General features: G+C 35.0%; 1 long non-coding RNA gene across 1 annotated transcript; it reads left to right on the top strand.

The window, feature by feature from the left end:
* Positions 1 to 22,777: 22,777 nt before the first annotated feature.
* On the top strand, positions 22,778 to 57,233 carry LOC110122741 (uncharacterized). The gene is made up of 3 exons (XR_002309325.2): positions 22,778 to 22,835; positions 55,389 to 55,431; positions 57,096 to 57,233. It is a non-coding gene; the product is annotated as an uncharacterized lncRNA (long non-coding RNA).
* Positions 57,234 to 72,089: the final 14,856 nt, after the last annotated feature.

Raw genomic sequence — 72,089 nt, 5'->3', positions numbered from 1 at the left:
AAAACAAAATAAAAATTACAAAATAAACTACCATATGGATCATCCTAGTCTCCCTTTGTTTGTATTCTCTTACTTCAATAGTGAAGAATCTGGCTTCCAACATGTTCTATCCACTTCATTATATATTCAGTTCCAGCATATATTTATAGTGATTTCAGATTTGATAGGCTATAACCACTGTGGAAATGATTTTATCAACTAGACTACTGTGCTTTTGTACAGATCTTCTTACTTTTAGTCTCCACTCATTTCTGAAGTTTCTAGGGTCAGATATCACTCTTCTGGTATAATCAGGAGAAAAATATAACACAAGCTCAAATTGAGGGACAATCTATTAAGTACCTGATCAGGATGTTTCAAAACTGTCAAGGTCCTTAAAAGTAAGAAAAATGTGAGAAACTGTTATAGGCAAGAGGAACCATAGAAACAGGGCAACTCAATGGAGTTTGATATGATGAATAAGATTCTGGAACAGAAAAAGCCCATTAGATAAAATGGGGATGGACTTTCCTGGTGGTCCAGTAGTTAAGGGGACGAGGGAGGGGGGCAAGGGTTCAATCCCTGGTCGGGAAACTAAGACACTGCATGTCTCAGAGCAACTATGCCTATGCACCACAAATAGGGAGTCAGTGCTTGGCAACAAAGGATCCCACATGGTACAACCATCATCTGAAATAGTCAAATAAATAAATATTAAAAAATAAAGTTGATCTTTAAGAAAAGATAAAATGAGGACATATGTATAAACTGTGGACTTTAGTTACTAATATATCAATATTTGTTCTGTAATTGTGACAACTTTATATTATTAGTGTATGCTCTTAGCCAAAGCGAAAGTGTATATGAGGTGTGCTATCATTTTCTATATCATATTTTCAATTTTCATGTAAATCTAAAACTATTCTACATTCAGAAGTATATTTTTAAAATATAGGCAAATTATTTGAATAAGCACTTTACCTAGGAAGATGTAAGAAAGGCAACTAAGTACCTGCAAATTTTCTCAATTTTTCTGTCATTAAAAAAAAGTATATATAGTTAAAATCACAACTGGAATGAGCAATTCCAAGAGATGAACATATCATCTAATAGGATGTGGAGGAGCCAAAGATGATGGGATTTAAAATGACATGACTTTAAAAAGTAGTTTGAAAGTCTCTTAAAAGCTAATCATTCACTCTAAGATCCAACCCACTCTTAGGTATTCACTCTTTCTCTGCTTTAGTACAACCAGTGTGGAATAACCAGTTAATAATTCTCAAATCTCTCTTTCTCTCGCTGCTGCCCCACTCTATACAATTTAAGCAGTTAGGCTTAAAAAAAAATGTATTATTCAATGTGAAATATTTTATGTTTGCTAAGAGGACACTATGTTAATCCTCTTTTCAGATTTAAACCTATGATTCCTTCATAAATATGTAGATATTGGATATCAAGCTAGAAAAAATCTTAGAGATTACCAAGGAACCCTCTCTCACTTTATGTGTAGGGGCACTTACAAAAAAAAAATAACCTGTCAATTCTTACATGGAGTGATGGTATGAGAAATCTGTCACTTTCTTTTATACTTTGTAGAACAACAATGGAATACTATCCTTTATTTATATATTCATCCCTACAAAATATATTCTTTTGGTTTTCATGTTTTATGAAAATTTTACACACATTATCATGATATTTTTATTCATTTGCAGCTTTATTTTTCATCCATGTTGAAGGTTTTAGGAAAGGCAGAGAAACAAGAGATCAAGGTGCCAATATCCGCTGGATCATCGAAAAAGCAAGAGAGTTCCAGAAAAACATTTATTTCTGCTTTATTGACTATGCCAAAGCCTTTGACTGTGTGAATCACAATAAATTGTGGAAAATTCTGAAAGAGATGGGAATACCAGACCACCTGACCTGCCTCTTGAGAAACCTATATGCAGGTCAGGAAGCAACAGTTAGAACTAGACATGGACCAACAGACTGGTTCCAAATAGGAAAAAGAGTATGTCAAGGTTGTATATTGTCACCCTGCTTATTTAACTTATATGCAGAGTACATCATGTGAAATGCTGGGCTGGAGGAAGCACAAGCTGAAATCAAGATTGCCGGGAGAAATATCAATAACCTCAGATATGCAGATGATACCATCCTTATGGCAGAAAGTGAAGAGGAACTAAAAAGCCTCTTGATGAAAGTGAAAGAGGAGAGTGAAAAAGTTGGCTTAAAGCTCAAAATTCAGAAAACTAAGATCATGGTTTCTGGTCCCATCATTTCATGGGAAATAGATGGGAAACAGCGGAAACAGTGTCAGACTTTATTTTCTGGGGCTCCAAAATCACTGCAGATGGTGATTGCAGCCATGAAATTAAAAGACGCTTACTCCTTGGAAGGAAAGTTGTGACCAACCTAGATAGCATATTAAAAAGCAGAGATATTGCTTTACCAACAAAAGTCAAGGCTATGGTTTTTCCAGTGTCATGTATGGATGTGAGAGTTGGACTGTGAAGAAAGCTGAGCGCTGAAGAATTGATGCTTTTGAACTGTGGTGTTGGAGAAGACTCTTGAGAGTCCCTTGGACTGCAAGGAGATCCAACCAGTCCATCCTAAAGGAGATCAGTCCTGGGTGTTCATTGGAAGGACTGTTGCTGAATCTGAAACTCCAATACTTTGGCCACCTCATGTGGAGTTGACTCATTGGAAAGGACCATGATGCTGGGAGGGATTGGGGGCAAGAGGAGAAGGGGACGACAGAAGATGAGATGGATGGATGTCCATCACTCATCGATGGACATGAGTCTGAGTAAACTCTAGGAGTTTGTGATGGACAGGGAGGCCTAGGGTGCTGCAATTCATGGGGTCACAAAGAGTCGGACATGCCTTAGCGACTGAACTGAACTGAACTGAACTGAAATGCATATTAGAAATTTAGTAATTTATTTGAACTATTTGACAGTATCTTGTGACTCATAACACATATTATTAAGCCAAATGACTTGGACTCTAATTTTATGTGAAGCTACTACTCACAGAATAGGCTAAACTCTTATTTTTAGTGGAGCCAGGAAAAGAGTCACAAGCAGTGAGTAAACATAGCTATTTTGAAATGACTTCATCATGGACACTGACATCAGTCTTTTTGATGGATATTTAGGATACTTCCAATGTTTTACATATGCATTTCTAACACAGCCTTGATACACATCTCATTCGCATATGCAGATCTTTCCATCTGAGAGAAATATTCTTAGAAATAAATGTGATTTTTTTCATAAGTATGTGCATTTGTAATTGCTAAGGTCAAAATTGGCTTATATATACATATATATATATATATTTCAATTTAAACACACAATAACAGTATACAGTATCAGATCTTGTGATTTTCCATATTGTTCAACTTTGGTATATCCTATACATCAAAATAAAAAGAATTTAAATATAACTGTTTATTGTACTTCCCTGGTGTTGCAGTAGATAGGAATCCACCTGCCAATGCAGGGGACACAGGTTCAAACCCTGGTCTAGGTAGATTCCACATGCTGCTGAGCAACTAAGCTGGTGCACACAGTTACCAAGCCTGCACTCTAGAGCTTCCAATCCACAACTGCTAAAGACCCTGGGCATAGAGCCTGTACTCTACAGCAAGAGAAGCCACCACAAAAAAATGCCCACACCTCAAGGAAGAGTAGACCCACTTGCAACAACTAGAGAAAGTCCTCGCGAAGCAATGATGATACAGCGCAGCCAAAAATAAATAACCAAAATTATAAAAAAAGCAAATAAATATAACTGTTCATAAAACGTTATAACATGATATTCATAGAAGAGAAAAATGAATGAATTTATGAAAATCTCAAATATATTTTTCAAGAATATGAATATATGATGATGGTGAGATAATCTGTCACATCTAACTGTATGTGAAAATACAAAATATTAAAAATAATTTTAAATGGTCGGTTTTCAAAATCTTTGTTACTTAGGCAAATCAGCTGCAAACTACATTAAAATATTATGAATTTATATGTAAGTTTCCATCTGAATAAGTCCAAATCTTCTGATCTTTGCAATTAATATTTCTCTGTCTCAGTTGCCACCATTGAAAATGGGAATCTTAGTATTTATTTCATATTATTTTTTTGAGAACTAAATTTTTACCAGTATGTAAGGAACTTGTCCAACAAAACAAAAAGTAAATGTTTTCCAAAATGTTTATTACTGTCAAAGTTATTATTACTAAGAAATACCATATCAATTAATAAAATGTGAACATTAATCTTCTCTTTCAGCAATGGTCATCCTCAAAAATATTCTTACTGTACTTTACCATAGAAATTTATCCAGGTAAAACTGGCAATGGGCTAGAATGCTTGGATGAACAAAGAGGGAAGGAAAAAACAAAAAACAAAAAACTGATGCTGGCATAAATTCTTACAGTTTTTCTAAAGGAGCACAGTAGAGTAAATTATGTATAAATCCTCTTTAAGTTGGAGCTCAGTGGCCATCTTGATGACCATTATTTAATAGAATGCTTCTGCATATCATGAGAATCCATGCCTTAGTTTTAAAATACTCCTTCCAGGAGAGCTATGAATGTTTGAGAACATAATTAGATTTCATCATAAATAAAGCACAAAATCCATAAAGATGAAACAAAGACATGTATTTATTATGTATATAAAGTCATTAGTATATGCATAGATGGTTTCACAAATTGATGATTGATAGATGAATACACTCATATGCACATATATCAATTAAAAGAGTCAAGTAGCTGCTGAGAAGGAATCATTACCATCACAATCTCATGGCTAAGATTTATAAAATTATTACTGTACAAAGTTCCATGTGGTATGCTAAGGTTTTAAATGACGTTTATTTGACTTAAACATCATAACAGTTCTGTGAAAAAATGCTGTTGGTTCCCCTTATCTGTAAGTGAGAAAACTGAGGCATACAGATATTAAATAATTTACTCAAGCCCATAAATAGTGAAAGTAGAGCTGAGATCATAACCCTGCCCATTTAGCTTCCAAAGCCTAGGGTCTCAATCACATTTCATGTTTTAGTTGTACTAACAAGAATGCCTAAATCATCTGAAAGATATTCCAAGTAATATTAAAACCAAAGTTTGTCAATTTGGGGTTTGACCGTAATCTTTAGATATATTGGTAAACTTGTCATTTTTTACAAAAACAGATATCTTAAATTGGAAGGGCCAGGTAGAAGATTTGAACCCTCAAACAATTTTGAGATTTCAAAAAGAAGAAAAGAAAGAGGGAAGGGAAGTAGGGAGAGAGGAAGGAAGGAGGAAAAAGAAGATGTCTAAATGTCTCAATGTCTATATGAACTACATGTACACATCTGAATTTGTCCTTTGTTCAATAAACTAGGATCAAAGATAGACTTAGTTTGTTAACAATAGCCATTAAAAGAGAACTGGGATTCATTTCAGTTAGAATTCTGCTGATGAATTAGATGTGTGAAAGTGCAGAATATGTAATAGTTTCTCTGGATATTGAGGCCTTACAAAGTAAATAAACCAAGGAGATTGACTTATATTTTCAGCTCTAATATTTGACTTATATTTTCAGTTCTAATATTCTATGATTTTGTTCACACATAACATGTTGGAGGTAGTGTGGAAAGGAAGAAAGAGATTGACATAAGGACAGTTAAGAAAATAAATGGACTAGTGAATCCATAATTATTTTCCTGACTACCACAGGGCATAATGAAGAATCACTGTGATTTTACTCTACAGAAATTTCAATGCTCTCTGCTCTGCTGAGCGTTAAGAAAAAAAAAAAAAAAAATACAAGTGCTGGTTTCTACATTTGCAAATCTATACAGACTAATTAGCAATTAAATTGAAATTTTAATAAATGCTATGAATCACGCCTAATTGTATACTCTGTCAGCTAGTGCTGATGTGAGAAATGCCAATCCATACTTTTCCTCTATTACTCTGAATAATTGAGAATAAAGTGGGTGTGAATTGCATAACACTTCCTCAGTATGTACTTAAAAAGAAAATCAAGAAAATTCACAACTTTTCTATTTACTATGAAAACATCAATCAATTTTACATTTAAATAGATATGAATATGAAGCCAAGCAGTTTGTAAAAGTGTGTCTTATTCTGAATTATGTCACAGTAAAATGAATATACTTTCTGAGAAAAGAGAAAATAGTCTTCAAATATAACATGTTTATGTTTTTGCATCAGGCATCCTAGATTATAGTGCATGTGGTAGTAGTAGTAATAATGATAATAATACTAAAATAATATAAAAACACACTTGAACATGATAGATTATCTACACAAATCCCATTTTGGTAACAGGAAACATGAGGATATCATTTGACAGGCAAATGACACAATGGCGTTCTCTTATTTTTGGTTGCTAAATAATGTCCTATAGAAAAGGGATACTATTTTATCTAAAATAATGACATTACTAATATTCAATATTTAAAAGCAGAGACATTACTTTGCCAACAAAGGTCTGTCTAGTCAAGGCTATGGTTTTTCCAGTAGTCATGTATGGATGTGAGAGTTGAACAGCGAAGAAAGCTGAGTGCCAAAGAATTGATGCTTTTGAACTGTGGTGTTGGAGAAGACTCTTGAGAGTTCCTTGGACCACAAGGAGATGCACCCATTCCATCCTAAAAGAGATCAGTCCTGGGTGTTATTGGAAGCACTGGTGCTGAAGCTGAAATTCCAATACTTTGACCACCTCATGAGAACACCCTGATGCTGGGAAGGATTGGGGGCAGGAGGAGAAGGGGACGACAGAGTATGAGATGGCTGGATGGCATCACTGAGTTTATGGACATGGGTTTGGGTAGACTCCGGGAGTTGGTGATGGACCGGGAGTCCTGGCGTGCTGCAATTCATGGGGTCGCAAAGAGTCGGACACGACTGAGCGGCTAAACTGAACTGAACTGACTGAATACTCAATGATTATCTCTCCATTTTTTTACAATTCTAAGTAGTTTTTTTAAGAATAAGGATTTCACAAGTAATAAAATTTAGGGCATACTGCTTTATAAAACACGATAATGTAAGAAGTAATTTGGTTTAGTAAATAAGGGTTTGACTTGGAATCAAAAGACAAAATTCAAATCCAAAACTATCCAGCTTTATGCACTTGAAACTTTGAGTAAGACAAGTAAACAAAGTCTTCATGTCTTCATTGTTTGAGTCAGAATAATGATTTCTACTTTAAAAGTAACAGTAAAGATCCATTGAAATAACTTCTAATGAAGTTTTAGATTTTAAATCTCAAGAGAAAACTTAGCAAGCTGATTCCAATAATCAGTTGTGTAAAATAAGTTGAAGTTAATTTAACCAATTATATTGATGTAACTTCTTGACTCAAAGAATCAAATAATACATATTAACATCATTTTAGAAATTTCTATTGTAACTTTTAGTGGGTTTATTATTGTTTATAAGATACATTTATAAACATTTAGTGTAGTTGAGGAATTCTCTTTATCCAAGTACAAAGATACTTGTGCTTTAATGACAATTTTATGTTAAAATTGCATTTGATACATTCAGTATTTTAACATCCTGAATTTCTTTATAAAAATGTTATACTGTAAGTTACAAACATTGGCCTCAGCAAATTTATAAAATAGAGTTCAAATTTTCCATTATCTTTTATTTTTTTAAATTCCCATAACCATAATAGATAATCATACTAGTGTTAGTTGCTCAATCATATCTGACTCCTTGAAATGCCATGGACTGTAGCATGCCAGATTCCTTTATCCATGGAATTCTCCAAGCAAGAATAATGGAGTGGGTTGCCATTACCTTCTCCAGGGGATCTTCCTGACCTTGCGAAACCTGGGTTTCCCACATTGCAGGCAGATTCTTTACTATCTGAACCACTAAGGGAAGCCCATATCACATCTTTTAATGCAGAAACATCCCTGTCATTTTGATGGTTTGTTCTTTTATTATCAAAGATTTAGGTTGTATCCTTAGCTCATGTTAGTATAAGAAGAACTGATAAGGGTATGATTTACTGTTCTACAGTAACATAAAATTTTAGCATTGTTTCTTGAACCACTGAAGCTGCTACTGACCTGAAATAAATTGTCAGATATTTCTCCAGCAAAAATGGGTTTTTTGGTATCAACAGATAATTGTAATACAGGGTCTGCAACCATGGTAAGTCACATGTAAATCCTCAGCTTGGCAAGGGAGCTCTTTAACAGAGAGGAAAAAATATTTGGGAGGGCTGTAGTAAAGAAACTGTCCATGGCTTTTCATTGGTCGAGTCCTTACCAGCAAAGAGGAGGAGTCTTTCTTCTTCCTGTTGGAACTCTGGTATTGTTGCAGGGTGTATGTGCTGCCCTTCTTATCTCTTAACTCTATTTAAGTTTCTGTTTATTAATTTTTATGCTATGCTAATCACCTTATAATAGGGAATAATTAAGTAGCATCAACTCTTAGTAACAGGTCTAGTTTAACATTACAGGGTCAGGGACAAATGCAAAGAACATACAGCTTTGAAAAGGAATGCTACAGCCAGCTCAAACACAGCGCCCACTGAACCTAACCTGCTGTTATCCAAACAGTTCCCTCTCACAGTGTATCGGAGTTGATCTGTGTGACCAGTATAATAAGAGCAGAAGCAAAGGTGAGTACAGCTTCTGAAGCCTTATTGTAAAAGATATTGCTGGTTCTAGGATACTTCCTTATGGATCACAAGCTCTAAACAAAGCCAATTGCCTGTTTTTGAAGACATGCAAACAGCCCACTGAAGAAGTCTACGCGGAAAGACCGTGATAGCCCCTTACAATAACTAACACCGACTTGGTAGCCAAGCTACTTGAGACAAGTTGGAAGCAGATCTCCAAGCTCCTCCAGTCAATCTTTAAGACGGTGACAACATGGCTGACACCTGTCTGCAGTTTATGAAAGACCTGGAGCCAAAACTACTCTTCTCAGCAACTTCTGAATTCCTGACTCAGGGCATCTGTAAAATAATAAATTTTAATTGTAGGAAAACCCACTAAATTTTGAGGTATTGAATATGCATCACTGATAACTAATAGAAATATTTTAAATCTTTATTTTTCATATACTGTGAAGTAATCCTTTTATAAAATTCATGATTCCGCACTCTAAGATGTATTATTTCTCAGCTTCCCTAATATATTATATCTGAATATAGGATTCTCTTGAATTAACAAGCATGAGGTCCCACTTCTGGATTTATTAACATTTTCAAATTTTTTTCATTTTCATTTGTGAAAATTAGGTCATTTTAATCAAAGTTTCCAAGGCCATGACATTTTCACTGGTACTCCCATTTCATTTGCACATTTTAATACACCATATATTACATTGATTGGCACTCTCATTACTTTTGACATTATAAAAATTTATCTATTAAACAGTAAGCAGAATTTAATGGAATTTCTAGTAATGCCTTTGTTTTAGAGAAATAAAACTGGAAAGTATTTTTTAAAGATAAAGAAAAGAAAGCTGAAAAGTAATACCAAAAAGGCCTGCAAAAATCTTTCTAAAAGAAAGTGGCAACTTGACTCTTCCTGTGTTATTATTTAGTAATTATTAATAGACTTTCCCAGTAAATTCACTAAAATAGTGCCTTTTCTGGATTCAGTTTTACTTGTAAAATTTTTATAAAATATTTTTATACTAAATAAAATTAGCAGATTTTTGGCACTATAGATTTTAAAACATAATAAAAATAAATTAAATTTTCAATTATGTTTCAGAGATCATTAGGTACTTAATTAATATTTTAAAAATAATGGAAAATTTTACTTTTTCTCTAACTGAAATAGGCCACAAATAATATTATTTTATTCTTTAGTTTTGAATCAAGAACTGTTTGTTTCTCAGATGGAGTGCTGTACTAACAAATAGATATTAAAATATGTAGTTTAGAAACTTTGAAAGTAAAATTAATTTTCATACAAATGACAATAATTTAAAATAAAATCAATTTTTATTCAACCTCATTCCAAAGAGGCAGATACAAGTTAAAACCACAATAAATACTAATTTACACTTACTACACAGATGAAAATTAAAATGTTTGTTTTACGAAGTATGAGTGAAAATAAGAACCTCAGACTTTCAAGATGGCATTGCGATAGATGAAATCAACTTGAAAATGATCTTAGATCATTCATGAAATTGAAGCAGAAATCTCATTCAATGTTCTTAGAGAAATTTTTGTTCAAAAATACATGGGAATATGGCTCAAAATCCGCGGTAGCATTTATAATACAAAACATTGGAATAACTCAAATGTCTATTGACAAAGATTAGAAAAATAAATAATGGAATACTCATACAATGAAATATTAAATAGCAATAAAAAGTAAGTTAGCGGGAGTTATGTAAATCAACATGATTGATTTTCAAGAACAGGATGTTATGTGAAAGAGCAAGTGGCAAATTGTCACATATAGTAATTTCATGTATTGAAATTTTTAAAGCATACAATACTAAACATTTGTATCATATGTTAGTTACAGGTATTAAGCAGAGGAATGCCAAACATAAACTTCAGGATAATTTTTTTTTTTTTGTAAGATGAATGAGTCTTTATGAAGAGACATAAACAAGTTATTCCAATGTTTCTGGTGTTTTATTTCTTCCTCTGTGTAGTATATTAGAGAAGGAAATAGGGTATTCCTTCTATTATTTTATCATTTATAATTACATATTCATTTAGATAAATTATGTACATATGTGCATATATGTGCATATACACTAAATATAATTCCACAAATAAAAGCATATAGACATCAAAAATTAGAACCAATATTATTCTAGAATAAATCATATATACTGAGAACTACAATAGTATATTTAATATATGTTTAAAGCAATCCATTATATAAATACATTAGAATATGTACAGATGAAAATAAATAGGAATCCTTTAAACTATAAATATGGATTGAATATGCCTTAAGAGAAAACAGATGTTGACAAGTAGTTAAGAGAGGAAAAACTCAGTTTAAATTACTCTGGTAAAACACAGATGGGCATCCACACACAATCAGAGTGGCAACATAAGGAACAGACATGGGAAAAATCGATACAATGTTAGGTTACATTTAATAAAGGCTGGTATGAGCTGCCTCATATGACTTCTTACAGCAAGAGCCTAGTTGCTAGAAGGAAAAGTAGAGAAAGGAGGGGAAAATGATAAAAGGAAAAGAGGAAAAACATAAACCCACAAGCTCATAAATGTAGATAGAAATTCAATATATGAATGACAAAATAAAATGCATTCATTGTAAATTTTCATGTATATATTGCTAAAATTTAATTTATAACTAGACAATTAACATTTGTCAGGAAATAGAGGGAAAAAAATATCTAACTTTGAAGTATTTAATCTCAGGGTAACTGTTACATTACCACAATTGTATCTAAAGTCAAAATACTATCTGATTCACCAGAATAGATGCTGACCTTTTGTATCAGTAGAACATAAAATTATTGTACCATACATTTTTTTAAATAATTCTTATTGCTTCCTTAGACAAGAACATACATAAGTATGACTGTAATAAAATGTTCAAGCAGGACATTTATCTTTGCTTTAGGAGCATAAATCAAGAGCCCTAAAAGAAGTTCTCTTAGGAGTCGTCTACATTAAACAAGGCACCAATATTTTATGGTTAATATGCTATCGTAGTCACAGATCATAAAACACAACCACACTTATCAGTGGAGCTATGGTTATCTTCCCCAAGCCTTGAAATATACAAATGGCATATGCAGGACTAGCCCTTGAATCAGATCACTTTAAATGAATCAAAGTATTTTAACTATTTAACTTAAAAATTAGCCAAAATTTCTAAGTATTTTTAAAATTATATAATCCTTTTATCTCTATATAATATGCTTCATTGTAGTGTTCAAATAGGCTTTCTGACTTGGCCATCATTTGCTCCATGGAAGGATCAGTGCCAAGGGCTGGATCACAGATTTTATTCAAAGCCCTATGCTTCTTCTGCGAGGCACCCCTAAAGGAGCCCAGGGCCAAGATAAACAATCTTGTGAGCCCAGAGCAAAGTAATTACATGATACAGAACTGCACTGTAGCCATTTTATTAAGCCACTTGGGATAATGCTGAAGAAAAACAATTCAAAATTGAACTTTAATGATCTTCAGAATAGTGAGTTCCAATACATCAAGTCCTGCTTCCATCAAGCCTTGCCACTCTAGGCAGCTGCCTAAGGGGCTTCTTCTAAGACCTGTCCTTATTCTGCTACTTAATGCACCAGAAACACTGGAGAGACTTTCAGAAGATTTATATACACTCTACAATTTTAACATTTTATGTCTGGAACATCTTTTGAAGGAGCTTATATTTCTGTCATTTCAAGAAACAAGTAGTAAAAGTTCCATTATATTTCATCATATTTCTGGAGGCTTTTTTTTTTTTTCTTTTTAGACAATATCTTGGGCATGGTATTTTAACATTTTTGAAGGAAGCCACCCACCTCTTTCCTCTTCTCAAGAATATAAAAAAATGTGTTGGCTAGTATGCATAATGTTGACATAAAAAGCAACTATGAAAACTTATTTCACTACTTATTCTCTTTTCATCACAGGTCTAACTAATTACCTGAAAAAGTTATTTTTTCTAAGTTTGACTCTGCTTTTATCTGTATTGCTGTTGCTTGGTCACTAAATTGTGTCCAACTCCTTTGTGACCCCACGGACTATAGCCTACCAGGCTCCTCTGTCCATGGAATTTCCAGGCAAGAATACTGGAGTGGGTTGCCATTTCCTTCTCCAGGGGATCTTCCTGATCCAGGGATTGAACATGTGTCTCCAGCTTGGCAAGCGTATTCCTTACCACTGAGACACCGGGAAAGTCCGTTTTTATCTGTAATCTATCTAGAAACAGTTGTGATGTTTGAGAATCAGATATGGACTAGGAATAAATTTGTAACTAGCAAATTCTCTGACATTGGCACTCGTTTCTTTATTTCTTACTACTTCCAGAACAAACATCTACTACTATTAGTCTCTGGCCTGGTTGGCCAGTCTTAACCTCTAAAATAATTCTTATTTGATTACTGCTTCAGTTTACTCTTTTTTTTTTTTTTTCCAAATAATTGCTGTTTACTTTTTTTTAATATTTAAAATACATTTTGTCTCTTCCATCAATGTTTTCATTTTCACCTTAGCAGTTTTGTTAATCAAAATAGTGTACAGTATACAATCTTCATCTTCAGATGAGAAGATGTGTAATACCTCCATCTATTTTCAATCATTTTCATATATTCTGTCAATACAATCAGATGCAATGATATTAATATACAACAAAGTTATGTATTTGTATAATCAGTCATGCCAAAAAATATATACAATATTTCCCTCATTCTAAAATGGTACCTTGTAGACCACTTTTCATTCAAGGTCTCATATCACCCCCTACCTTGGGAAATGAATGACTACTATATATTACACTTGTTTATTTTCAGTCCGGTTGTTTTTAGAAATTCATACAAATGCTAGGATATGTTGTCTATTCTTTTGTGCATAGCTTTATTACCTCAGAATATTGGTGTTAAAGTCATCCATATTGTTGCATGAATCAGTATTTCACTTTTCATTGGGGAATGGCATGTCAATATATGCATATACTGTCATTTGTTATCCATTCACCTGTTAATGGACATTTAGGTAGCTTCCAGTCTTGAATTATATGAATAAAGATGATGTGACAATCTGTATACAATGATCTGTGTGGACATATACTTTAAGTTAATCATACTTTAAAAGGTTTTAACAAGAACAAGAAGAGAAACAACAAAAAACCTTGTCTTTTCTCTATATACAGTTAAAACTACATATTCACCCATAGCCCTGTTTTAACCTATTCCACAAATTTTAATATGTTATGTTTTTATTTTTCTTTAGTTAAAAATACTTTCCCCTGTGATTTCTTCTGTTACTTATCAGTTATTTAGAAAAGTGCTGTTTAATTTTCAAATACTTGGGGTTTACATAGTTGTTTTTTTTTTTATATATATCATTTACAAACAGTCTTTGACTTAAGGTGGTTCAGCTTGCAATTTTGCAGCTTTATGATGGTGTAAAAGTGATACATATTCAGTAGAATAAGAACTTTGATTTTTGAAGCTAACTTTTCCCAAGCCAGAAAGCAATATGCAGTATAATAGTCTCTTATGATGTCGGGCAGTGGTGGCAAACCTCAAATTTCAAACAGCCACACAATCATAAAGATAAGCAACTGATATTCTTGAGATTATTCTGCACCCATATGACCATTCTAGTTTTTACCTTCAGTATAGTAGTCAACGAATTACATAACTTATTCAATACTTTATTACAAATTAGGCTTTGTACTGGGTAAGTTTGCTCAACTATAGGATAATGTACGTGTTTTAGCATGTTTAAGGTAGACTTGGGATTCCCTGGTGGCTCAGATGGTAAAGCATCTGCCTGCAATGTGGGAGACCTTAGTTTGATCCCTGGGTTGGGAAGATCCCCTGGAGAAGGAAATGGCAACCCACTCCAATACTCTTGCCTAGAAAATTCCATGGATGGAGGAGCCTGGTGGGCTATAGTCCATGGGGCCGCAAAGAGTGGGACATGACTGAGCGACTTTTCACTTCAAGGTAAACTAAGGCTAAGTCAAGATATTAAGTAAATTAAGTATCTCAATTGCATCTTCCATTTATATTTATCAGGATGCAACCCTACCACAAGTCAAGGCAGATTTGTAATCTGTGAACTCAACCATTTTAAATGTTTTGAGACTTTTTTTAGAAATTCATTGAACACATTTTTATTGAGCACCTACTATGTACACCAGACACTGCCCCAGATGCTGGTGGTACAGATACAGCAGAAGACAGACAAAAACCCCAGCCCTTACAGGGCTCCTGGAGCTTACATTCCTGTGAAATTAAGGCAAGAAAACTAATACATGGAGAAAAGGACATGTTATGAGCCAAAGAACAGTTCCTCTGAAGAGCAACAAATGGATCCCTATTGTTGAAGTCAGAAAGAAACAATGAAGTCCCTACGGGTTACCCAAAACCACAGGGCCCTTCTGAGCTCCCTGACCCAAGCCTGAGAAAGTAAGGGCTCAGAGTCTCCCCTTTACCACCATCTAAGGGTGGAGGTCAAAGCACAGTGCTTCCCAGGAGGTCCACAAGACCATTTAAGAACCTATCTCCAAACCAGAGGAAAGCAATGGTTGTGCAGATTTGTTTCAATCAAGACAATAGTCTTTCAAGTATGAAATTCAATGAAGATGAACATAACTGCAGGCAATAAAAAAAAGCAAAAAGAACCATGAAACAAAAATTGCTTACAGTATAATAATTAATGGGAACATAGAAAAGAATTTTGCCTAAGAAAATATGTAATGCTTAAATATTTAATTACTTTAATTACAAGTCAGCTTTTCCTGCCACCTTACACATTTAATAATTTTGGTAAAATGACAGACTGTAAATGTTACAAGTTAACTCCTTTGGTTTAGTTATGTCTTCTAAAGAGCATGAGGCTTTGTTTTAACATGCAGTTACTTGTTTATCAATTTAACCACTTTGAAGCTTATTTTTACGTAGTTCAGTAGAGGGTCTAGATTCGCCTTCCCTTCAAGGACATTTCAGTTCCACTACTAAGCTCTGATCCCTTTGTGTTTTTTAACATATGTCCTGTTTGGTTTCCAAAAGTTCTCAAATTTGTTTGGTTGGAGTTTGAATGTCTCCTTCTTTTGGGCAAACTCCAGGTTTTGTTTACCTTACAACTGCCTTGTAATTATCTGGCTTTATTGAGATTCTCACTGTAGTTGAGCATTTAGCAAAGAATTTTATTTAAATAAAGCAAACAATTAAACATTTGGAGCTCTTTCTATAAATATCTTCTTCCTTACTGAACTCTGTCCTACAACTTCCAGTTGCATCAAATCACCTCTCTCCCCTACCCACAGTCTTTGTTCTTTCAACTCAGCAAAGTCTCTAGGTTCTTTAAAGTTTCCTTCTCTGCTCTCTCCTCCTAATACTTTATCCATGTATTTTGTTAGGCTGATCATTGGGCTCACAGTCATGTTCTGCTATTGCTTAATATTTGAAAGCATTTGTTATATCCATTTTGTTAATTTTCTTATTGTTTATAGTGAATATTAAATTTAGCCTTTTTTACTCCTTTATGTACTTTAAAAAAGTCTTGTCAGTCAGTTTTTGATATATTGAAACAGAAAAAAAGTGTAGACGCACATGTCTGTTAGTATATAGAATTTGACAAAGGATCATCAGTCATCAAAACATTACAACAAATGCTGTGTGCGTGTATGCTCAGTCATGTCCAGCTCTTGGTGACCTCACAGGCGGTAGCCCACCAAGCTCCTCTGTCTGTGGGATTTTCCAGGCAAGAAAATGTCATTTCCTGTTCCAGGGAATCTTGCCAGTCCAGAGGTCAAACCCATGTCTCTAGTGTCTCCTGCTTTGGCAGTGGACTCTTTACCACTTTGCTACCTGGGAAGCCAAACAACAAATACTCAATGTCAAAAATAAAAAATAAATTAAAACAAGTCTAGTTAAATGAGTGTCCAATGTAATACAGGGGCAAGGTAGGCATTTTTAATTTACTAATTTCCTGAAATCATCCTTATTGTGAATGTTAGGCTTCATGTTAATCAGCAAATGAATCTTAAATGAGACTATTTCATGAATCTTTTCAATAAGAAAATTAAAAATAAATCACTCAGAATTTTAAAATCACATTTTACTATATTTGAAAGTATATTACAATTTTTGTGGTACTGCTCATGGGCGTAAAAATGAAAATCTATTACGAAATATGTCCTGCATTTCCTCATACCAACATGGAATATTAGATGTGATGATAAATTATAGATATGATTGAATGTGGAGCTGAATGATTAAACTTGCAACCAAAGAACAAGCAGTCAATAAATACTGCTTGACTGATTTATAAGCAAGGTTGTAATCTTAAATGCATCCAAAAGTTAAGGGAAAAAATAGCACACAATAAAAGTAAAAACCAAAATGCTAATAACCTGTTACTATAAATCTCTTTACCACAAGACAGCACCCTTTATTTCTTAGAACAGGTAAACCCAAATATAGGTTTGTTTATCTCTGTGATCAATAAACTCATTTTTCTAATATGCCAGTTAGGAAATATTGGAAAAATAGACCCTATCTGAAAATCTATTTATTTTCTATAACTTTGTGATACTAAATCCTAAGTAAAATTCTGAAAAATCTTACTTAGAGTTTGAACTATAGGATGTGGATGTTAGTAATTTACAAGTTCTTTGACTTCAGATTTATTCTGAAGAGAATTAAAAGACATACTGTGCATTTTTGCCAACTTTCATATACTTCCCTTTAATCTTCATCTCTCTAGAACTAAAATGTTCGTGTGATCAATATTTTTCTTTTGTAATAAGGAACACTATTCCCACTTAAAAGTTTTCCTCTAGTCTTCCAAAGAAGTAAATGTGCTTTCCAATCTCTTAAGGTCTTTTTTTTCCCGTTAAACATGTGGAGTAAACCAATTTGTGGAATAAATTAATCGGAGATTGTTGCTTATATCAAAACAACAATAGGTTGCTTTGCAAAAATAGGTCTTATATCAAAGACCTATTTCCTCTAACTACCCAACTCTTTTCCACAATGGGAGACATCTCCATTTAATGGAAACCTTTATTGCAATGACCTCATTTTGTTTTTAACTTGCAGGGGTTGAGAGTTAACCTAGATTTAAGATGTTTATGCTACTAAGCAAAGCAAATTTTATCATGACAGGTCAGCAAAGAATGTTTGGAGAAACAAAATCTTGTGGAATTCTAAAACCACTGCACTGGCCTTGTTCCAGGGGTATATTTCTTGTCCAGTTCTCATTTTATGATGTTAAGTTGGGTAAAGTAACTCATTTCCTGCTCGATGAAGAGGAATTCTCTAACTTTTCTTTTGCTAGTATTCAACAAATTTAAACAAGATCCTCTAACCTTTGAAACAAGTTGTACATTAATAATAGCATGTTCAACCTATGCTCAAAGAAGTTTCACAAAATGCCTATAAAAGATTTCAAAATATTGTAATGAAATATATTTTCCTCCCTACTCAGAGAAGATATTTTGCTAGTTAGGGCTATTTATTTGATGGAAATTAAAAAAAACAAAACAAAACAAAACTTAAAATTAGCAAAAACTAAGCTTATTTTCAGAAACTGCACCACTTATCTAGAATGTAGAATTTGCAGGAGAAAATTACATTTCAGTGATTTCTTGAGTCACAGGTCTTGGCTCATTTCTGGCTTTTATAACTTTAGGGAACTTTCACTCAAAGGTCAAATACATTTCATTATGTCTTGACTGCTGAAACACAGGCAAATATATGATATGTTAACAGGACTTGTCTTATAATAAGAGCAGATACATGAGTTGGCCTAGTGGATGCCCCCAAATGCCTCAGAGAATTAAATGCCCAGCTGAGAAAAATTCCAATCAATGGCAATATCTTGGGTGTAGTCAGATCTCACAATCTTGGATTATTGTATAGCCAAAAACTACTGGTTGTCAGTTAAGCAAAGGATAGGATCTTCAAATTTCAATCAAGACCTAGAAAAATCTCAAAGCTTGGTCATTTCTTTTTTAAAGAAATCTAAATTTATCTCACAACTATAAGTTCAAAAATAGTGGGAAAAGAGTTTTATGTAAACCTGTTAATAGATACCAGTGTCAGAAAAAATGAGTGTATGTTTAATTGTGTGGCATTAATCTGTATATGTCCTCAATAAATAAACTGAAATTCCCTCATGGATTCTTCAAACACACTTGAAATTATAATGCTGCATAAAGGTAAAAAATAAAAAACTAGCACTGATATCAGGCACTTAAAGTACTTTTCATTCTTATAAGGCATATTTTCACAGGTAAGGATATTCTGTGCCATATAAAATATCAGGTTAGGAGTCTTTTATTTTTTTCAGGAACCTTTGAATGTAATGTGTGCTTGAGAAGCACTCCTTAGATGATATTGTCATTAAAGGAAGATCTTTATTTAGATGACTATATCTATCTTTATTCTTGTCATATGTACTTAGGCATTTCTATGGCAAAGCACATATTGTTTAGTTGTTAAGTCATGTCCTACTCTTTTGTGACCCCATGGACTGTAGCCTGCCAGGCTTGTCTGTCCATGGGATTTCCCAGGCAAGAATACTGATGAGGGTTGCCATTTCCTTCTCCAGGGGATCTTCCAAACCTGCAGATTGAACCCACATCTCCAGCATTGACAGGTGAATTCTTTACCACTGAGCCACCAAGGAAACACCAATCACTTATTACAAAGCATAAAAAAAAAACGAAAGAAAGAGAGTGTTTTAAGATTTCTTTTTATAATAAATGGTGACATTTCATGGCATTCATAGTATGTTTCTACAAGAAAATTATTAAGAAAATCTTTGAATTTTATATCACTCTAGTTTTTAGACCAGCAAAGTATTTGAATGTGATCTAGTCACTAATCTTTAATGGATCTTGCTTTTTTCACAGATAATGAATTAATGTTAAACTACAGGAGTTCTCAAGGTTATTCTTGTTCATTAAATACATGAAACAAGAACTTTCTTTCAGAAATATTTTTAAATCTACTGAATTAAAATAGATATAATGTTTTTAATTCCTCATATTTTAAAAACTCTCATTGCTGCAAGAGAAATTGATATATGAGAACATATTCAAACTTCTTATAAATGAGTAGCATAATTAGGAAATATCTTCTGTGGATATCTTAAGAAAAAAATCTTAGTCATCCCTTCCCTCTAAAGTTACAGGTAAATGTAATATATTTCAGAAAACATTATGTTATATTTGACAAAAATTGATTCTGGAACACGAAATTAGCTTTAGGTAATATTTTCCTGAAAGCAATTTCTGTAAGTTCTTCTTCTAAGGTTACCAAGATAGTATAATATCTATTTTTCCTTGTATATAGTTAGAAATTCACAGAATTAAAGATCATAAAGATACAAAGAAATTATGCTTTTCACTTTATTCTCCAAACTTAGACTTATCAAATTAGAATAGGAAGCAGAGAGATATCATCATACATGAAACACAAGAATGCCAGCTTGGTTTTCTGGTTGAAAAAAATGCTCAGTCGCTTGTCTCATGCATCCAACCTGGGCTGGAAGACCCAGAGGGATCGGGTAGAGAGGGAGGTTGGGAAGGGGGATCGGGATGGGGAATACATGTAAATCCATGGCTAATTCATGTCAATGTATGACAAAAACCACTACAATATTGTAAAGTAATTAGCCTCCAACTAATAAAAATAAATGAAAAAAAAAATGCTCAGTCGCTTCAGTCACGTCAACTCTTTGTGACACTATAGACTGTAGCTCATCAGGCTCCTCTGTCCTGAGATTCTCCAGGCAAGCGTAATGGAGTGGGTTGCCACGCTCTCCCCCATGGGATCTCCCTGACCCGTGAACTGAACCCGCTTCTCCTCTGTCTCCTTCACTGGAGGCAGATTCTTTACCACTCAGCCTCCAGGGGAGCCTTCCGGTTGATATAGACTGCTCTGATTGAGAAGTTAGCTATTTGGGAACTATTTCTATCTTCTTGGGAACCTTGGAAACTTTCTATCTTCTTTTGTACTATACATTGGTATATTTGTCCTATAGATTATACTTATACATATTGTTTTATTGTTTAGTTCCATTTTCACAATTTCTAGTGAAATTTCTCTGGAATCCAGACAACATTTCATATTTCAGTACTCTAGTAAGTCCTTTATTCTTCTATTAAATAGAAATTATGAAGTGATGTTTCTTGACATAATATTTTTGCTATGTCAAATCAACCATATTTGAATTTCACATTGCAATTCACCAAATGTGATGAATAGATGGGAAGATTATTTAATCAAGGCAGTTAAGTCTAGTTTTACCTTATCCTTTAAAAAGTTATGAAGACTTAATAAGACAAATAGAGGGAAAAATCATTGACACTTTAATGACCTAATGGATAATTTGTCAAGTAAGTCTTTAATTTTATTCTTTAGAATCAGTTATTCATTCATTCAGCATGTTAAGGGAATGATCTACATACCAACTAGAAATGGATATTGTTTCTACATAGTAAGTAATTGCTCCCTCACGATAGGCAACAATTCCAAACAATTCCAAATTAGTTATTAACCTGCTAACAGATGCTCAAATGACAATAATTTACTCCTGTTCTGAAAGACAAACTTTGTTGCCAATTAGACTATTTGAGATGCCTTTGATCACTATCTCTAATGTCCCTTCAGCAAAATATCCCATCGTCATTGGTGTTTGGATTGACACTATTATCTCATCATTAATTTTTTTTTATAATACCAATTATTTATTTACTCATTTAATAACATTTATTAGATATTATGTGCTAGACCCTGGGCTAGTGTCTTTTTTTTTCCATTTATTTTTATTAGTGGGAGGCTAATTACTTTACATCATTACAGTAGTTTTTGTCATACATTGAAATGAATTAGCCAAATCCATGGCTAATTCATCATTAACTTGAGTAGAGTGAACATCCTCTGCATTTATAGATGTGGGAGCTATTTATTTCCTGTTTTCACAATTCTTTTTTTTTTTTTTTTGGTAAATTCTATAGCTATTTCTGTGTTGAAATTCATACCCTTCTTTAACTTGTTTGTTGAACACTGATTAAGGAGGAAATACGAGGGAATGGATCTAGACTCTTCTCAAATTTGAACACATTAAATAAAGTCAATGCTTGCCTGCTTTACTCAAATCCTATGGCTCTTAATTTAGGAAAATGCTATATGAAGTCTGAATCCTCCATATACTTCTTTATTAGTGACCATGCTTTTCCATATCAATTCTTATGCAGATAGGAGAAAACTGTCTATACAGCCCATGAAATTATCCAGGCCAGAATACTGGAGTGGGTAGCTGTTCCCTTCTCCAGGGGATCCTCCCGACCCAGGGATCACACCCAGGTCTCCTGCATTGCAGGTGGAGTCTTTACCAGGTGAGACATAAGGGAAGTCCAAATTCTAAAGCATGTCCTATGTTTATTATTTTATATTTTTAGATTTCTGACAGGTATGTATATACCTTTGTGAACATTTTAAGATGAATTAGGAGATGGTTTATTAGATAACTTTTCTGCCACTTTGCCCATTTTATTGGAAGATTTTCAATATCTACTTATGGTATGGGTTGAACTTTGCTAAATGGAGCTACTGGACATAGAAATGATGGGTAATGTCATTTTAAAATATGCAGTGTGGCAATTCAGAATAAATAATACATCTGTTAAAGTCTTTGGTATAAATTTTTTGAAAGAATTGTTTCCAAAGCATGGCTTTGTACAGGAAAACCTTAGTAAATTAAGGATAGAGGAAAATAGTGCTTTCTCTTGATAAACATTTAGAAATGCTTTGGTGCTAAAAATATAGTCATATTTTATATATGGTATAAATAATAATGTAATGTTATGTCTATACAAAACTTTTATTCAGGGAAACAAAGGAATTTGGAGCTTAAATGCATTATTTTGAAACATGGAGAGGGTAAGCTGCCCACCCTCCTTTCATTAGCATTTATACTGAGAACCCAACAGATTTGGCTAACACAAGTGTTGAACACCAATTGCAAGTTTTCTGGTTTCCATAGAGTCGTGTGAGTGCATATCATGTTGTCTTGGAAACCAAGGTATCTATAAACACAATTGTATTCTGTTTAGAGTGTGAGAGCAGCTATGAACACTTTCTTAGATTATAAACTATGCAAACTGTAAGTTAATATTCATGTTACCATAGTAACAAAGATAGATGTCCATTAAATAAGATAAAAACTATTTTAAAAATTGATTATTTGAAAGCAGACTCATAACTAATGGTAAATCTATTCCCTTTTTCTTTGTTTCTATTCTTTTTAGAATAGGTATAAATATAAATAACAACTATCACTGCATAGTACATACTCTATATATTTCACTTGTTCTCAGAGCATTCTATCTAAAATAACTGATGATTTGGTATTCAATAAATAAATTTTCTGTACATGTATTAATTTACTTAATCATGTTTCTGGATTAACTGAATTACTGGCTTAATAATTATTACTATCATAATACTAAAATTTATTAAAATAAAATAGCAAAAAAGATTACATGAACAAATAATAATTCCATTTCAATCACAGTTGATATAAACTTAGTAGTGTTTTTTCTTTATAGTTCTTCGATCTTCCTCTCTGCTTTTATTATAGTCAAATCCAAATTATTAGTGTTTTTATAAAGAGAAATGAGTTTTCTTGTTATAGAAACAAGAGTATTAAAATAAATAAATTGCTAAAAGCTGAAATATTTAGTTCAGTAGGTCCTTTAGATATATTTAATTCTTTATCATTATATCAACTGAATTTAAAAAAATTATGCCTGCTGCCTATAAGATATATAAATGTAATAAAATTAATGAGTAGAAAATTCCCAACTGTATGTTTTTAGAAAGATGAGTAATCTCCTTATTTATTCTTTCTCTTATTATAACAAGATGCATGTATTCTTATATGAGCATATGAGTTTTTTTAAATATCTGTATAAATAATTTTCAGTGTACATATATATGTATATATATGTATATATATAACATTAATCAAGTAACTAGTCTCCTATATATAGGAAATTAGACTGTATCCATTATCCTATTAATAATTAAATGAATATCTTTACACATATCTCTTTGGCTTACATCATTATATTTTTCTGTAGGGTGAATTCCAGGAAATATTTTGTTTTTCATACAAAAATTAATAGATAAAGATGATATTACAAAATATCTTTGACAATGCTTTTGAACTGTGGTGCTGGAGAAGATTCTTGAGAGTCCTTTGGGCAGCAAGGAGATCAAACCAGTCAGCCCTAAAGGAAATCAACCCTGAATATTCATTGGAAAGACTGATGCTAAAGCTGAAGCTCCAATACTTTGGCCACTTGATGGGAAAAGCTGACTCATTGGAAAAGACCCTGATGCTGGGAAAGATTGAGGACAGGAGGAGAAGGGGGAGACAGAGCATGAGATGGTTGGATAGCATCACCAATTCAATGAACCTGAGTTTGAGCAAACTCTGGGAGACAGAAAAAGACAATGAAGCCTGGTGTGCTGCAGTATATGGGCTCATCCGAGTATGTGTAGGACATGACTGAGTGACTCAACAACAACAGCAACTGATAATAATTATGTGACTAGTGTGTATTTTTCATGCTTTTCAAAAAATAGAGTATGCTTGTATAAAACTTATTATATATGTACTAATACTTAACAGATATAAGAAACATTTTAAAAATGTATCTCTAGGATGTGGGTCATAGAGGATCCTGCTGTGATTTATGTCGGAGAGTGTTTTGCCTATGTTCTCCTCTAGGAGTTTTATAGTTTCTGGTCTTACATTTAGATCTTTAATCCATTTTGAGTTTATTTTTGTGCATGGTGTTAGAAAGTGTTCTAGTTTCATTCTTTTACAGGTGGTAGACCAGTTTTCCCAGCACCACTTGTTAAAGAGGTTGTCTTTTTTCCATTGTATATCCTTGCCTCCTTGTCGAAGATAAGGTGACCATAGGTTCGTGGATTTATCTCTGGGCTTTCTATTCTGTTCCATTGATCTATATTTCTGTCTTTGTGCCAGTACCATACTGTCTTGATGACTGTGGCTTTGTAGTATAGTCTGAAGTCAGGCAGATGGATTCCTCCAGTTCCATTCTTCTTTCTCAGGATTACTTTGGCTATTTGAGGTTTTTTGTATTTCCATACAAATTGTGAAATTATTTGTTCTAGTTCTGTGAAAAATATCGTTGGTAGTTTGATAAGGATAGCATTGAATCTATAGATTGCTTTGGGTAGTATAGCCATTTTGTGGGACCTAATGAAACTTAAAAGCTTTTGCACAACAAAGGAAACTATAAGCAAGGTGAAAATACAGCCCTCAGATTGGGAGAAAATAATAGCAAACGAAGCAACAGACAAAGGATTAATCTCAAAAATATACAAGCAACTCCTCCAGCTCAACTCCAGAAAAATAACTGACCCAATCAAAAAATGGGCCAAAGAACTAAACAGACATTTCTCCAAGGAAGACATACAGATGGCTAAAAAACACATGAAAAGATGCTCAACACCACTCATTCAGAGAAATGCAAATCAAAACCACAATGAGGTACCATTACATGCTAGTCAGGATGGCTGCTATCCAAAAGTCTACAAGCAATAAATGCTGGAGAGGGTGTGGAGAAAAGGGAACCCTCTTACACTGTTAGGGGAATGCAAACTAGTACAGCCACTATGGAGAACAGTGTGGAGATTTCTTAAAAAGCTGGAAATAGAACTGCCATATGATCCAGCAATCCCACTTCTGGGCATACACACCAAGGAAACCAGATCTGAAAGAGACACGTGCACCCCAATGTTCATCGCAGCACTGTTTATAATAGCCAGGACATGGAAGCAACCTAGATGCCCATCAGCAGACGAATGGATGAGGAAGCTGTGGGACATATACACCATGGAATATTACTCAGCCATTAAAAAGAATTCATTTGAATCAGTTCTAATGAGATGGATTAAACTGGAGCCCATTATACAGAATGAAGTAAGCCAGAAAGATAAAGACCATTACAGTATACTAACACATATCTATGGAATTTAGAAAGATGGTAACGATAACCCTATATGCAAAACAGAAAAAGAGACTCAGATGTATAGAACAGACTTGTGGACTCTGGGAGAAGGCGAGGGTGGGATGTTTCAAGAGAACAGCATTGAAACATGTATATTATCTAGGGTGAAACAGATCACCAGCCCAGGTTGGGTGCATGAGACAAGTGCTTGGGCCTGGTGTACTGGGAAGACCCAGAGGGATCGGGTGGAGAGGGAGGTGGGAGGGGGGACCGGGATGGGGAATACATGTAAATCCATGGCTAATTCATTTCAATGTATGACAAAACTACTGTAATGATGTAAAGTAATTAGCCTCCAACTAATAAAAATAAATGGGAAAAAAAATTTAAAAAAATGTATCTCTAATATGTATTATACACACTGAGAAGGTATTAAGGTATATATATTTACACTGAAAAAACTTTCAGTCATTTTTAAGTTCTTAAATTCAAGGAGGTTAAACTTGGGATTAACAATGAAAAAATAAGTAACAAATGAAATAAATACATTCAGTTCAGTTCAGTCGCTCAGTCGTGTCCGACTCTCTGTGACGCCATGAATTACAGCAGGTCAGGCCTCCCTGTCCATCACCAACTCCCGGAGTTTACTCAAACTCATGCCCATCGAGTCGGTGATGCCATCCAGCCATCTCATCCTCTGTAGTCCCCTTCTCCTTATGCACCCAATCTCTCCTAGCATCAGGGTCTTTTCCAAAGAGTCAACCCTTCGCATGAGGTGGCCAAAGTATTGGAGTTTCAGCTTCAGCAACAGTCCTTCCAATGAACACCCAGGACTTATCTCCTTCAGGATGGACTGGTTGGATCTCCTTGCAGTCCAAGGGACTCTCAAAAGTCTTCTCCAACACCACAGTTCAGAAGCATCAATTTTTTGGTGCTCTGCTTTTTTCACAGTCCAACTCTCACATCCAAACATGACCACTGGAAAAACCATAGCCTTGACCAGGTGGACCTTTGTTGGCAAAGTAATGTCTCTGCTTTTTAATATGCTATCTAGGTTGGTCATAACTTTCCTTCCAAGGAGTAAGCATCTTATAATTTCATGGCTGCAGTCACCATCTGCAGTGATTTTGGAGCCCCAAAAAATAAAGTCTGACACCGTTTCCACTGTCTCCCCATCTATTTCCCATGAAGTGATGGGACCAGATGCCATGATCTTAGTTTTCTGAATGTTGAACTTTAAGCCAACTTTTTCACTCTCCTCTTTCACTTCCATCAAGAGGCTTTTTAGTTCTTCACTTTCTGCCATAAGGGTGGTGTCATCTGCATATCTGAGGTTATAGATATTTCTCCTGGCAATTTTAATTCCAGCTTGTGCTTCTTCCAGCCCAGAGTTTCTCATGATGTACTCTGCATATAAGTTAAATAAGCAGGGTGACAATATACAGCCTTGACATACTCCTTTTCCTATTTGGAAACAGTCTGTTGTCCCATGTCCAGTTCTGACTGTTGCTTCCTGACCTGCATACAGGTTTCTCAAGAGGCAGGTCAGGTGGTCTGGTATTCCTATCTCCATAATTTTTCACAGTCTTGTGATCCACAAGGTCGAAGGCTTTGGCATAGTCAATAAAGTAGAAATAGATGTTTTTCTGGAACTCTCTTGCTTTTTTGATGATCCAGCGGATATTGGCAATTTGATCTCTGGTTCCTCAGCCTTTTCTAAAACCAGCTTGAACATCTGGAAGTTCATGGTTCATGTATTGCTGAAGCCTGGCTTGGAGAATTTTGAGCAATACTTTACTAGTGTGTGAGATGAGTGCAGTTGTGTGGTAGTTTGAGCATTCTTTGAGATTGCCTTTCTTTGGGACTGGAATGAAAACGGACCTTTTCCAGTGCTGTGGCCACTGCTGAGTTTTCCAAATTTGCTGACATATTGAGTGCAGAACTTTCACAGCATCATCTTTCAGGATTTGAAATAGCTCAACTGGAATTCCATCACATCCACTAGCTTTGTCCGTAGTGATGCTTTCTAAGGCCCACTTGACTTCACATTCCAGGATGTCTGGCTCTAGGTGAGTGATCACACCATTGTGATGTCCCTTTAAAAGGAGGAAAAAACTATCAATTATTATGAAATCTATGAGTGCAAGTTGTTGTTCAGTCACTCAGTCACATCCAAGTCTTTGGAACCCCACTGACTGCAGCACACCAGGCTTCCCTGTCCTTCACTATCTCCTGAAGCTTATTGAAATTCATGTCCATTGAGTCAGTGATGTCATCCACCCATCTCATCCTCTGTTATCCCCTTCTTCTGCCCTCAACCTTTCCCACCATCAGGGTCTTTTCCAGTGAGTTGGCTCTTTGAATCAGATGGCCAGAGTTTTGGAGCTTCAGCTTCAACATCAGTCAGTCCTTCCAATGAATATTCAGGTTTTGTTTCATTTAGGATTGACTGCTTTGATCTCCTTGCAGTCCAAGGGACTCTCAAGAGTCTTCTCTAATACCACAGTTCAAAACATCAACTCTTTGGTGCTCAGCCTTCATTATGGCTGAATCCTCACTCATCCATACATGGCTACTGGAAAAACCATAGTTTTGACTAGATGGATGGTTGTCTGCAAAGCAATGTCTGCTTTTTAATATGCTGTCTAGGTTAGTCATAACTTTTCTTCCAAGGAGCAAACATCTTTTAATTTCATGGCTGCAGTTACCATCTTCAGTGATTCAAGAGCCCAAGAAAATAAAGTCTGTCACTGTTTCTATTGTTTCCCCATCTATTTGCCATGAAGTGATGGGTCCAGATGCCATGATCTTAGTTTTCTGAGTGTTGAGTTTTAAGCCAACTTTTTACTTTCATCAAGAGGCTTTTTAGTTCCTCTTCACTTTCTACATAAGGGTGGTGTCAGATACATATCTGAGGTTATTGATATTTCTCCCAGCAATCTTGAGTCCAGCTTGTGCTTCATCCAGCCCAGCATCTGACATGATGTAGTCTGCATATAAGTTAAGCAGGATGACAATATATAGCCTTGACTTACTCCTTTCCCAATTTGTAATCAGTTCATTGTTGCATGTCCAGTTCTAACAATTGCTTTTGATTTTCATACAGATTTCTCAGGATGCAGGTAAGGTGTTCTGATATTCCCATCTCTTTAAGAATTTTCCACAGCTTGTTGTTATCCACACAGTCAAAGGCTTTAGCATAGTCAATGAAGCAGAAGTAGAGTTTTTCTGGAATTTTCTTGCTTTTTCTGTGATCCAGTGAATGCTGACAATTTGGTCTCTGGTTTCTCTTCATGTTCTAAATTCCACTTGAATGTCTGGTAGTTCTTGGTTCATGTACTGTTGAAATCTAGTTCGGACAATTTTGAGCATTTCTTTGCTATCATGTAAAATGAGTGCAATTATCTGGTAGTTTGAACATTCTTTGGTATTGTCCTTCTTTAGTATTGGAATGAAAACTGAACTTTTCCAGTCCTGTGGCTACGCTGAGTTTTCCAAATTTGCTGGCATATTGAGTGCATTTTTTTTTTTTTTTTTTTTTGCCACCAAAGGTCCATCTAGTCAAAGCTGTGTTTTTTCTAGTAGTATTTATGGATGTGAGAGTTGGGCTATAAAGAAAGCTGAGTTCCAAAGAATTGATGCTTTTGAACTGTGGTGTTAGAGAAGACTCTTGAGAGCCCCTTGGACAGCAAGGAGCTCCAACAAGTTTATCCTAAAGGAATTCAATCCTGAATATTCATTGGAAGGACTGATGTTGAAGCTAACTCTGATAACTTGGCCACCTGATGCGAAGAGCTGACTCATTGGAAAAGACCCTGATGCTGGGAAAGATTGAAGGTGGGAGAAGGGGACAACAGAGGATGAGATGGTTGGATGGCGTCACCAATTCAATGGGGCATGAGTTTGAGTAAACTCTGGGAGTTGGCAATGGACAGGGAAGCCTGGAGTGCTGCAGTCCATGGGATTGCAGAGAGTTGGACATGGCTGAGCCTGAACTGAACTGAGTGCATATTAAGTGCAGCACTTTAACAGCATTGTATTTTAGGATTTGAAATACGTCTACTAGAATTCCATCACTTCCACTAGGTTTGTTTGTTGTGATGCTTCCAAAGGCCCACTTGACTTCCCACCTCAATATGTCTTCTTCTAGGTGAGTGATCACATCATGGTGGTTATCTGGGTCATTAAGATTTCTTTTGCATAGTTGTTCTGTGTATTCTTGCCACCTCTTTTAATATTTTCTGCTTCTCTTTTATTGTGCCTATCTTTTCATGAAATATTCCATTGGTATTTTTAATTTTCTTGAAGAGATCTCTAGTCTTTCCAATTCTATTGTTTTCCTCTGTTTCTTTGCAATGTTCACTTTAGGAAGACTTCCTTACTCTCCTTGATATTCTTTGGAACTCTGCATTTAGATTAGTATATATTTTCTTTTCTCAGTTATATGTAAGGCCTCCTCAGACAACCATTTTGCCTTTCTGCATTTTTTTTTTCCTGTGGATGTTGTTTATTACCACCTCCTATACAATGTTTTGATCTTCCATCCATAGGTCTAGTGGTTTTCCCTGCTTTCTTCAGTTTCATTCTGAGTTTTGCAATAAGGAGTTCATGATCTGAGCCACAGTCAGCTCCCTGTCTTGTTTTTGCTGACTGTATAGGGCTTATTTCTATGAGTGCAAGAGAAATGTTAAGCAGAGTCTGAATGCTGGACCACCACACTCATTGAGTAGAGCAAAGGTCCCTAGACTAACAAATGTAATCATATCTTTCTAACATGCATGTGATACTCTGTCATCACAAGTAGCCCCTCACACGTCATCAAGCAAGCTTTTATTTCTATGCTGATTTGCACATCTCATTGTAACTCAATTCCTCTTTAGCTCATACTCTTCAGTCTTTTCACTGGAACCATGAATCTGCATTTACTAAATTTCCAGTTTTTCTCAGTTTCTTCTCTGAAAAATTTTTCCACCCTGCTTGGTATTAACTCATCTGAAGATACTGCTCCTTAATATGCAGACTTCTTAATTGGAAGCTCATGTTTTCAATTATCTCTACTTACCTTCATTCTTAAAAGTGTAATAACATAACACTCTTTCTCTTTTTATCTCTATTATCTACCTATTTATTTTCCTTTCTCCTTAACATACTCCTTTCTTTTGTAAAAATCTTATCTGTATACATTTTCAATAACATTTCTTCCTTCTATCACTGGTTACTCCTAGTGATCATGTAAAATTTTAACTTGAGCCTACTCTAGCACATTAACTTAAACTTTGGATTATTAATATGCTATGCTCCTCCTTTAGTGAGGTCAATTATCCCATAGAGCTAATCTCCATTCTGATTGAACCCAGCTCCCTTCCCCACTTCTTGTTATTTCCCTCATAATTTTAGCAATGTTACACTTTTGTGGTTTTCCCTAATAATCTCTTTTCTCATTCATCCTTCTTTTCTGTAAGATTAAATATGCCTCAGAGTTCTTTACTTTATTCTCTGTTGAATTCACCAAGTCCCCTGACTTTATGTAACACCTATTAGTTTATTTCCTCTCTGCTTCAGCTCATTATCTCCTCTGTTTTAAACCTCATATGAGAAGCTACAAATAAAAGACTACATGTATAATAGGTATCTTATCCTTAATATGACCAAAACCGCATTCTTAATTTTCAATGCTCTAATGGAACATAGCATTTTCTTCGGTTTTTCTCATCTTATTTTATTTTTACCTACCTATTTTCTAAAACCAATGATCTAAATGTCATTCTTAATACCTTCTTTCTCAGCATTATATACATACAATTATTCAACAAATATTTTTAGCTTCCCATTGATTTATATTTCTACTTTCTCATTCTGTCACTAACGTCTCCACATAAATCATAGTAAACTGAAATACCGAAAAAAAAAATTTCCAAGTTAGTTACCTTATTGTCCAATTTATTTTACCACAGTGAATATCCAGAAAGACTTATGTTACCTTCTATGATGAATACGTTATTATGGATACATTGACTGAACTTTTCTTCTAGAATATTCAAGTTTGTTCCCATTTCTGAGTTTCTGCACTTGCTTTTCCTTGGCCTGAACCACAATTTTTTTTTTTTTTACTCTTGGTGTAGTAAACTACTTTTATATTTATTTTTACTTTCATTTCTCAGCTGAAATGTTAACAATTCTGAGTAGTATTTTTTTTAGTCAGTGATAAAATAACTATTACTCCTCCAATATATTTTAATGTTTTGTTTTTATTTGACTAAAATATCTCACAAGTCATATTGATATATGTTGCTTATTCATTTTACTTTTTTTTTTAAACTTTCTCATGTTTGCTTGAAGCTTTTCAAAGAAATGATACTTCTTCTCTTTTGTTTACCAAAATTTTCCTGAAATTAGAAGACTGCCTATAGACCCACCAATACTTAAAATTTGTGGAATAAGTTAATAAGACATAATATTGAAGAAGGCAGTATGTTTCTAAATTACCTGGTACAGTGTCTCAATATTTGATACTATATTGGTCCAGAGTACTTGGAAGTACTTGTGTAGCTTTACAAATCCCAACATTGCTGCTCCTACCAAAAACTGCATTTTAGCCTTAAAATATTATTCAGTAGACTTTTCATATACCTGCCTAGGCTTTCCTAAAATCTGAGATTAAGGTTCTTTTGGAATGTCAACTGATGATCATATCCAGTTCTAAACAGGCTTCCTTCTCCAGGTCTATTTATCACTGTCCATACTCTTCTCTCACATACATATATCTCTTACCATGAATAAATCTGCCATTGCTCATAACTTTAACTTCTGAATTAATCATTTTATGTAGTCCTCCAAAATATGACCACCTAGTATGATTGCCAAAATCAGTGGCTTGACTATGACTTTGAGTATTAGTTTGCCTATGAATTTCTGACTATCCTTGCCAAGGATAGTGTATATATGTATTGGTTAGTTTCCTATGCTCACCTTGATATCTTTTTCTTCATCTGTCACATATTTCCAAGTCTTCATTTACATTTTGTGCTTCAATTCACAAAACTATAAGCCAGCCAATATTTAATATTTGCACTATATATTAAAAAGACTTTTTAATATCCATACTATTTCATACTTAGGACACCTAGTTAGAGGTTGTTTTAGTTTAAGCTTAATAAGTAGCAACCTACATAGTAAAGTTTCAGGGATGTAGAAAAGTAATTTGACTTCAAAAACATTTTTCTGTTGGCCTTTATAATGTTCAGATAAGACATAAAAGTGCTGCCTGATAAGGGAAAGCAATAAACCACCTCCAGACATTAATCCTGGCTGGTTGGGAGCCAAAGGAGACCAAAGGCTTTTTGAAAGTATGCTGTATTCCTAATAAGTGGAACCAAAGACTTGTCTTAATTCTAGTTCCAATTGACCTGAAATTATTTTTCATCCACTTTCATGAACACTGCAATATGAATAATGAACCATGGTTTACACTAAATGTCTAGTATTTACATTAGATACCTGTTTTACTGCTCATTTAAATCCTTATTATAGCATAAATTTAGCAAATTATGCTATCCTTGTTTTTATCTTAAATAAAACACCATTCTAGAATTTGAGTTATTGATCGATGAAATATATATTTAAACATTTTTAAACAAAGACTTTTTCCCTTGTGCATTTCAGATTCCAAAAATACCAGCTGGTGCTGCCATGTGTTATAAGATGCTGGCTATAGGCCTCTATAAAACATCTTTTTCATGATTTTTTTTTTTAAGTCACAATAAAGTGATCTTGTAATAGTGTCCTAGCCTAGTTAGACACTAGGGGAAAGGAGTAGAAACACTTGGAACAAGCCCAGCTAATTAAGACTAAGTAAAAGCTTTTAGTTTCAAAAAATCTACTCCAAGGAAAAAACTATAGCATTCTCTGAAAGCACAAATTGAAATTGTATTCTTATGTCTCTCAAACTCATATAACAACAATGTTATTATTGAGTTAGATGCTAAATAATAGAGGTGTGTTTCTAATTTCAAAATTAATTGATTATTAAAAGTTCATGCTGATTCTATAGTCTGCAGATCCACGGCAAGCATCTGTAGCGACCCATAAATTAACCATTTTCCCTTGTGTACATCAAATGCTGTATCATTTGTTTTTGATGTTACAATTGGAATATTTTAAAAATAATTCTGACTCTGCCATTGCTTCTCCTGTTGCCTATCTATATGAGCAGAAAAGTAATTGCTTATATAATTTTATTTTTCTATTTTTTTTTCTGAATTTCTAGATACCTAAGGATTTTTAAACATTGCAACATTTTGAAAACTAGGATTTTCAGGGATATTTTTCTTTTAAACTCTTTAAAAATATGACGTTTCCAAATTAATAGCTATTTTATGTTTTGAGACCACATTAATTGAAAGATAAAATATTACGAGAAGGATTTAGTAAAACTAAATTTGATTTGAAAGTGAAAGTCGCTCAGTAGTGTCCAACTCTTTATGATCCCACTGACTATATAGCCCATGGAATTCTCCAGGCCAGAATACTGGAGTTGGTAGCCTATCCCTTCTTCAAAGGAACTTCCTGATCCAGGAATTGAACCAGGGTCTCCTGCATTGCAGGCAGATTCTTTACTAACTGAGCTACCAGAGAAAAAAAATTTGATTTAGGTATAAATATAAAATGTTAATGAGTTTTTAGCTCATTTTTTCCCCAGTTTTTCATTCTAAAATGGAAAAGTTCCTAGTATAAATTTTTAATTTGTCTAAATAGTATACTTTTGTGCACTTTAGTGATGTTATTTCAATGTCTTATCATAAAAATGTATATATGTGTGTATCTTGAGATATATTTTAATGTTTAATGTTTGTCATTTATTTCTGTATGGATTAATCAAAATTTCTATTCCTTCTGTTGCTTTATGGGAATCTTGCTTTAAATAGATGTCAGTTCTTTGATAAATTTAGTCCATGATTAGCAATACACTATGATTAAGTAAATATTGCATATCACATGATAAATATTTTCTTATTTTGACCATTTCTTTATTTAGTAAAGGATTTTAGATTTGTGGGTGGGGAGGGAAGTGATTTGACTCTTCTAAGTTATTTATTTTATTTTAATTTTGGATGCAGAAATCTTTGCTGCAAGTAAGAAATCAAACAAGCTAGACTGAACAATGGGACTATCATTGCACGTTATATATGGAAATCCAATAATTTCAGAAAAGAATGAATCTCTCAGCTCAGAAGTTAATTTTAGGCTCTTTATCACTCTCTATTCCCTGCCTCTTCTATTCTCTGTTTCTACTCACATCAAGGTTTGGTTTCCTTCAAAACACCACGGAACACTCACCACCAGTACTTCCAGATTCACATTATTTCAACATGTGAACCAGGAAAGAAAGGAAAAAACAAACAAAAATACTCATGTCTTTCTCCTTCTACCCATTTATCAATAAGAAGTACTTTTTCTTTTACCATCGGATATTTTATCTAAAAGTTTTCTAGGTATATCCAGCTACACATCTGCATCTAAAAGGTTCACATATAGCAATGAACCTGGAGAAGGAACAGCTACCCACTCCAATGTTCTGGCCTGGAGAATTCCATGTGTCTATTGGGTCAGAAAGAGTTGGACGCGACTGAGTGACTTTCACATAGGAATGAAGGAAAGAAGAACAGTTGTCAGTGTAACCACAGCTTGTTAACCTAGTGTAACAATGAAACAGTGAATATACATTGAAAGAATTCAATAAATTTTATGGAGATGTCCTGTGATTGTAATACTGCAGAAGAAGTCAGGAGATTCTGAAAAAGTCTAGGAAATGTGTCCTTTTTGAGTCATCATTGTCTTTTTACATATCCTCTTGATGTGGTATGATGCCCATGTATCTAATAGTCCACAAAGTTTCTAGGTTTCTGGAATTAGCTTCTGTTTGATATCCAAATTAAATAATTCAAGCCATAGTCTCAGCATGATTTTAGGAATTTAATTGTTCTTCCCCTGAATTTTTAAAGATAAGCAGAATAATCATTAGCTTTCCAGTCATTGCTTGACCTCCCCATCCCTAACTTCTCTGCACATTATTATGTCTATCCATTTCAGAACTATTTTTCTTGATCTTTAGATATCGACATGGTCACTGAAAATATGAAAATGAATGCATATAGACATATTTAAGGGCTGTAACATTAAACAACATTAATACCTAGTTGGATCAAATAGCAATAACAAAAAAATTCATTTAAAGCTTTCAGCTAGTTGCTGAAATTATCACACACCAAAAATCCACAGTATCCCTTTTTGCAATTATATAAGAACTTAGTCAAAGCTTCTTATTACTTACCTGATCACACACTAAATTGCTAAAGTCTGTCCCTCTCAGGTTCCTTCAAAAGTCTTGCTTTCTTGATTTTCTCCAATGATAAATAAAAATCATTTAATTATAGAAATAGTTTTATTTATTTCCCCATCAACCTTTATAATGGAGCACATCAAGACTTTACCTTAGAAAGGCAAAAGGCTCAATCATTTAATTTCCCCAAAGACACCTAGAAAGTAACTTTGTGTAGACTGTACATTCAGGACATATTGATACAATGACTGTTAAGATTTTATTGAAGTAGGAGTGACACATAATAAACTGTCTATATTAAAACTGAATATATTAAAAAGTAGTTGAAATGTTAAAGAGATATATATGGATTATGTATCTAAGAATGTCATTTATGTAAAAAATATATATATGTCAGATACTGATGTGTTCACATTTTATCTTTATTTAAAATAAGATTTTAAATACTCCACATCAGTCATTTTAATAACATGGATTCATGTAATATTGGCTCTTTATGAATATCTGGTTGAATTTAATAAGGAAATTGCTGCATTGTTATAAAAGGCATGCTCACAGCTTTAACATTAAAAAAAAAAAAGAATACTAAGACGTAGATTTGATTCACACATTGATTTACAGACCTAGGAAGGGATTATACTATGTATATTATATTGTACGTAGTGCCTCAGATATGCAGAAAACACCACCCTTATGGAAGAAAGTGAAGAAGAACTAAAGAGCCTCTTGATGAAAGTAAAAGAGAAGAGTGAAAAAGTCAGCTTAAAGCTCAACATTCAGAAAACTAAGATCATGGCATCCAGTCTCATCACTTCATGGTAAACAGATGGGGGGACAGTGGAAACAGTGGCTGACTTTATTTTTCTGGGCTCCAAAATCACTGTGGTGGTGATGGCAGCCATGAAATTAAAAGACACTTGCTCCTTGGAAGGAAAGTTATGACCAACCTAGACAGCATATTAAAAAGCAGAGACATTACCTTGTCAATAAAGGTCCATCTGGTCAAGGCTATGGTTTTTCCTGTAGTCATGTATGGATGTGAGAGTTGGACTATAAAGAAAGCTGAGTGCTAAAGAATTTATGCTTTTGAACGGTAGTATTGAAGAAGGCTCTTGAGAGTCCCTTGGGCTACAAGGAGCTCCAACCAGTCCATCCTAAAGGAGATCAGTCCTGAATATCCATTGGAAGGACTGATTTTGAAGCTGAAACTCCAATACTTTGGCCACTGATGTGAACCGCTGACTCATTTGAAAAGACCCTGGTGCTGGGAAAGATTGAGGGCAGGAGGAGAAGGGGACGACAGAAGATAATATGGTTGGATGGCATCACCAACTTGATGGACTTGAGTTCGAGCAAGCTCCAGGAGTTGGCGGTGGACCTGGAGGCCTGGTGTGCTGCGGTTCATGGGGTCGCAAAGAGTCGCACACAACTGAGCGACTGAACTGAAATGAACTGAGTGCCTCAGACAGTCCTGTCACAATAAAGCTATCACTCAAATGACCTTTGTTGCAATGTTGACTGCCTGAATTTATGTCTACGATAAAAGAAATTGCTTTGCTTTGATGAAATTTAATCTGATCAAAAATTTAATTTGGTGAAAAAAATGTGTTTCTATATTTGTAAATTCAAAATCATAATGGATAATTTCTTAAGCAGGCCTCTGATGTAACAATACTAATGAGTAGGAAGGCTGTGAAATCATTACTTTAATAAGTACTAAAGGGACTCAGTATTGAATATATGGTTCAAGGGGGGCAAATGAAAATATCTCTTATAAAAGAAAAAGCTTAATAATAACCCCAAGCATTATTGTATTTTAAAAGCAAATAGATATAAATTTGGAATTCTAGAGACTTTTTTTTTAGCTTTTAAAGTTTTCTAGATAATATATTTTCCTAAAACCTAATGTGGGTCTAATTAATTGGGGCAGGGAAGAAGTATTATGAAATCAAGACTATTTAACATTGAATTTTGTTTAAGAAATATTTTCTTATCTAAAACCAATATATCTTATTATTAAATAATATATGTATATGATTTAATAGAATTGTTTTACTATGTATTTTAAATTAAAATCAAGCCTGTGCTGTTTTAGAAATCTTACTAATACATTAAAACACAGACATGGAATAGAGAAATTAAGCAAAGTTGTGACTTTCACTTAATTCTTTTCCAATTTTATTGAAATATATTGTAAAACTTTAAGGTGTACATCATAAAGAGTTGATATATGTATGTATTGAAAAATGATTATCACAGTAAGTTTAATTAATATCATCATCTCACACAGTTATAATTTTTTGTTCCTTCTGATGAAAACTTTTATGATATAGCCTCTTCAGTTCAGTTCAGTTGCTCAGTCGTGTCCGACTCTTTGCGACCCCATGAATCGCAGTACGCCAGGCTTCCCTGTCCATCATCAATTCCCAGAGTTTACTCAAACTCATGTCCATACAGTCGGTGATGCCATCCAGCCATCTCATCCTCTGTCGTCCCCTTCTCCTCCTGCCCCCAATCCTTCCCAGCATCAGGGTCTTTTCCAATGAGTCAACTCTTCGCATGAGGTGGCCAAAATATTGGAGTTTCAGCTTCAGCATCAGTCCTTCCAATGAACACCCAGGATTGATCTCCTTCAGGATAGACTGGTTGGATCTCCTTGCAGTCCAAGGGACTCTTAAGAGTCTTCGCCAACACCACAGTTCATAAGCATCAATTCTTCGGCGCTCAGATTTCTTTATAGTCCAACTCTCACATCCATTAATGACCACTGGAAACACAATAGCCTTGACTAGGCGGATCTTTGTTGGCAAAGTAATGTCTCTGCTTTTTAATATGCTGTCTAGGTTGGCCATAACTTTCATTACAAGGAGTAAATATCTTTAATTTCATGGCTGCAATCACCTTCTGCAGTGATTTTGGAACCCAGAAAATTAAAGTCTGACACTGTTTCCACTGTTCCCCCATCTATTTGCCATGAAGTGATGGGACCAGATGCCATGATCATACTTTTCTGAATGTTGAGCTTTAAGCCAACCTTTTCACTCTTCTCTTGCACTTTCATCAAGAGGCTATTCAGTTCCTCTTCACTTTCTGCCATAAGGGTGGTGTCATCTGCATATCTGAGGTTATTAATATTTCTCCTGGCAATCTTGATTCCAGCTTGTGCTTCTTCCAGCCCAGCATTTCTCATGATGTAGTCTGCATATAAGTTAAATAAGTAGGGTGACAATATACAGCCTTGACATACTCCTTTTCCTATTTGGAAACAGTCTGTTGTCCCATGTCCAGTTCTAACTATTGCTTCCTGACCTGCATACAGGTTTCTCAAGAGGCAGATCAGGTGGTCTGGTTTTCCCATCTCTTTCAGAATTTTCCACAGTTTATTGTGATCCACACAGTCAAAGGCTTTGGCATAGTCAATAAATCAGAAATAGATGTTTTTCTGGAACTCTGTTGCTTGTTTAATTATCCAGAAGATGTTGCCAATTTGATCTCTGGTTCCTCAGCCTTTTCTAAAACCAGCTTGAACATCTGGGAGTTCATGGTTCATGTATTGCTGAAGCCTGGCTTGGAGAATTTTAAGCATTACTTTAGTAGTGTGTGAGATGAGTGCAATTGTGTGGTAGTTTGAGCATTCTTTGAGATTGCCTTTCTTTGGGATTGGAATGAAAACTGACATTTTCCTGTCCTGTGGCCACTGCTAAGTTTTCCAACTTTTTGGCATATTGAGTTCAGCACTTTCACAACATCATCTTTCAGGATTTGAAATAGCTCAACTGGAATTCCATCACCTTCAGTAGCTTTGTTCATAGTAATGCTCTCTAAGGCCCACTTGACTTCACATTCCAGGATGTCTGGCTCTAGGTGAGTGATCACACCATCGTGATTATCTGGGTCATGAAAATCTTTTTTGTACAGTTCTTCCGTGTATTCTTGCCCCCTCTTCTTAATATCTTCTGCTTCTGTTAGGTCCATACCATTTCTATCCTTTATTGAGCCCATCTTTGCATGAAATTTTCCCTTGGTATCTCTAATTTTCTTGAAGAGATCTCTAGTCTTTCCCATTCTGTTGTTTTCCTCTATTTCTTTGCATTGATCGCTGAGGAATGCGTTCTTGTCAGTCGTTGCTATTCTTTGGAACTCTGCATTCAAATGGGAATATCTATCCTTCTCTCCTTTTCTTTTCACTTCTTTTCTTTTCACAGCTATTTGTAAGGCCTCCTCACACAGCCATTTTGCTTTTTTGAACTTCTTTTCCATGGGGGTGTTCTTGATCCCCGTCTCCTGCACAATGTTAGGAACCTCCTTCCATAGTTCGTGGACCCCATGAATCACAGCACGCCAGGCCTCCCTGTCACTCTGTCTATGAGATCTAGTCCCTTAAATTTATTCCTCACTTCCACTGTATAGTCATATGGGATTTGATTTAGGTCATACCTGAATGGCCTAGTGCTTTTCCCTACTTTCTTCAATTTAAATTTGAATTTGGCAATAAGGAATTCATGATCTGAGCCACAGTCAGCTCCCAGTCTTGTTTTTGCTGACTGTATAGCACTTTTCCATCTTTGGCTGCAAAGAATATAATCAGTCTGATTTCAGTGTTGACCATCTGGTGATGTCCATATGTAGAGTCTTCTCTTGTGTTGTTGGAAGAGGGTGTTTGCTATGACCAGTGCATTTTCTTGGCAAAACTCTATTAGCCTTTGCCCTGCTTCATTCCATACTCCAAGGCCAAATTTGCCTGTTATTCCAGGTGTTTCTTGACTTCCTACTTCTGCATTCCAGTCCCCTACAATGAAAAGGACATCTTTTTTGGTTGTTAGCTCTAAAAGATCTTGTAGGTCTTCATAGAACCATTCAACTTCAGCTTCTTCAGTGTTACTGTTTGGGGCATAGGCTTTGATTACTGTGATATTGAATGGTTTGCCTTGGAAACGATCAGAGATCATTCTGTCATTTATGAGATTGCATCCAGTACTGCATTTCAGACTCTTGTTGACTGTGATGGCTACTCCATTTCTTCTAAGGGATTCCTGCCCACAGTAGTAGATATAATGGTCATCTGAGTTCAATTCACCCATTCCAGTCCATTTTAGGTAGCTGATTCCTAGAATGTCAACGTTCACTCTTGCCACCTCCTGTTTGACTACTTCCAATTTGCCTTAATCATGGACCTAACATTCCAGGTTCCTATGCACTATTGTTCTTAACAGCATCAGACCTTGTTTCTGTCACCAGTCACATCCACAACTGATTATTGTTTTTGCTTTGGCTCCATCCCTTCATTCTTTCTGGAGTTATTTCTCCACTGATCTCCAGTAGCATATTGGACACCTACCGACCTGGGGAGTTCCTCTTTTAGCATCCTATCATTTTGCCTTTTCACACTGTTCATGGGGTTCTCAAGGCAAGAATACTGAAGTGGTTTGCCTTTCCCTTCTCCAGGTGACCACATTCTGTCAGACCTCTCCACCATGACCTGGCCGCCTTGGGTGGCCCCACATGGCATGGCTTAGTTTCATTGAGTTAGACACGACTGTGGTCCTGTGATTAGATTGGCTAGTTTTCTGTGATTGTGGTTGTAGTGTGTCTGCCCTCTGATGCCCTCTCGCAACACCTACTGTCTAACTTGGGTTTCTCCTACCTTGGATGTGGGGTATCTCTTCATGGCTGCTCCAGCAAAGTGCAGTGGCTGCTCCTTACCTTGGCCAAGTGGTGTGTTCTCACGACCACCCCTCCTGACCTTGAATGTGGAGTAGCTCCTCTCTGCCCTCCTGCTCCCACACAGCCTCCACTCCATGGAATCTTTCAAATATACAATATAGTATTGTTGAGTATAATCATCTTGTATATTACATACCTGAACTTATTTATCTTATGTCTGAAAATATGTATCTTTTGACCAATTTTATCAAATTCCTGCATCTCTCTCCACCTCCCAACCCCTTTGCAATCATAAATCTGGTGAGTTTTTATGAGTTTATGTTTGTATTTTTCTTAGATTCCACATATAAGTGAGATCATTTGATATTTATATTTCTTTGACTTGTTTAACTTAGCATAAGATCCTCCTGGTCCATCCATTTGTTGTTACAAATAGCAGGAATTCCCTTTTTGATGGGTGAGTAGTATTCCAGTGAATTTGCATGTGTGTGTGTAGTCTATGTGTATGATACTAAGTTTTCATCAATGAACAAATGGATAAAAATGTGATATATATATATATATATTTATACACATACATACATATATAAAGCTAAAGTAACATGGTATACATATGTATATATATACATATGTGTGCTCAGTCACTATGTCATGTCCAACTCTGTGTGACTTCATGGACTGTAGACTATGAGGATTTTTTGTCTATGAAACTTTTCAGCCAAGAATCCTGGAGTGGGTCATCACCTCCTACTCTAGGGGATCTTCTGGACCCAGGGATTGAATCTGTGTCTCCTGCATCTCCTGAATTGGCAAGAGGATTCTTTACCACTGAGCCACCTGAAGTTCCCATATACATGTGTATATCACTTTTAAATCTATTTATATATATATCCATTGGTGGATACTTAGTATTTCCATGTCCTGGTTATTGTAAATAATGCTACAGTGTATGTGTTAATTCAGTATGTCATCAGGATAGTGATTTTGTTTTCTTTATAAGTATACTAAGAATTGGAATTTCAGGATCATCAAATAGTCTTATTTTTAATTTTTTGAAGACTCTACACCCTGTCGCCAAAGTGGTAATACTAATTTATATTCCAAATTAGTACACAAATGTTTCCTTTTATCTATATCCTTACCAGCAATTGTTATCTCATCTTTTTGATGATAGACATTGTGACAGATATGAAGTGATTGTTACAGTTTTTATATACAATTTCCTGTTGGTTGGTGATGTTGAGCACCTTTTCATATACATGGCCATCAAATATCTTCTTTGGAAAAAATGTCTATTTGGGTATTTTGACCATTTTTTAAGTGAACTATTTTTTTGTTGTGATTTTTTTTTCCTGTTCCTGAGTTGTATGTGTTCCTTATATATTTTGGGTGTTAATCCGTTATCAGATGTGTGGTTTGCTGATATCTTCTCACATTCTACAGGTTGCCTTTTCATTTTGTTTTTCATTGGCTATCTGTACAGAAGATTTTTAGTTTGCTCTAAACTCACTTGTTTGTTTTTTATTTTGTTGCTTGTGCTTTCAGTGTTACATCTAAAAAAATCATTGTCAAGACTGAAATTAAAAAAAAAAAAAAAGAAAAGAAAAAGTTATGTTTTCATCTAAGAATTTTATGGTTTAGATCTTACATCTAAGTCCTTAATACATTTGGTCTAATTTTCATGAGTGCTATGAGATAGAGATCTAGCTTAGTTTTTTTTTTTTTTTGCATGCGAATATTGAAATTTCCCAAAGTCATTTAGTGAAGAGACTGTCTTTTCTCTGTTAAATATCCTTGAGTCTCTTGTCAAATGTCATTTGACTTGGGTTTACTTCTGTGCTTTCAGTTTATATATTGATATAAATGTCTATTTTTACACCAGTACCATACTGTTTTGGTCACTATGGCATTGTAATATGGTTTGAAATTAGCTTTACACTTTAAAAATAGTAACACAATTTCCTCTAAATTTAGGATAGTTTTCTTAATAGAATCATAATCTTTGCACTTAAATCTTTTAAACCAAACACTAGTATATCAATTTATGAAGCAATATTCAATAACTTTAAGTTGGAGAAAAATAAAATGATTGGTGTTTTCTCTCATATGTGTTCTTATTTTAATAGCAAAAGATCAAAAAATATTTGGTGCTCTGGACATGTACATTGGATAAAATTATCCAGCATGTTTTGTTTTGTGATAAAGTCATTCAATATAGGGTAAACACCGAGTATGAATTCCTAATAGTTAAGTTCCAGGGGTTGTATGATAGAAACAAACCAAGCACAGCAAAATTAAACACACACACACACACACACAATTTTGTGTGTATATATGTTTTTGTATGTATATATTTATACATTTAAAGGAAATCTATTTCCTTTAGTTATGGCATTACAAATAAATGAATATAAGCAAATAAGTAGAAGAATGGTCTTATGACTCAATTATAATGATTTTAATTAAACTAAAATAAACTCTACCTAACTTTGAACAGATAAAACTTAATTTAGCACTTTCCTTTAAGTGATGTTATATAATAACTCTTTTTATCATGAAAAGATGTATCTGCACCTAAATTATTGTGATTTCTTGTGAAAAATTTAGTGGTAACTTTATTGTGAATATCATAGTATATAGCATATATATAACATATTGTTATACACGTGTGTACATATATATATGGGGTGTATATCTGTGTCTTTGTAAACTATTCATGAATGTCTTAGATAAATTTAAAACATTTTATTTTTCCTGATGATAGTTTAAGATCAAAGTATATTTATTATATGACAATTTTTCATTATGTAATAGATTTTTTAACCTTAAGTAATCTTTAAGGATTAAGCCCTAGAAACTACAATGTGCGTAAAGCTTTACTTTGAAAAACAAATGTAATTCTTAAAATCTAAAATAATAATGATACTTCCATTAGTGCATGCGCTTACACTAGCTTTGTAGGAAAGTGATCAAATTCAGAAAAGAAGAAAGAAGCAAAATAATAAAGAGAGAAATAACATATTAAAGAAATAATTGTATCAAACAATGCTTGAATGCACTTGTAATATTAATAGATCAAAATTCTTAAACACTGTGCTGCATCATGTGAGGGCTGCCCTGGTAGCTCAGATGGTAAAGAATCTGTCTGCCAGTGCAGGAGATGAAAGAGACACTGGTTTGCTCCCTTGGTTTGGAAGACCTCCTGGAGAAGGAAATGGCAAGCCAATCTAGCATTCTTGCTTGGAGAATTCCATGGACAGAGGAGTCTGGCAGACAACAGTCCATGGGGTCACAAAGAGTCAGAGGGGAGTGAGCGACTAACATGTCACTTTTCATATTATGTGAAAATTTCATTGTTTTTAAGGAATTCAGTTGGTTTAAAAAACATGTAAAATGGTATTCTTAGCTCACAGAATAAACAAGATGCAATAAAGAACTTAGATACTAGAATTTGTATTATTATATGGAGATTCTCCTAATTTAATGGATATTGATTTAGTTATGTGATAGGGCACTTGAAATATCCAGTTTAGGAGTTCAAATAACATACTAGTAGCCTTATTAATTAAACCAGAAAACAGACTAAACATGATAATAATAATTTCTAGTTAACTTTTGATCAGAAATTTTCATTTTTTAATCATCAAATATCAGGTAAATAAGACTAGATCTGTGCTTTTTACCATGTAAAAGTTAAATCATGGCCTAAAAGGATATGTAAAATTAAGGGTGACATATAGATTGCATTTATAGCAGGAATGAGAATGTAATGCTCCAGATATTACATTAGGGAGAAAAAAGGAATCCTTATGAAGACTTTTGTGATTCCAAGTAGCCAAATAAATCAGGATTGTGTGTTTATAAAGCTGAATTATAAGCATATCATGGAATAAATCTAGAGTGTCGGCTACAGTAATGAGTATATTCAAACTACATCAATATTTCATTTGCTAATAGTAATGTATAGCACAAGACAGTTCGTAATGTGTTTGCAGAAGCATTCAGGAAAGGGACTTGGGCATGCAGGCTTATTTTGCAGAACAAGGTACATTGATTATGCTTAAAGATTGTGTATAATCTTTGTTTGAGCCTATAAATCTATGTGGAAAAATTGAAGAACAGATTTTGATAAGGTATTATTGAAATTAATAGAGTTACAAAATATATAGCCTACATGGAATCCTTGTGAAATAAAATCTATTTTTCCCCATCCAAAAGGGAAGTGATATTTTCTTTCATATGTTATGTACCTTTTTTAAAAACATGATTTTAGGTAATAAAAAATATGTTTTTAAGATCAATATATCTTTAGGAAATTTAGGAAAATCTTATTTTAAATAAAGCCTGCTTATTTTGAGATTAAGTCACATATTTTTTTTTTTAACTTAGAGTAGCTAGCTCTCTCCACATTATGGAAATCAAGGCTGAACAAAATGATATACATTACTTATCATTATATATGTCTGAAAGTTCAAGAAACAGAATTTTTACTAATTTTACCAATGAAGAAGCAGAATTAGGTTTTACAACTATAAACCCAGTAACTTTCATTGTATGCCATACTTATCTTTCTCCAATGCAAAATGTTAGGATACTATTTGTCATAATAAAATTAATCAAGGGTAGCCCAACACAGTACATTCTTTTTCTCATCTGCAAAATAAAGATGTTATCATAAGTCATCTTCAATTTTTTTTTTTTTTTGCCAATTCTGAAATGCTATGAATTTATTAATACAGCTGTGAGGAAACTGGTACTCACACATTTCTGCTGCAAATTCCAATCTCCTTCCTTACGGAGAAGAATTTGACAATACATAACAAAACAACATATGTGTGTATCTTATGAATATGAAATTCCCCTTCTTAGATTTATGCTGAAAATAGCCCTCCAGTAATATGAAAATGAATAAGTGTATATATATAAATTCCAGAATTTCTTGTTTTTATAAGATACCAGAATCTGTGTAAATAGTCCATACATAGAATGGTGATTAATAAACTGATATCCACAAAATTGTCATGCAGTTGTAAAATGGAATGAAAAAATTCTTTAAGATCTGATGATGTAGAATGGTTTTTAAGAAAATAGAAAAGAATATCTATATGTGCAAAGAGATAACAAGTTTTGTGGAAAAGGAAGGGAAAATAAAATACATATATATTTGCTTACTTCTGCATAAAGAGATAAACACAGAAAGGATGAACCAAAAACCAATAATACTAGTTACTCTTGTTGAGATGGAGGCATACAAAGTAGATAGAATACACATTACAGGGACCGAGAAAGACACTTCTATGAATATATTTTTAATACAATTCTGACTTTAAAAATTGTGTTACTCTTTCACATATCCTAAAAATAATAGACTGAAAAACAAATAAGAATAGAGAAAATACACTAATATAAAAATAAATGGAAATGCATAAATTTAAGTAGGTTTCAAAAGAATAGTATAACTATTAAAAAGGAGGAAAAAGCCTAACAATTATTGAACTATATGTTCTGAAGCTAAACACAAATTATGTACCTTACTGTTTTATTTTCCTATTTTTATATGGTAGACATTCTTAAAGTATTTTCTGTGTATTCTATGGGGGATAAATATGCTCATATCTTGTGAGATACCGATTTGTTACTGCTAGCTAGAGAGTTCCTTGAGAGCTTCTCAGGGGACTCTGAAACTGGTCCTCCAGAAGGAAGGAGAGGAGAGACTATAATAAAAGATCACTTATCCAGATTGTTGGTGGCAGATTTGGAATTGGCAGATGATCAATGGATACATAATAGCTAGATATTGAAATAGAAGAGAATTTTATATATGTGTGTGAAAGAATGTATATACATTCATTTATTTCCTAACCCTGTCCTTTGATGTAGCCAAGAAACCATGGCCTATGGTAGCCCAGAACAACGTACAGATTTTAGCTTCTATATGCAAGCTTCTATTAAAAGGAGTTCGAGATCCTTCATGAAATGCTGATTCCAGGGCTAAATCTAGTAGGTCTGTGGTAACCCACTCCAATATTCTTGCCTGGAAAACTCCATGGACAGAGGAGTCTGGCGTGTTCCAGTCCATAGGGTCACGAAGAGTCAGACACGACTGAACAACTAACACTATGGTAGAAAGACAACTGAAATATGTAAAAGGGGTGGCAGAATTATAAAAACTGTTATTTGACAATAATAAATATAATAATTGACTTAGGTAAGAATCATCAATGGAGCCTTAATGAGCATTTAAAAGAGTTATGATTTTTAGTTAAACCTAGGAGAGCCTAGAATACTTTCATGTCCTAATGAGTTAGGAAATGATTAAACAATGATGGAGCTATTTCTAAAGAATTCAAGAGTCAATAATGGAAAGAAGGAGTGCATAATGTAGTCCATGAAGGAGTGGAAGGAGGGAGTGCATGAAAGAGTCCATAATGGAAAGTTTCTGACAGTTTAAGTATCAAATAAATAACATAAATAGGTAATTATAATACAGTGAACATAAGAATACATGTATCCATTTGATAAAAATAAATTAATAAATGCAACAAATAATTAAGAAGGAAAAGTTTTTCCATATTGTAGAAATGTATATTTCTGTACTGAAATGTACTAAAATATGTGGAAGGGATGGCACAATTATAAAAATTGTTATTTGATCATCATAAAAATAATAATTAACTTGGGCAAGAATCATCAATGGACGCTTAATGAGCATTTGAAAGCTTTATGATTATTAGCAAATTGTAATAGTCTCAAAGTATAACACCACAATATACTTATTGATTACAATGTGGAAAATGATAATTTCACAGTAAATGAAGCTGGAAGTCATCACCTTAACTGAGTGATTAATATTAAGATCTGCAGTACCGGGACAAATAGGCCTTATGACTGATGTGATTAAAATGCACTGAGAGAAAAGCATGACACGTGTTGAAAGCCTTTAAAAAAGACACTGTGCCTTTAATGAAGAGAAATATCTTTTTGCTGGCTTTGAAGAAGTGAATTGCCACATTGTTCAAGAACCTATGAGATGGTCATTATAATGAGAAAGGCACAAGGACTCTAGGAAGTGAAAGGGACCTCTGACTGATACCAGGAAGTTAGAGAACCAGTCCTATAACTGCAAAGAACTGCATTCTTCCAACAACCCTGGAGCTTAGAAGAAACATTATGTTCTAGAAAGAAACAAATCCCAGTCAGTAACTTGTTTGCATCATTGGAAGATATTAAGTGGAGGGCTCAACTAAACTCTGGTCAGGCTCCTGACCGACAGAAACCATGAGATAATAAGCATTTATTAGTCAGACTGCAAGGTCTGTGATAATTTGTTATACAGCATAGATAACTGATGCATATATGTTATGAGTATAATTTGGTCTGTACACCAGGCTACTAAAACATTTGACTCACACTGTCATGTTGTCCTTGATCATAATGAAACTGAAGCTGGAATTTACTTAAATGTTTTATACAGTGTCAAAATACATTATTTTCACACATTGAAAACTTTGGATTTGTTGAATCATAGAAAAAGCAAGGGAATTCTAGAAAAAACATCTACTTCTGCTTCATTGATTATGTTAAAGCCTTTGACTGTGTGGATTACAACAAATGGGAGAAAATGCCTGAAGAGATGGGAATACCAGACCACCTTCCATGACTCATGAGAAACCTATATGCAGGTCAATAAGCAAGTTAGAACCAGAGTTGGAGCAACAGACTGGTTCAAAATTGAGAAAGGAATACATCAACACTGTATATTATAACTCTGCTTTTTTAACTTATATGCAGAGTATACCATAAAAAATGCCAGGCTGGATGAAGCTCAAGCTGGAATCAAGATTGCTAGGAGAAATATCAATAGCCTCAGATATATAGGTGACACCACTCTAATGGTAGAAAGTGAAGAGAAACAGAAGAGCCTCTTGATAAAGGTGAAAGAAGAGAGTGAAAAATCTGGCTTAAATTTCAACATTCAAAAACCTAAGATCATGGCATCCAGACCCATCAATTCATGGAAAATAGATGGGAAAAAAAATGGAAATAGTGACAGACTTTATTTTCTTGGCCTTGAAAATCACTGTGAATGGTGACTGCAGGTGCAAAATTAAAGACTCTTGCTCCTTCTAGAAAAAGTTGTAACAAACATAGCAGCATATTAAAAAACAGAGACATGACTTTGCCATCTAGTCATCTTGCCAAAGGTCCATCTAGTCAAAGCTATGGTTTTTCCAGTAGTCATGTATGGATATGAGAGGTGGAGTATAAAGAAGGCTGAGCACCAAGGAATTGATTCTTTTGAATTGTGGTGCTGGAGAAGACTCTTGAAGAGTCCCTTAGACAGCAAGAAGATCAATCCAGTCAATCCTAAAGGAAATTAACCTTGAGTATTCATTGGAAGGACTGATGCTGAAGCTGAAACTCTAACACTCTGGCCATCTGATGCAAAAACTGACTCATTGGAAAAGAGATTGATACTGGGAAAGATTGAAGGCAGAAGAGAAGAAGACAACAGAGGATGAGATGGTTGGATGGCATCATCTGCTCAATGGACATGAGTTTGAGCAAACTCCAGGAGATAGTGGACAGGGAAGCCTGGCGTGCTGCAGTCAATGGGTGGGTTTGCAAAGAGTCGGACTCAACTGAACGACTGAACAGCCAACCCTCTACTATTAGTTTGATTTCTCTTACAACTTAAATATGAGCCCTAGCATACAGCCAACGTTTAGCTGTCAATGATTTATTACAAGAATAATTTTTTAAAAGTGCATCTTTTCTGTAATGATATCTTTATGTATTATTTAAATGATTCTTCATATACTTATATGTACAACAAATTATTTACTGATGTCTGTTTGTGTGAGCATACTCTGAAACAGTAAAATTTCTTTCCTAAAAATCACTTTATCAAAAAAAATAAAAAAATAAAAATCACTTTATCAAATTTTAATTTATAATAGTTTTAGATTTAGTAAAAAATCAGAGAATATAGTACAGAGAGTTCCCAGTTTCCCTGTTATTAGCATCTTATGCCATTATGGTGCATTTGTTACAGTAAATTAACCAATGTTAATAAATACATTAGAATTAAGGCTGATAATTTATTCTAGATTTTATCAGTTTTAATCTAACGTCCCATTTAAGTTGCAAAACCATATTCCATTTAGTTGTCATGTCTTTTTAGGCTCATCTTCGCTACTAAACCTTCTTCATTTCGTTATTTTTTTTTAATAATTTTGGATATTTTGAACAGTACTTGGGTATTGTAGAAGGTTCCTCAACTGTCTCTAAATCTTTTTTCATGATGAGATTAGTGCTATGAGTTGGTGCTAGGAAGACCACAGAAGTAAAATAGCATTGTCATTACATCATATAAACTATACATATTGTCAACATGATTTATGACTTCGATGTTGCTATTCATGCGATAATTAAATAAACAGATGACAGTTGATCGAAGCCAGATTCTCACTGTTGGAGTGGGAGTTTACAGATCAGCGGGGAAAGAAGCTAGAATGATGCATGCAGTGATGGATTAGAGACATAATAATAAACTCAAGTTTAGCTGAATATAAATACAGATGGTTACATACAGAAATATTTATATATGTGTGTATATATGCAGGTTTGTACAAACACATGTAATTTTGCTCTGTTAGCAGAGAAAGTTAAAAACAAACAAACAAACATCTCCTTGGCAAGGAACACATCTGGTACCCAGATCTTGTTTACCTCTGCCATCTTCCAATAAAAGCTACTGGGGCTTCCTGTAGAAATATTTGCTTCTAAGACTAGGACTGACAACATACAAGCTGAGCATATAGCATCTTGCAATGCCAGAAAGTAAGAAAATGCCCAAATACACATATACATACACACAACACATACACACAGTGATAAGGAGTTATATAAAAGGAGTTCAATTGCTAAGTGAATGAGTCTGCATTGTTCAGCCAAGGCTGAAATAATGGGAACTATCTTAAAATAGTATTATGACACCAAGACTAAAATAAACATACGTGCAGGGCAGTAAAGGAGATGCAGACATAAAGAACAGACTTTTGGACTCAGTGGGAGAAGGAGAGGGTGGGATGATTTGTGAGAATAGCATTGAAACACATATATTTCCATATGTAAAACAGATAGCCAGTGGGAATTTGATGGATAATGCAGGGGACCAAAAGTTGGTGCTCTGTGATAACCTGGAGGGGTGGGACGGGGAGGGCGGTGGGGGACAGTTTAGGAGGGAGTCTGCTTATGGCCAATTCATGTTGATGTATGGCAAAAACCATCACAATATTGTAAAGTAATTATCATCCAATTAAAATAAATTAATCTAAAAAGTTAATATCCATAAAACAGTACACATATTAATTAATGCAATAGAAGAGGCAAATGTCCCAGGCAGAACTATTCAAAATAATTTATGAAGACCTTCAATCCTTAGGTTAGGAGAGTATGACTCCCCTTCCCAATTATGGACTGGACATAAGAATTTCCAAAATGTATCATGTGGAAAAGGAGTGAGTGACTCCACAGAGAAGAAACTTGGTAACTGAGGACAACAAGAAGTCACAAATTTTTTGGTATTTTGAATTACTTACTCCAGCAACCTATAATAGTATCTGAAATCTATACTGAATCTGGTCAAACTTGTCAGCATATGCAGTCACAGGATGAACTAGGACTTTAGAACTCAGAATGGGTGCCTAAAATGTACTTTAGTAACTGTATTTCAATGTACTGTCCTGCTAGACACACTTCCATATTTATGAATTTAGAGAACTTAGGGATTTACAATATTTTAGTTATTTAAACATAAAAATTGGTAAAAATAATTCTGAATCAAATGAAAGAATCTACATATAACTTGTTTCCTAGTATTATGTACATTTACCTTACCATTTTAATGCTATTAATTTCAGTGTTTAATATACTGCCTTGTATCTATAGATGTTTTAAAAGCAACTTTTTATTTGATTTGCTTATGATTTCATAGAACAAAAAAGAGCGCTTAAAGTGATTCTTCACTTTGGCATATTATTTTCTGCCCTTTAAAAATGGAGATTTATGTATTTGACAATTGCATAATTTTACATGATACTACTGTTGATGAAAACCAAGTTGGTCTCTCTGAAAAAAAAAACGGAAAAGCTATCTTCTTTAGCAATTAAAAATCAAGAGAATAAGGATTTTAATAAGCCTCTTGGGAGACTTGTCTTTTGTATCCTTGATAAATACATGATTATAAGAACGAATTATATGAGTAGCAATAATTTCCCAGTAATGTGATCATTAAAAGGGCTCCCAACTGCAATATATCAGTATTAATTGGGGACAGATGATCACTTTACTGACATGCTCAAGTCATTATCCATATTTCAATACTTCATGAATACCTGAATATTCTTAATGAAGTGATTATTTTTTGAAAGATTTTCAGTGCAACCCTTAATAGGATTGTTTACTTTAAAACTAGGAAAAAGTAAAAAGCAAAAACAGAATTAAGCATTGCTGATTAAGATTATTTGATAAAAGTGTTTTGGGAAAATGAGCCAAATACTAACTTTTCATTATTTTTGGGTGTATAATAACATTACAGCTATGCTATGCATTACCAATTTTGGTATTTAAGCAATATCAAACAGAATTGATGCCTGTGTCTTGAACCACTGATCCAAATTTTGGAACATAATTTGTTAATTTAAATTAATGTTAAAAATACAAAATAATGTACCCCCCAAATCCCTACAAGAACCTTGTATTTCCTAGTGATTATAACTCATATAATTTATTTAAGACCTGTGAGCATCTTTCTCCACCTGTGAAATTCAAGCTATTGAATTTCTGGTATTTGAAGGGATTTCAAAGCAAATCAAGTTTTCTTATATTTTCCTACTTTCTATAATTTTTAATATGATACAATAATCATATCCTATGATTAGGCTTGCCAAAATGTCAAAAGAAGTTTTTACTGCAGATTGAGTTCTGAAGGTTCAGTGAGTGCTTTCTTTATTCATAGATTATTTAATATTGAATATCTTAGTATAAATCCAAATTTTGGACAGATTATATTATGTTTCTTTCCTCTCACAAAACCAATAATGTTTATCTGCATTTTGCAAAGTTTGTATCCTCTCCATTGTGTTCTTTTGTAACTCTATGTTCTGGTTCTTTTCTTTGCTCTCTACTTTTTATCTGAAATTTTTAAATATCAAAATGTTGCATGTTCTCTTAGTTACAGTATTCATTTCTATTTCAATTACCATTCCCAGTCATCTTTTTTCCACATTCATTCATTCACAAATCTCAAAATGATGTTTTCCCTGTCTTGAGCTTCTGTCACCATTTTAAATGCTATAATTCTATCATCTCATTCAATCTTTACAAAACTTGTGGCTGCCCAGTGCTATTGTTTTTCTCTAATTTCAGATAAGCAGAGATACAGAAATGTTAAAGAACTTGTTGAAGGTCACACAGGAAACTGATGGAGCCAGGGCTTTTGGCCAAAGCAGTAGGACTCCAGTTGTTGTATTTGATGTGTTTTCAGTACCCTAAATTTAATGATTCTATTCTTTTTCAATAAATGTGATTTTTGCTAGCCAGTAATCCATTTTCTCAAGATAGTACAATTGTTATTTTCTTCCTTTTTATCCAAATCATTAAATTCTTTCACTTCTCATTCACACATGATTTTTATATCTAACCTCTCCATTCTCATCTTGACTGTTCTGATTTTGGACCTTATCATCTTTTATTTTGGTGATTGCACCAACAGCCTAGTATATGTCCCATGGCTTGTTCATTTGTTATTGAACAAATTAGGAACCCCTAAATCCAATCCTGAGTCTTCATTCTCAATTCCCATCTGCTTTGAAACAGGACCAGCTTTCATAATGGTCACATTCTTTTAAAAGTCTTCTGTCTGTGGAATTCTCTAGGCAAGACTACTGGAGTGCCTAGCCATTCCCTTTTCCAGGGGATCTTCTCCATCCAGGGATCAATCCTTGGTCTCCCAGGGTTCAGGCAGATTCTTTACCGTCTGAGCCATCAGTGAAGCCCAAGTAAACTGGAGTGGGCGGCCCATCCTGTCTCCAGGGCATCTTCCTGACCCAGGGGCTGAATGGGGGTCTCCTTCATTGCAGGCGGATTCTTTACCAGCTAAGCTACCAGGAAAGCCCTTCAAATTCTTACCCCAGCTTAACATTTCAGCTTACATCATGTCCTTAACATATCCCATGTGAAATTCTCCACATTCTGGAGACATTGTAGATGCTTTTTGTTCCTTGACCTGTAGTATTCAATTCTTTGAAAACTTAGTGCAAAATGTACCAAAAATAGTGTCTCTTTAATCAAGCCTGTTTCCAGTTTTCTCAGGCAGTCCATTTACCTATACTTTGCACTGTTTATTAATGGTTTCTTACACTTTTTCACAATGTTCTGCCTCCATTTCCATTTTATTCCTTGATAATTAGAACCTTAAGAGCAAAAATTCTGTTCATTTATTCACTCTATATATCATGTTTTTTGTCCCATTTCTGCCTTTGTATTTTTAATAACTGATATCATTTGATCTATGGAGAGTTACCAGTCTCTTCCTCTAGATGCCTCTTGTTTTGTGACACAACTGTTAACTTATAGTCTTTTTTTTTTTTTTTAATCTCTTCAGGTGATCTTCTGCCCTTGAGATTAAACTAGCAAGTACTATGAAGGTAAGCACTTTATCTCACTGATTTTGATTCCCTCTAGGGCCCTAGCATGTTGTTAGGTATTTAAGAAGCACAGAATAATTATCTCTAAAATAATGTTTCTAAAACCAGCCAAAATCTGGTTTAACAGATTGTTCATGATCTTCATAATTTAGGTTCTGTTCAGTTCAGACGCTCAGTCGTGTCCAACTCTTTCCAACCCCATGGACTGCAGCACAACAGGCTTCCCTGTCCATCACCAACTCCTGGAGCTTACTCAAACTCACGTCCATTGAGTCGGTGATGCCATCCAACCATATCATCTTCTGTCATCCCCTTGTCCTCCCGCCTTCAATCTTTCCCAGCTTCAGGGTCTTTTCAAATGAGTCAGCTCTTCGCATCAGGTGGCCGAAGTATTGGAGTTTCAGCTTCAGCATCAGTCCTCCCAAAGAATATTCCGTGCTGATTTCCTTTAGAATGGACTGGCTGTAAGCCCAAAGGCAGTCCAAAGGTCTCTCAAGAGTCTTCTCCAACACCACATTTCAAAAGCAACAATACTTCAGTGCCAATATTTCTTCATAGTCCAACTCTCACATCTATACATGACTACTGGAAAAACTATAACTTTAACTAGATGGACCTTTGTTGGCAAAGTAATGTCTCTGCTTTTTAATATGCTGTCTAGGTTGGTCATAACTTTTCTTCCAAGGAGCAAGCGTCTTTTAATTTCATGGCTGCAGTCACCATCTGCAGTGATTTTGGAGCCCAAAAGAATAAAGTCTGACACTGTTTGCATTGTTTCCCCATTTATTTGAAGTGATCGGACCAGGTGCCATGATCTTAGTTTTTTGAATGCTAAGCTTTAAGCCAACTTTTTCACTCTCTCCTTTCACTTTCATCAAGAGTCTCTTTAGTTCTTCTTCACTTTCTGCCATAAGGATGGTATCATCTGCATATCTGAGGTTACTGATATTTCTCCCAGCAATCTTGATTCCAGCTTAGCGTTTGTTATAAACCGTTCCGTCACCAACAAGAATTCTAATTATTTTCCCTGATGAATCCTGCATTTCAATCAAACTGCATTTTTATGTACAAGTTAACTTATTATTGATCAAACACATATAAAACTGGCCATTCAGTTCAGTTCAGTTCCGTTTAGTCGCTCAGTCTGTCCGACTCTGCGACCCCATGAATCGCAGCATGCCAGGCCTCCCTGTCCATCACCAACTCCCAGACATTAGAGTTATCTTTAATAAAAAATGGCTAGTGTTACCATATTGAGCTGAAATAATTCCTACTAAAAGAAGACAAAGAAAGAATGAAGTATTTAGTTGTTTTATGGTATCCTTTTAGAGGTAAATACATAATTTCCATTGAGCATCATTTTATTTTAAATAGAACTTTTCCAATAACTTCTCAGACTAATGGCGCTGAAATTAGGACAAGGCATCAAGGAAATGCTGGTCAATGGTCATATTTTTAAATTAAATTGTTTCCCCAGGAAAAGCAATATGTTGTTATTGGACTATTTCTACTTCTTTTAGTTTTTGTTGTTGTTGTTAAAATATAAGTAACCCTAGACAAAATGTGTGAATGTGTATGTGTGTGTATGTATGTGTTTAATACAAAAGATTTTATTAAAATAATTAATACAAAAGGGGCATTCAAAACTTTTTGTTTCTATTCAGATTGTGATTAGCTAGTGAGAAACAGAAGAATGACTCAAAAAGGGACTATATCCCTAAAGGCCCTGAATCAAGGCACAGAGGCAGTACCATCGGGGTGACAGATATGGGACACTGGAGGACTGAAAACTAATATCAAAACACTGGTATGACATTGAAAATTCTACTGTAATTTTTTTTAATGCATATTTAAATTTTTTTAACAGAAAAAATTGGAAAGATATTAAAGAGATTCCCATGTAGCTCACACATAGTTCCCCCTATCATTGACAATTTATCTAATTATGTCACATTCTTATAATTAATGAATCAATATTAGTACATTATGGGCTTCCTTTGTGGCTCAGCGAGTAAAGAATCTGCCTGCAATGGGGGAGATCTGGGTTCAATCCTTGGGTTGGGAAGATCCCCTGGAGAAGGGAAAGGCTGTTACTCCAGTATTCTGGCATGGAAAATTCCACAGACTATAAAGTCCAGGAGGTTGCAAAGAGTCAGACATGACTGAGCAACTTTCACTTTCATTTCACTTTCACATGAATGCATAATGTCTATTTTTTTTTTTTCCCACATTTCCCTAAGTTTGACCTCAAATCCTTTTTCTTTTCCAGGATCTCATCAAGGATACCACATTACATGTAGAAATTGTATCTCCTTAGGTTTCTCTTTGCTATAACAGTTTCTCAGATTTTCTTTGTTTTTGATGATCTTGACAATTTTGTGATGTACTGATAAAGTTTTTGTCCCTCAGTTGGGACATTTGTGACTTTTTTAAAAAAAATATTAGACTAGTATTACATATATTTGAGAGGAAGGTTACAGAGATAAAGTGCCCTTCACATCATACCAATGGTACATACTATCAATATAGTAATTTGCTCATGAATTTGACCTTGGTCTCCTGAGTTGGGCAAGTGTTTTTCAGGCTGTTTCACTGTAAAGTTATTCTTCCCATGTCTCCTCCACACACATACTTCAGACTCATTTTTAGAAGGAAACCATTGTGTGCAGTTCACAATTAAGACTGGGAGCTATGCTTCACTTCCTTGAGGTTAAAATACCCACATGAAAGATTTGAAACACTTTTTCATAGGATATTTGTCTGGTAAACATCATTTATGTATACAAATTGCTTATGTGTATCAGTGGACTCATGAATATTTATTTCATGCTTTGTGTGAAAATCTAATGCTATTTTATTTATTTTGTTGATCAAATTGGGTTGACCATTAGGAGCTCTTTATCCAGCTCTTTTGTCCCTTGGGCATATACCTATCATTGTGTGCACATTAGTTTTGTTTTAAACTCTTCTTTACTTTGGCACTACTTGATATTCCAGAATTGTCTATTTTATATCTGTCTTATATTTTATACTATATGCAACTTTTTGAAAAAGTTCTGGTTCCCTTATTGGAAAATAGTATTAGATACCACAAAATAAACATGGGTGTGCTTACTGTGACTCAGATCCCAGTCATTTAGATTACAGAGCAATGAAATACATGTACGTATACTAACCCTTGTGTGTGTGTGTGTATATATACCTGCTTGTCTGTCTGATCTATCTAGATATTTCTGTAGGTAACCAACTGCATTTACATTAAGCTAAAAATAAGTTAATGTGACTCAAATCTATTACCATGTGTATCATTGCAGTCTCCACCCCTTCTTCACATGTTTCTCTCAGTAAGAAACCCTACTTCAACCATCCATTCTGGTATACATATAATGTACAAAAGTAACCAAACTGTTAACTCACACTCTTGTGGGATACTACCTTATCAGCTGGAGTACGATGCTTAAGTGCAGTTTATTTTGATTTTATCTCATAGACTCGGCATAACATATTAACCTTTTGTCCTGTGTCTTGCTATACTGACTCATTAATTTCAAGAGTGTTGTTTTTCCTTCCTTTTTTTCTTTCTCTCTCTCTTTTATTTAGTCTAACCTTTTTTTTTTTTTTTGTTTGGCCTTGGGAGCTTCTCTTCTTCTAAAGAGAGTATATGACATGCAACACTTTGACTATATTCCTTCGCCATTTTATGTGAAGTATGTTGGTATCATGGGAAGGGCTAGAAAAGGGGACACATTCACAAGCTTATAGGCAAATCTCAGTTTTTAGTGAGTCTGTGTCCCTGAGCTGCGACCTTTGCTAGGGTTTCTTTTTATACCTTCCTAGCTGGGAGAGGAAGGCTATAGGGAGAGTGTGGCAGAAATGCCCTTACCTATGCTCTGCAGATGGTGACTGCAGCCATGAAATTAAAAGATGCTTGCACCTTGGAAGAAAAGCTATAACCCACTTGGATAGCATATTAAAAAGCAGAGATATTACTTTGCTGACAAAGGTCCTATAGTCAAATTTATGGTTTTTCCAGTAGTCATATACGGATGTGAGAGTTGGACTATAAAGAAAGCTGAGTGCCAAAGAATTGATGCTTTTGAACTGTTGTGCTGGAGAAGACTGAGAGTCCCTTGGACTGCAAGGAGATCAAATCAGTTCACCCTAGAGGAAATCAGTCCTGAATATTCATTGGAAGGACTGATGCTCAACCCGAAGCTCTGATACTTTGGCCACCTGAAGTGAAGAATTGAGTTATTTGAGAAGATCCTAATGCTGAAAAGATTGAAGGCAGGAGGAGAAGGGGATAACAGATGTTGAAATGGTTGGATGGCATCACTGACTTGATGGACATGAGTTTGAACAATCTCCAGGTGTTGGTGATGAACAGGGAAGCCTGACATGCTGCAGTCCATGGGGTAACAGAGTCCGACATGACTGAGTGACTGAACCGAACTGAATCCTTTGATAGTCTTTTCCCTTACAGAGTAACACTTTGGTGATGAAAATTATCTGGGCATATTTCATGATGGTTTTGAGGTGGTGGTCTATCCAGTGATCACAGTTCTTTGATAGTTCAAGAAATTATATTGATTTGCAGTTTGTTCAATTTTTCTCTTGCTCAAAGGATGAAAGTGATAACTACAGAGCTCTTTACACATTGAAGGTGAAACCAGAAATCTTAAATATTTTAAGTAAGAAAAAAACCTCAAAATGAAATTTGCTCCTTCAGCTTTAAGTTTGTTTTTATTTTTCCTTTCAATGATGTAATTATCAAGTAACAAATGCCTTCCAAGCATGTCTCCCATTATTTTTGGAGCACTTTCAGCTTAATATCTCCCCACATCATGAACATTTGAAACTTCTGGCATCATGTAGTTGGATGGATCTGGTACTCTCTACAGAAAAATGTCACTGAACAGTGTTAGAAGTATATACCATTCTCTGAAAAATAATTTTACTTCAACTTTTCATTATTGAAATTGCATTCTGTTCTCCAGAAAAGTCATTCATTAACAGTCATTGGTAAAATTTATTTTTCAAATGTGGAAATCCAGGACTGCAAGTCTTATTCTTGATTTTATATAATCAATGCACAAATGCATAAATATAAATAGAAGTGAAGTGGTACTTTTCAGATAATAGATCTGAGAGAATTATGAGCATGACATCACCAATCTTATTTGAAGATAAAGTCTGCCTACATGACACTCACAACTAACTAGAATTCATGAAGGATATTAAAAAAGATCATTAACCACTTACACACTTAAAAGAAAAAGAAAAGTATTACCAGCAAAGACATTCACAAAGCATTGCTGGAAGTCAAAGTAAGCCTTATTTTTCAGAATATGGATAAAATCATATTTCAATTTTAATAGTGTATTATTTTTCTATTGCTATATAACAGAATGCCACAAATTTAACAGTTTAAACCACACACATTTATTATCTCACAGAGTCTGTGTATCAGAATTCAGAGCACATGTTGTCTGGTGTGTTACAAGGTCCTACAGTGCTGCAATCAAAGTGTTAGCTGGGCTACCTGGATTTCTGGGAAATCAAGGTTCTCTTTAAAAGTCACAGGTTGTTATTTTGGCTCCTTTTGGACTGGGGGGGTCCTCATTCTTTTACTTACGGGTACTCTCAGTTCCTAGAGGACACAAGAAGTCCTATGCCATACCATTCCTCCATAGGCTCTTTAAAAGTGCTCAAAATGTTATGAGGATATACCCAATGAGGTCATGCCAACCCAGAATGATTTCCAGTTATATTTAATCAAAGTCAACTCATTTGAGATATGAAGTGCATCTACAAATCCCTTCTCTTATATGAAGTAACATAGTTATGAGTTAGAGATCCCATCAAATTCACAAGTTCTGCCCTCATTCAAGGGAAGGGATGACATAAGATGCATACAACAAAGGCAAGGATCTTAGGGACCATTTTAAAATTCTGCCTCTGTAAATAAGTTAGCATTAATATATTTGTTCAGTTTGCATTTAATTATTTTTCTATCATTAAAGCAAGCAGAAATAATGAGTATGGAATAGCTACTTCCTATAATTTCATTTTAATTATTACAAGTATCATCTTAAATAAAATTGCGGCATAGTATATGATAGGTCATTGCTGTTTATCCCTGTCTTCCAACTTAAAATATAAGTAGCATCTTGCACTTAGAATAAACAAGATACTCTATATAAAGCAGCAAAATACTATACAAAATACAAAGAACTCACTCCACATTTCTTCCTCAAAAATTTTCCCATCCTCATCCTTACTGTCAATTGCAGTTAAGAGACGTTAAGAGACTGGTGCTTGATAAATCTTGAATAGGCAAAGAATCTACTTCTTTTAATCTTACTCTTTCAGCAATCTTGTAACGTTAGATTCACTTTCTAATAGGTACTTCTGCCTGATGTAATTCCAGAAAATGTCTCACTGATTTAAATATTTCTGACAAGACATTTTACTACAGGAAGTGCAAAGTCATTGATAAAGTGAGCCAAGTGAGCAAGCCACAGTCACAGATCCTGAATCTGATATACAAAGAAGAGCTGGTCAAATATTGCATCACATTTGCCATCATTAAATTATTTTCAATAAAATATCTATTTTCAGCTCATAGATGTCATGCTGCTGTTCAAGCTGCTTTGGCTGTCATTTATGTGCATTTTAAGAATAAAATGAAAATGTATTGTTTAGAGTCAGAATTAGCAAACTCTTTCTTAAAAGGATCAGGTACTAAATATCTTTGGCTTTGTGGCCACATTTGGTCTCTTTTGCATTGCCTTCTTTGTTTTTGTTGGTTTTAATTAAAAAAAAAAGTTTTAAAATACAAAATAATTGTTGGCTCTCAGTCTGAATGAAAACAGGCTCTAATCCACAATTGACTTTCTGGTAGTAGCTTACTGATCCCGATTTAGAGGAATAAAATTATAAACTAAACATCTCCTCATGTTTGCTCCCTAGCCCCCACAGTCTATGAGAACTTGTGTGTGTGTGTGTGTTCAGTCGTGTCCAACTTTTTGCCACTCCATGGACTGTAGCCCACCAGGTTCTCAATCTGTGGGATTTTTCAGGCAAGAATACTGGATTGGGTTGCCATTTTCCTCTTCCAGGGGGTCTTCTGACCCAGGGATCAAACTCTTGTCTCATGTGTGTTCTGTATTATAAATGCTGAAGTATTCTTTACCTGCTGCACTGCCAAGGAAGTTTATGGCTTCCCTGGTGGTTCAGTGGCAAAGAATCTGCCTGCAATGCAGGAGCCACAGGTTCGATCCAAGACCAGGAAGATCCCCTGGAGGAGGCCATGTCAACCAACTCCAGTAATCTTGTGTGGAGAATTCCATGGACAGAGGAGCCTGGCAGGCTGCGGTCCATGGGGTCTCAAAGAGTTGGACATGACTGAAGTGATGTGGTACTGAATTTCATTTCTGAAAAGAAATGCAGCCATGGTTTCTAAAACTTTTCTCTTTTTTTTTTAAAAAGTATGCATTTATGCATATGTGTGTGTGTGTGTGTGTGTGTGTGTGTGTGTGTATGTATGCTTGTCTGTATTTATTTACTTATGTTTATTTAGAGTCTGCTTTTGCACTGGAGTTAGTATAATTTATACAGGGCCTGAAACTCAACTCCTTTCCCATTCAAAGCAATTGTCTAAAAAACTTCTTATTTTGGATCATGAGTAAGGATAACATTACATGAAGGATAATCTTGAAGCCACTTGCTGTATGTATTTTACATATATGCATAATTTTATAGATTATTTTTATAGGCAGAATTTTAAGATGGTCCTATGACTTTCAGCCTTCACTAAAAAGCCTGGGATTGTGCCACATTAGGACAAATGGAGACGACTTAGAGGGGTCTAATGTAAGCATGAGATCTTACAACAATATTTTCTATCTTATGTGGTAGAGGAAAAATTTGGAGACACTTAATGTAAGAGAGGTAGTCTGTTCTTGGCTCTGAATATGGAAAGGACAAGAGGTTAGCCTTTAAGAACTGCGAGTGATGCTTGTCTGGCTGTCAACAAGAAAACAGATACTTCAGTAACACAGGAACCTAGATTCACACACAGCCCAAATGACCTTAGAAGCCAGTTTTCCTCAGAGCCTTTAATAGGAAGCCACCAAACCAACACCTTTATTTCAACCTTGTGTAATCCTAAGCAGAAACCAGACAAGATGTCTCAGACTTCTGATTCATTGAACTGTGAACTAAGACCTAGGTGCTCTTTTAAGTTGCAAGACTGTGGTAATTTACTGGGCAAGAATAGAAAACTTAGATAGCTATCATTTCTAACAAATTACTTGCAATATGCTACATCTGTGTCATTACCTAGACACAACAATTATCAACCCAAAGACCTTCCTAACCCACCACATATTATTTTCAAACAAATGCCACATAATAGATAACTTCTGCGGCTGCTAAGTCACTTCACTTGTGTCCAACTCTTTGCAGCCCCATGGATGGACTGTAGCCCACCAGGTTCCTCTGTCCATGGGATTCTCCAGGCAAGAATAACGGAGTGGGTTGCTATGCCCTTCTCCAGGGGATCTTCCCCACACAGAGATCAAATCTGCATCTCTTATGTCTCCTGGATTGGCAAGTGGGTTCTTTACCTCCAGCACCACCCAGAAAGCTAAAATATGTCAAGATTTTTTTCTGTGATGGTTTATTCTGTGATAGGCCACATGGTATTCAGATATTTAGTTAAATATAATTTCAGGGTGTTTCTGAGTGAAATTAGCATGTATATCTCTGAAATGAGTGAAGTAGGTTGCTGTCTCCAGTGTGAGCAGGCATCCTCTTGAGGGCCTGAAGTGAACAAAAAGTCCTCACAGTGAAGCTAAGTGAGGCCCAGGCAACTCCTGAGCATGGAGGCCCTTTGGTTCACCTGTTTCTTGTAGGCAAGACTCCAGCCTCCATGACCTGAGTTTCAAAGAGCAGATTTGAACAGTTGCACATCGGTGGAGGAACAGCCAAGAAACCACCTGAGTCAAGATTAAAGGAACCAGGGAAGTCCATTCAGATTCTGAGACTGACCACGTGAGACAGGATTAAAGGAGTGCATTCGTCAGAGTTCTCTAGTGACAGAACAAATAAATTTCAGAAATAGTAAATTTTTTTCGATGCAAGACTCCCTTGATGATCATTTACTAAAACGAGAGTGTAATAGATAACAAGCTCTTTTTGCAAATCATTAATGGATAATTCTAGGTCTCTCAATGATCTGCATGAACTTGGGTTTAGTGATATTCCATTTCACAAAATGAAATCATAGCTCAAAATAAATAAAAATAAATAAATCCTTATTTGTAGGTTTTCCTATTTTTTTTCCCTCTGTTCTATCAAGGGAATGGTATTTAATGCACACTTTTGGTATTTTAATACTTAAATTGTTATAGTTCATGATACACTAACATGTCATGATCATTTCACAATATACACATATATCATTATATTGTACATTTCAAACATTCATTGCAATATGTCAATTATATCTCAATGAAACTAGAGCAAAATGAAAAACAAACAAATATATGCTTTTACAAGACAAGTATTTGCTGGTTTTAACAACATATGTGTTTCCTACCAATGCAGGAGATGTGGGTTCAATCCCTGGGTCAGGAAGATCCCCTGGAGATGAACTTGGCAGTTCACTTCAGTATGCTTTCCTGAACAATCCCATGGGAAGAGGAGCCTGGTGGGCTAAAGTCCATGGAGTCTCAAAAGAGTGGGATGTGACTTAGCCCTCTTAGCAACTACCCATGCACTGTAGCCCTCCAGGTTCTTCTGTCCATGGGATTGTCCAGGCAAGCATACTGTAGTGGGTTGTCATTTCCTTCTCCAGGGGATCTTCCTGATACAGGGATCAAACCCACATATCCTGCATTGCAGGTGGATTTTTTACCACTGCACCACTTGGGAAACGCCATAACAACAGCGTTAGTGACTAAACAACAACAAAGAACTATCAGAAGCAGTTTTCTAGGTACCAACTCTGTTCAGCGATCTCCTGAAATGTACTGTTTCTGGACAATGGAAGATGGAAATTGAAACCAGGGAAGAAAATGAAGGGTATACTACTTTGCCCATCTCATTTTTCCCCCATCAAGTGTGTTAAATGCATTGCTTTAAAGACTTGTATGGAGTGAACAAGATAAAAATATCATTGCTCTTAAGATAACATCTATGAGAGAATTTTGTGGAAATGGGAAATTTATCAAACTAAACATATAAATAAACGTGCCAAAGTCAAATTGCAAGACTCAATTTCTCTAAAGAAAAAATAAAAGCTTAGTGAAGGGCCAAAGACAATTTGTCTGACATAGTAACTAATGTGGTATGACCTCCAACATTAGACAGATTAGAGTCAAGCATGTGTTTGCTATTCCAGGCACAAACAATCACATGTGGAAAATCCCTAAGGCAGGAATGAATTTAAAATGTTTGAAAGCAGAGAGAAAACATGTGGTTCAGACACAGTGAACAAGATGAGAGCTGCTATAAGAGTTATTCTGATGGAATTTCACAGGAACTTTTTAGATAGACCCCTGGAGTAGGATATAGCAGGACTGTAGACTTGATTCCCAGCCCCACTTATTGACACTAAACTATTTTAGCAGAGGAAGGCCACAGACTTAGGTTGTGGCTTTAAATACATAACTATTCTGTAAACTACCCAATTCTCATCTCTAGTTCAGCTGTTTTCCTAAATTTAGGACTTACAAATACAAATGTGTAGCCATGCTTTCCAGTTTAAGGCCTATTTGATATTGCAAACCTAAATGTCCAAACTCCTTAGTCACTTCCATGTTTGCCTATATCCCCTCAAAATATTGTATTTCTTGAAGTCTTCCTCATCTCATTTTAATATGTGTAGGAAAAAGATTCACCTCTTTTTCCTCCTCTTCTGTCATTATTCCCAAGCAGGCCACTATCAATTTGATTAGGGTTATTATAAAAGTCTCAATAATCTTCTGGTTCCCATTCTTGCAGTCACAGTGATCCTTTAAAAATATTAATGAGATCCAGTGATGGCTTTGCAAAAGATCTTTCAATGTTTTCATTGGCAGCATCAGATAAAATATAAAAGACTTACCGCTGTCAACATAATCTTGCCCTGCATCCTCCTCTGACCGGCATCATCTTCTAGATCCCTCTGTCACTTTGTTCCAGCCATATCCTTCCAGTAGGTGTGTCCAAGCATGTGCCTTCCTTAAAGTTTTGCACTGTTCACTCCACTTCGTAGAATCTTTTCTCAGGTATCCACATGGCTCATTTCCTCATTCCTTCATGTAGCTGGTCAAATTCAGTATATCTGAGAAGCCTTCCTTGACTTACAGCTGTCTAACACCAGCTTTCATGCCTTCATCATCACACTTTATTCTCATTCTTGCTTAATTTTTCATCATGGCTCTTATCACTACCCAACATATATATTTCTCTGTAATATTTCCCTCCAATACAGTATACATTTATTGAAATCAAGGTCCTTGTTTTCTTTGCTGTTGTACAGTCCCAACCTAAAGCATCTCTTAAAACATAGCAGAGAATCAGTACTTATTTATTGATTGAATGTTGCCTTAAAATTATAATCTGCCTACTATGAGAAGAATATTTCATAGCCAAGAAATTGGATGCTGAGGATCTACTTGGAAAGATTTTAGAGGAGTAGTCTTGAAAAGAAATTATGTTGATTAGGACTGCAGTGATAATAATATAGATGAAGAGATGAGGAGATATTTCTGAAATATGTTGAAGAACATAAGAATTATTCCTGGAATTGAGGAGGAAAAGAAGGAAACTGTAACCTTTGCACTCATGGTGGCACAATTTACTAACAGATAATAAGCTAAGGGTTGGGTGGAAATAGAATCAAGACTTTGATTTGCCATGTATTTCAGATGCATTTTACATAGCACATTTGGCTATTTGAGCTTTGAGCCTGAGAAAAGATATAAATTTGGGAATCCTGATATAATATATTGCTGTCATTCTTCATTCCCTTCTTCCATATAATGTAGGGATGGCCAGAATGTTCATTTGGGTTTTTCTATAGCATCTTATGGAAAAACCCAAACAAACATTTTGATCAACCCAATAATATAGTAGATGTAATTTTAAATTACCCCTAAATACAATGACTTTGGGCTTGATCATTGTACAGTCAGTGGGACATTCAGAAAAGTGATATAGGTGGCTAATTTGTCAACTTGCACTTCTGCCATCTTCAAATAGAGGACAATACCCCAAGCAGCTTTTGGTTCAAGGAGAATGAACATGAAGCAAGCGTGTGCAATGCAGATAGAAGATGAATCTAATTGATCCCAGGAGAACTTCAGCTAATTGCACACTCCTGAGAGAAATAAATGCCTAGTGAATTTGGGGATTGACTTTTCCACAGGATTATTGCAATAGATATTCTGACATATACCATAGCAGTTGGATTGTAAATGGTAATGAAAATCAGAGGGTAAAATTAGGTCCTCTGGGCAGAGAGGAGACAGAAGAGGTGAGAGTCTAGAGCCAATACTAAGGTACCCAAGCATTTTGAGATTACATTCTGTGAGAAGGGAGCAGAAGGAGATGGAGATTGGTTAGTCTTGTGTATGTGTATGTAGGAACCCAAGAAAAGAAGGAAGGATTCATTAATTATTGAATAAGGCTAAAAGGTGAAATAATTGATACTAAAATAATTATGTCTTATATTTAATAGCACTGAATACAGAGCAGCACCAATGAAGATATTCCAAAAAATAGCCACTGAGTTCTCTTGATAATATAGTTCTTTTGTCTTAGAGTTAAATAGATCAACAGACGAGAATAAAATATGTCTTTTTTTCACATTCTATAAATCTTATGATGTGAAGCACAGGCACTTGATATGCTGAAATCTGGACAGTTTTCTTTTAATCTTTCCATTTTAAAACATATTATTTTGATCAGTGGCACATAAAAATTCATGCTTGTATGGAATTAAGCAAATTTTAGACAGTCAAATTGTGTTATACTTATGGACCTAAATCTTTTTCTGTATCTCCATGAATGTTTTACTGAAAAGTTGGAGATATCTGACCTAATACTGTGGTTTTTAATTTAACAACCTCTTTCTCTTTGTAAATGTTTAACTTAGTCTAAAGGATATTTTTATTTTTCTTCACAGAAGGCATATGAATCATCTCCCAATGTAAATTAATATGATATTAAACATATTAATAAAGCTGTATCCTGTATCTCTGAAATGTGTTTTTCTCTAAAATTTTTCAGGGAGGATTTATACATTAATTGATTATTTTCACAATGTCAGTTACACACAATTTTAATTTTGATCAAATCATCTTAAAATCAAAGTATTGAATTCATTTCTAGCATTGCATTTCTTAAGTCTTAATTGATTACCAAGGTTCTTTATATATATTTCTTTTTGCCTTCTCCCAATCTGTTTCCTTTTAGTTCCTTCTCCTTGGGATTGCTCATCTTCTGCTATTCTCTTTATTTCCCTTCTTCCCTTCTCTCTCACACACACATTCACACTTGTGCACACACACAGACACAAACACTCCAAAAACTTCTATGCATTTCTTCTAACAGAGTGAAAATCAAAAGGAGATTTATAGATTTTGGGGAAGTATCACTGACTATTCTATGTCACAATGTGGAGTTTCATCACAAGACACTTTATTACTGATAGGAGGCTGATATTCTTTTTATTCTTTTTTATTCTTTATTCTTTTTCTATTCTATTCTTTTTATTCTACCACGTTATGGTTTTTTATTTGATGCTTTCTTGACTGTTTTTTCTGGTAATGTTATTTATTCATTGAAGTCAATATCAGCTATAACATTAGCTTTATTCCTAGTCTAAGTGGTCAATTTGAACTTGACTCATTGGGAATAAAATATCTTCAGGACTGTAATTTATTGTATCAACGTTAAACTAGTCTTGGTACCACTGGAGTAGTAAATGGTGGCCCTCTCCAGTATTCTTGCCTGTGAAATTCCTTGGACAGAGGAGCCTGGCAGCTGCAGCTCATGGGGTTGCAAAGAGTCGGACTTGACTGGGCACATACACACCCACACACAGTCTTGAAGTTAGGTCAAGTGAAGTCGCTCAGTCGTGACAAACTTTTTGCTACCCCATGGGCTGAAGCCTACCAGGTTCCTCTGTACATCGAATTTTCCAGGCAAGAGTACTGGAGTGGATTGCATTTCCTTCTCCAGGGGCTTAGTACATGTTAAATACTAACTGGGGTAACCAAATTCCAGTAACTGTAAACCTATACCTGATCCCCGAGTTGTTATTCCTTCCACTTTCATAACGTTTCCAATCTCCCAGTATGTCCCTCTTCCCTTTTCCTAAACTTCTCTCTCTGCTATTATATATACTGGGGGGCTTCCCAAATGGTGCTAGCAGTAAAGAAGATGTTTGCCAATGAAGGAGATATAAGAGACAAGGGTTTGATCCCTGGGTTGGGTAAATTCCCTGAAGGAGGGCATGGCAATCCTCCAGTATTCTTGCCTGGAGAATCCCTATGGACAGAGGAGTCTGGCAGCCTACAGTCAATTGGGTTGCAAAGAGTTGGACATGACTAAATTGACTTAGCACATGCAAATATAGGTACTGGAGAAACAAGACTAGAAGTCTCTTGTATCTCTTTGCTATTAATTGTTGTGGGGATACACAAACTATCTCTTCTTAGCATTAGAATACTCATTCCACATTTAATAAATTTATGTCTTCTATTCTTATTGGAAATAAATACACATTCCTGTATGTCTATCCAAGAATGATCAATTAACTGGCTCTCTAACTTCAATTAAGGATATATTAACTGCCCTAAATTCCAAATCTTGACTTGCTTTGTCTTGCTTTTGCTGAGTGCCACTCATTTAATATTTTTTACAACAACTGTTTTACTATGCAGTATCAGTCAGGCAGTCCAGTCACGCAGTAGTGTCTGACTCTTTGCAAACCCATAGACTGCAGCATGCCAGGCCTCACAGTCCATCACCAATTCCCAGAGTTTACTCACTCATGTCCATTGAGTTGGTGATACCATCCAACCATCTCATCCTCTGTTGTCCCCCTCTCCTCCTGCCTTCAATCTTTCCCAGCATCAGGGTCTTTTCAAATGAGTCAGTTCTTCAAATCAGGTGGCCAAAGTACTGGAGTTTCAGCTTCAGCATCAGTTCTTCCAATGACTACTCAGGACTGGTTTCCTTTAGGATGGACTGGTTGGGTCTACTTGCTGTCCAAGGGACTCTCAAGAGTCTTCTCCAATACCACAGTTCAAAAGCATTCTTCCATGCTAAGCATCCTTTATAGTCCAACTCCCACATCCATGCATGACTACTGGAAAAAGCATAGATTTAACTAGATGGACCTTTGTTGGCAAAGTCTCTGCTTTTTCATATTCTGTCTAGGTTGGTCATAACTTTCTTTACAAGGAGTAAGTGTCTTTTAATTCCATGGCTGCATTCACCATCTGCAGTGATTTTGGAGCCCATAAAAATAAAGTCTGCCACTGTTTCCATTGTTTCCCCATCTGTCTGCCATGAAGTGATGGGACCAGATGTCATGATCTTACTTTTCTGAATGTTGACATTTAAACCAACTTTTTCACTCTTCTCTTTCATTTTCATCAAGAGGCTCTTTAGTTCCTCTTCACTTTCTGCCATAAGGATGGAGTCATCCGCATATCTGAGGTTATTGATATTTCCTCCAGCAATCTTGATTCCAGCGTGTGCTTCCTCCAGCCCAGCACTTCTCATCATGTTCTCTGCATATAAGTTAAAGAAGCAGGGTGACAATATACAGACTTGATGGACTCCTTTCTGGACTAGGAACCAGTCTGTTGTTCTGTGTACAGTTCTAATTGTTGCTTCCTGACCTGCATACAGATTTCTCAGGAGGCAAATCAGGTGGTCTGGTAATCCCGTCTCTTGAAGAATTTTCCAGTTGGTTGTAATCCACATAGTCAAAGGCTTTGGCATAGTCTTTTTTCAGGAACTCTCTTGCTTTTTCAATGATCCAGCAGATGCTGGCAATTTGTTCTCTGGATCCTTTGACTTTTCTAAATACAGCTTAAACATCTGAAAGTTCACCCTTCACATACTGTTGAAGCCTAGCTTGGAGAATTTTGATCATTACTTTGCTAGCATGTGAGATGAGTGCAATTGCACAGTGGTTTGAGCATTCCTTGGCATTGCCTTTCTTTGGGACTGGAAGGAAAACTCACCTTTTTCAGTCTTGTGGCCACTGCTGAGTTTTCTATATTTGCTGGCATATTGAATACAGCACTTTCACAGCATCACCTTCTCAGATTTGAAATAGCTCAACTGGAATTCTGTCACCTCCACTAGCTTTGCTCATAGTGATGCTTCCTAAGGCCCACTTGACTTCACATTCCAGGATGTCTGGCTCTAGGTGAGTGATCACACCATCGTGATGATCTGGGTCATGAAGATCTTTTTTGTGCAGTTCTTTCGTGTATTCTTGCCACCTCTTCTTAATATCTTCTGCTTCTGTTAGGTCTATACCATTCCGTCCTTTATTGTGCCCATCTTCGCATGAAATATTCCCTTGGTATATATCATTTTCTTGAAGACATATCTAGTCTTTCCCATTCTATTGTTTTCCTCTA

The sequence above is a fragment of the Odocoileus virginianus genome, chromosome 25 (genome assembly GCF_023699985.2).
Source record: "Odocoileus virginianus isolate 20LAN1187 ecotype Illinois chromosome 25, Ovbor_1.2, whole genome shotgun sequence".
Classification (NCBI taxonomy): domain Eukaryota; kingdom Metazoa; phylum Chordata; class Mammalia; order Artiodactyla; family Cervidae; genus Odocoileus; species Odocoileus virginianus.
The sequence above is the reverse complement of the archived record's forward strand: the minus strand, read 5'-3'. Positions and strand labels throughout refer to the sequence as shown.